The following is a 72,089-nucleotide window of genomic DNA, read 5'->3' as shown; positions in this document are numbered from 1 at the left end:
AAGATGCAACGTTTTCTCACTTTAGGTTTTGGGGATGCTTTTAATTCACTTCTTAAAAATTCAGATTTATCCAACTTTTAGATATTAAAATATGAGTTTTTCCTTCCTAATTTAAGTTAAGTTAGTCAAACTGAAACCCAAGCCTACCCTCTTATTTCTGACAGACAGCTTGTGGATGGAGCAATGTTTACATTGATCACTACATCAATAAGTATGATGATGTCTGGTGTAGTTAAATGGAGAAAAGTGTCAGCATAAAGAAGGTGGTAAGGGAAAATTCCCCCTTATTCTCTAAACCTGACTACTGTACCACTCATACCCCAACTTCTTAAAGGAGATCTGGATTATGGAGAGACGGACCCTGGAAGAAGAACTGCAGCGCTCAGGGAATACTGTCCAGACTTTACAGAGGCATTCCAAACAGAAAAGTTGGTCTGAGTTCATAGTCTTAACCTCTCTGTATTTGCCTACTGTCAGCTTTGATCTGGTATGGGACTGGGATATGCACAAATAGGAGCCTGGAGAGAGATTTCCGACCAAGCACCTACTTGAAGATTCTGACTTGGAGCATTCAAATGCACTTGAACAGACTTGGTTCCCATCTTTTCCTCCAAATATCTTTAAAAGAAGAAAGTGCCTGCCAGATAGCAGTCTCACATTCTCTGGTCACAAATGCTATACTTATTATATTTCTCTTGATTGAGATTTCCTCATAACTACCATTCTTATTATATTTCTATTGTTTGAGATTTCCTCATAACTGTCATACTTGTCATATTTCTCCTGAATGAGATTTCCTCATACCTACCATATTGTTTTATTTCTCTTGACTGAAATTTCCTCACATTTTCTCATCTCAGACCTTTAATCATCCATTTGAAATTTCAGTGGCAAATGATCATCCACATTGATTTATGCATTATGAGTACCTTCTCCGTTTCACTGTTTCTACACTATGGATTTCTTCCCATTATATCTGAGTTGACCATAGTTATAGGTGGAAAAGTTAAGAATACAGCAAATCCACTACACATAGACCTTCAAGTTGTAAACTTTCAAAGATACAAATGTGCATTCCATCAACATCACACATGAATGAAATTGCTTACTTTCCATCTTCTATTGCTGATTAGCCTTCAGTCCTACCATCTCCTACCTCCTTTCCCTCCCCAGTCAGTAACTCTTCTTGCCTGTTTACTAAATGTATGCCACTTTACTCACCCTGCATGCCAGGTGTTGTACTGTACTACCACACTTTTCTTGTAGAGAGGGAGGTGGGAGGGGGGATCGGGATGGGGAATACATGTAAATCCATGGCTGATTCATGTCAATGTATGACAAAAAGCACTACAATATTGTAAAGTAATTAGCCTGCAACTAATAAAAATAAATGGAAAAAATTATTTATTTTAATTGGAGGTTAATTGCAATATTGTAGTGGTTTAGCCATACATTGACATGAATCCACCACGGGTGTGCATGTGTTCCCCATCCTGAACCCCCTTCCACATCTCTCCCCATCCCATCCTTGTGGGTGATCCCAATGCACCAGCCCCGAGCACCCTGTCTCATGCATTGAACCTGGATTGGCGATTCGTTTCACATAAATGTGACATATACATGTTTCAGTGCCATTCTCCCAAATCATCCCACCCTCGCCCTCTCCCACAGAGTCCAAAAGACTGTTCTGTGTCTCTTTTGCTGTCTCGCATATAGAGTTATCATTACCATCTTTCTAAATTCCATATATATGCATTAGTATACTGTATTGGTGTTTTTCTTTCTGGCATACTTCACTCTGGCTCCAGTTTCATCCTCCTCATAAGAACTGATTCAAATGCATTCTTTTTAATGGTTGAGTAATATTCCATCGTGTATATGTATTACAGCTTTCTTATCCATTCATCTGCTGATAGACATCTAGGTTGCTTCCATGTCCTGGCTATTATAAACAGTGCTGCAATGAACATTGGGGTGCACATGTCTCTTTCAATTCTGGTTTCCTCGGTGTGTATGCCAAGCAGTGGGATTGCTGGGTCATATGGCAGTTCTATTTCCAGCTTTTTAAGGAATCTCCACACTGTTCTCCATAGTGGCTGTATTAGTTTGCATTCCCTCCAACAGTGTAAGAGGGTTCCCTTTTCTCCACACACTCTCCAGCATCCATTGCTTGTAGACTTTTGGATAGCAGCCATTCTGACTGGCATGAAATGGTACCTCATTGTGGTTTAGATTTGCATTTCTCTGATAATGAGTGATGTTGAGCATCTTTTCATGTGTTTGTTAGCCATCTGTATGTCTTCTTTGAAGAAATGTCTGTTTACTTCTTTGGCCCATTTTTTGATTGGGTCATTTATTTTTCTGGAGTTGAGCTTCAGGAGTTGCTTGTATATTTTTGAGATTAATTGTCAGTTGCCTCATTTGCTATTATTTTCTCCCATTCTGAAGGCTGTCTTTTCACCTTGCTTAGAGTTTCCTTTGTTGTGCAAAAGCTTTTAAGTTTAATTAGGTACCATTTGTTTATTTTTGCGTTTATTCCCAATACTCTGGGAGGTGGGTCATAGAGGATCCTGCTGTGATTTATATCAGAGAGTGTTTTGCCTATGCTTTCCTCTAGGAGTTTTATAGTTTCTGGTCTTACGTTTAGATCTTTAATCCGTTTTGAGTTTATTTTTGTGTATGATGTTAGAAAGTGTTCTAGTTTCACTCTTTTACAAGTGGTTGACCAGTTTTCCCAGCACCACTTGTGAAAGAGATTGTCTTTTCTCCATTGTGTATTCTTGCTTCCTTTGTCTTTTCAAGGCATCGTATTGTAAGATTAAAGTGTTTTATTTTTGTGTTTGTTTTTTAATGTATTATTAGTGTGAAAAGTATTATAAGCCTACTATAGTACAGTACCATATAGCCAATTGTGTTAATTGGGTACCTAGGCTAATTTTGTTGAACTTACCAATGCATTCTCAGAAATGGAAGTGAAATGAAATGAAAGTCGCTCAGTGGTGTCTGACTTTTTGCGACTTCATGGACCATACACTCCATGGAATTCTCAAGGCCAGAATACTGGAGTGGATAGCCTTTCCCTTCTCCAGGGGATCTTCCCAACACAGGGATCGAACCCAGGTCTCCCTCACTGGAGGATTATTTACCAGCAGGAGGATTATTTACCAGGATTCCCACCAGGGAATCCCATAAGAGTTCAGAAATGGAACTCATATATATATATTGGGGGTTGCTGAAGAAACACTTCTTTGAAAGTTTCTTGAATAATTCTCCACAATGAGGGTTATGTGAACAATCCTTTAAGAGTCATAGGACAACAATAAAATCCAAAACATCATGGGAAAATAGTTTGAATAGATATTTCTTTAAAGAAAATACACAAATGGCCCCAGAGCACAGCCATACATCACTAATCACTAGAGAAAGACAAACCAGAAATATAATGAGAAACCATTTCACACCTATTACAGAAAATAACAAGTGTTGGTAAAGATGTGAAGAAATTGGAACACTTGCACACTGCTGGTGAAAGTATGAAATGGTGTAACCACTATGGAAAAGAGTGTGGAGATTTATGAAGGAATTAAAATTAAAATTATATGATGCTTTGCTATCACTTCTGCATGTATACTCAAAGGTATACAAAGCAGAGTGCTGAACAGATATCTGTATACCCATGTCCATAGCAGCATTATTTACAGTAGCCAAAAGATGGCTATGCAAGTGTCCGTTGGTGGATGAATGGGTAAGCAAAATGTGGTATTTACAGACAACACAATATTATCCAGTCTTAAGAAAGACAGAACATTTAAAACATATTCCAAGATGGAAGAACCTCAAGGACATTAGGGACATTATGCTCTGTGAAATAAACCAGTCACAAAAGCCACATACTATTGATTTCATTTATATGAGGTACCTAGAGTATTCAAACTCATAGAGACAGGAAGCAAAATGGTGGTTTCTAGGGAATGGGGATGGGGGAAATGAGGAGTTACTGTCTAATGAGTCTAGAGTTTCAATTTTGTAGGATGAAAAGAATTCTAGAGGTGAATGTTGGTGATGATTACACAAGAATGTGAACGTGCTTAGTGCTACAGAACTATGCAACTAAAAATGGCTAATAATATTTATGTTAAGTGCATTGTACCACAATCTTTAGAGTCCAGTTAAAAAATCTTGTGGGAATAGCATGAGCAAAGATATCAAGTTAGGAAAAAAAACAGCATGCTATGGGGGCAGTAAAAGCACCAACATCTCAAAAACTGCAGACATGCTGAGAAAAGTGGAGGTGGGGATAGAGTAAGTAGATAAAAAATAAGCAAAGGCAGAAGAGGATAGATTTCACATAGGAAAGTGTGAGGTTAGATAATAACAACTGTTGAGGAAAATGTGAAGAAGACAGTATCCTCATACATTACTGGTGGGATATAAAATGGTGCAGCCACTTTGGAAGATAGTTTGAAAGTTCCTCAAAAAGTTAAACATAAAGTAATCATTTGACTCAGAAATTCCACTCTTACAAATATACCCAAGAGAAATGAAAACATATACCACAGAAAAACATACACAAATGTTTACACCAGTATTATTCATAATAGCCAAAAGGTAGAAATAACCCAAGTGTCCATCAATTAGATGAGTAGATAAATGTGGTATGCACATGCAATGGAATATTATGTAGCCATAAAAAAGTGGTGAAGTACTGATGCATGTTACATGAATGGACTTTGAAAACATTTTGATTAGTGGAAGGAAGTAGTCACAGAAGCTCATGTACTTTATTAATCCATTTATATAAAATGTTCAGAATAAGAAATCCCTGGAGATAGAAATTAAATCAGTAGTTGCTTAGGGCTGAGGAGAATGGGGACTAAGGGGTAAAAGACAAAGGGTACAGCGTTTCCTTGGTTGTAAATGTTCTATGTTTGCTTTAAGTTTTATTCTAAATTTATTGTGATGATTGCACACTTCTGTGAATATACTAAAACACAGTGAATTGGATATGTTAAGTGGGTACATATCATGTTATGTGAATTACCTATCAGAAAGCTGTCACAGAAATAAAAAGTTAAAAAACGAGGGCCTAGGAGTAAGGCAGATGGAAGGGCAGGCGGAGGAAGAAAGCTTGATCATATCTCTCCTCCTTCTTAACCCTGATTTCTGTAGGCACAAAGAGGACTGCTTGGTTACCCCCAAAATACATGCAGCATCCATGCAGACCTTTCCCGGTTCATACAGCAGTTTCCTGTCTTATTCTCCTCACCTCTGACATGCTATCATCTACCAACTACCTTGTTTTCACCAGAGGCACATATTCTTTTGAATACTATTCATATTCTTAAAATTCTGCTTTGTAGTATAAATCATATAGCATGTCCTCAGCAGCCTGCCTTCTCCTTTCACATAAAGAGGCATCTAGAAAACAGTAGCCTATCATGGAGAATGAAACTCAAACCCCTGCGCCCCGAATAGCTCTATACGTGCTCCAGCAGTCCTGTTCATGACATTCCTGCTGGCCCTGTACTACCCACATCAGGGTATAAGTGAGGCCATTTATTACAGACTGTGCTTGCTGAGGCCACTGCCACTTCCATAGAGCATCTCAGAGCACTGAAGTCAAAAAGAGCACATGAAAACCGGAAGAGGTAGACAGAACTCATGGTTTTGTGCCAGGACATATTTAGTTCTTTTTCAAGGCAATGAAGTAAAAATAGTTTACAAGGAAACTTGGTCTACAGGGTAGACTACAAATAAAAATAAATAGTAAAAATAGTCTAGAAAGGAAGCTTTCTTTTGTGGGAAAGCTTGTGGGTCAGTTTTCTGTCATGAGAAGTTTGAGGGCATGCATACCATGAGGGCACTCAGGCTCCACAACATCTTCTTCAGGGTTCAGCCCCCCAGATGACAGTTTTCGGTTCTGTCCCTAGAAAGGAAATCAATATAGTTAGTGTACTTAAGATCACAGTTTACCAGAAGCTCTGTTTAACATCTTTTGAAATAGGTGTCACAATAATGTGCATGTATTGGCATCTATATCTCAGTCCTACCCCAAAAGTATTTCTGGGAGACAAAGGGGCAAACCAAGGAGGTCACCACAAGCATACATTAGAAGAGACCAAATAGCCCTAATTCTTTTGCTCACGTATTTTAAGATTGTTGTAATGTGTTCATTTCACTAAACTCCTGGCTTACTCATTGCCAAATTCCAATCTGTTTTTACTTTCATGTCTATAAACATAGAAGATGAAGACCAATATTTTCTATCACTTTTTCCAGAAACCAATTATCCTAACCCAAGTCATAGTGGCTGAGATCTAAACACCAGCACAAGATAAAGAAAGATGGATTTAGATCAATCTGTGTATATGTAAAGGAAAATAGAATAGTTAAGAATTTCATGCTCAGGGAAAATTTTGTCCCTGAAAAAGAATATTCAAGATGGCAGAGTAGAACAGGCTCATCTTCACCTGCAAGAACACCAAAATTGCAACTCGCTGCTCAACAACCATCAACAAGAGAATGTTGGATCCCACCAAAAAAAAGATACCCCAGGTCAAAGAAAGAAGTTATAATCCAAAAATTCCATTTCTGAGTATATATACACATATATACAAATAAAATAAAAGCACTAATTAGAAAAAGCACATGCATCCCAATGTTCAAAGCAGTGCCGTTTACAGTAGCCAAGGTATGGGACCAATCTAAGTGTTCATCAACAGATGGACAGGTACGGAATGGGTGAAATGTATGTGTGTATATATACACACACTGCAGCTGCTGCTGCTAAGTCACTTCAGTCGTGTCCGACTCTATGTGACCCCATAGACCCCAACAGGCTCCGCTGTCCCTGGGATTCTCCAGGCAAGAACACTACCCAGCCATAAAAAAGAATGAACTTATGCCATTTGTGAAAATATAGATGGATCTGGAGGGAATTATGCTTAGTGAAATAAATGAAACAAAGGAGACAAGTACTATAGGTTTTCACTCATATGTGGAATAACCAAATAAACAAATATTAGAAACAGACTCAGAGATACAAAGAACAAACCAATTATTAACAGTGATGAGAGGGTGGAAGGAGGGACAAGAAAGGGGAAGGGGATTAAGCGGTATGAACTACTAGCTATAAAATAAATATGATGGAAGAATGTAACATACAGCACAGGGAATATAGCCAATATTTCACACTAATGTTATATGTAATATAATCTACTACAATATTAAATCACAATTCTGCACTTATGAAGCTAATATAATATTTTAAATCAACTATACTTCAGTTAAAAAGGAAGAAAAGAAATAAATAGGTATCAATAACCAACAGGGAAGGTTAGAATGAATCCCATATTTTAATATATATATATATATTTACAAAGACTCAACAAAACAGATACAAAAATAAACACATAAATGTGGGTGTACAATGAGTACATACATATATTCTTAGCTCTCAGTTAGCTGAAAAGGCCTACAAGGAGTGACACTCCAGTATTAACAAATACAACTAATTTTGAAATACAATTCTCCAGCAGGAACAACAAAAACAATGTGGAACTTCTTGAAGAAATTGTTTGAATTTATGGTTAAGACAGAAAAAATACAAAAACAATCCAGAGCAACTACATTAAAAATTAAAATTAAATTTAAAAATTGTTATATTATACCCCTGATGCCTCGGACAACAAAGAATCTGCCTGCAATGCAGGAGACCTGTCAGTCAGTCAGTCAGTTCAGCCGCTCAGTCGTGTCCAACTCTTTGTGACCCCATGAATCGCAGCACACCAGGCCTCCCTGTCCATCACCAACTCCCAGAGTTTACTCAAACTAATGTCCATAGAGTCAGTGATGCCACCCAGCCATCTCATCCTCTGTCATCCCCTTCTCCTCCTGCCCCCAGTCCCTCCCAGCAGCAGGGTCTTTTCCAATGAGTCAACTCTTCGCATGAGGTGGCCAAACTATTGGAGTTTAAGTTTCAGCATCAGTCTTTCCAGTGAACACCCATGACTGATCTCCTTTAGGATGGACTGGTTGGATCTCCTTGCAGTCCAAGGGACTCTCAAGAGTCTTCTCCAACACCACAGTTCAAAAGCATCAATTCTTCGGTGCTCAGCTTTCTTCACAGTCCAACTCTCACATCCATACATGACCACTGGAAAAACCATAGCCTTTTCTAGACAGACCTTTGTGGGCAACGTAATGACTCTGCTTTTGAATATGTTGTCTAGGTTGGTCATAACTTTCCTTCCAAGAAGTAAGCGTCTTTCAATTTCATGGCTGCAATCACCATCTGCAGTGATTTTGGAGCCCCCCAAAATAAAATCAGGCACTGTTTCCCCATCTATTTGCCATGAAGTGATGGGATCAGATGCCATGATCTGGGTCCAATGTAAATTCTGAGTATTATCAGCACAATTCAAAAAAGAAATATTAAGTAACTGATGTGATGCAGATTGTAGCTAATGTTATTGTGATAATCATTTTGCAATATATAGCTGTATCAGATCAATATGTTATACACTTTGAAGTTACACAACATTATATATTAATTATATTTAAATAAATTTGGAAAAATCAATAAGCCCATACTGATATAAATAAGTGTTTACAGAATAATTTGAAATAAACACAGAAATGAATAAAGTGGACCATCATCTTACATGATAATAATAATTACTGCAAACAAGATTCACTGAGTACTAAAATTAGTTTTTGTAACATTACAATGAAACAAGATAAAGTATCTTTTCCAAAACATTTTTAATTATTGTGGTGGTTTTAACATAAATTTATTCCTTGGTAATTGACTCCTTCTATTAGTTATGGGATAGACTCAGAGAATTGCTTCCAATAAGTAAATAATAGAAGAGAAAAACCAGTAATTTTATAGGGAAAAAAATCTGGCAGGTACCATTTAAATCAAATGAGCAACTTCAGCAACACCAGTAAATATTACGTGGTCATGACATATCCCTGACATGGGGCAATGAGAAGGGTGTTTCACCTCGGTGTTTCTCTTCCTAAACATCCACATGCCACACTCTTGATTTCAGTTCTGGCATGGAAATAGTTTGAGGGTTGTCACCTCTATTTTGTAAAAAGAAATCAGTGGACAAATTGAAAATCAGTTACTTACCTTGGATATTCTGCAGAGAATTGAGGTCACAGAGCAAGTCTGTAATCTAAACTATGGAGAAACAGACACATTCACAGACATATATCAACCAAGATCTTCTTACCAGGAGCAGAAAGTGATAGAATCCTAAATGAGTAGAAGTGTTAAATGATGATTTGATGAATTGAGTGTAGACTAAGATGAGGGTGGGAGCCTCCTGAGTGACACAGTCTTAGGAAGACCTTATAATTTCATGGACTTTCCCTCCAGAAACCCTCTCAGGCTCTAATGCTTAGCCTGGACCCTGGTGGCCCCAGCAGGAGATAAAAAAGAGTAGCCATTGTAAAAACCATCCAGAGCCTTCTCTCAAAGCAACAAAACAAACAAATCAGTTTTGGAGGATAAATTTTGCCAGAGTATAATTTGTAAACCCTGACCCAAGGATCTGGAGAGGACTTTTCCCCACAGATCTGGATAGGACCCTTCCTATCTCATCTAAGGAGTGTAAGCTCAGAGGGATACAGTGATTTAAGATAAAGTATTTTGAAAGCTTCAGATACTGAATGGAATAGGGAACTGGTTGGAGGAAAGGGGTGGAAGTCTCTCACACTCACAACTGAAAGGAGGACAGATCAGTTCAGTTGCCCAGTCGTGTCTGACTCTGCGACCCCATGGACTGCAGCATGCCAGGCCTCTCGTCCATCACCAACTCCCAGAGTTTACTCAAACTCACGTCCATTGAGTCAGTGATACCATCCAACCATCTCATCCTTTGCCGTCCCCTTACAAAACAATGTAAATATCACAGGCTGAAGATGCATATAAATTAAAAAATTGAGATTAACTTGGAATGTTGTATAATATCCCATATCCTTCAGACCTATCATCACATCAAAATGGTTTCAGTGTTATAAAGTGGATTAGAGGTGAAACCAGAGCAAGACACAAACTATTTCTAAATTGTAGCTCATACAGAATACCAAAGCTGAAAGGGAAAGGGGCAAGAGGACACTAATGAAATTTGAAGCCTCTGGTAGCCACAGCTACCACAAATAACAGACACAGTCCAACTCCTAGCTGGATTAACATAAAGTCTTTAAAGTTCTATTTATCTCAGTTCCTATTGGCAGGTATAGAATGTACAACTTTCAAGAAAAACAGCAAAATTCTATGAAAAACAGTAAGAAAAAAACAGACTAGAGAGACAAAATAATCATCAGAAGACTAAGATATGACACTGATGTTGGAATTATCAGGGAGGGAATTTAACATAACTATAATTAATACATTAAGAGAAAAATGAAAGAAAATAGACAATATGCAACTACAGATAGGTAAAACAGAGATGAAATCTCAAATGACCAAAATGAAATATGAGAAATTTCTTTTTTAAAAAAGAGGAAAAGAAATGAAGAGTGAATTGAATTGTTTACTTGACTTGATATGGTTGACGAAAGAATCAGATGACTCAAGTTAGGTGAATAATAGCTTCCCAGCTGAAATGGAAGCAGGATAAAGAGTGAGATGAAATAGGAATAAGAGAACATTCAAGAACTCTGTGGCAATACCAAAAGATAAAACATACTTATTGTTGGAAGAGCAGGAGAAGAAAGAAAGAATGGGACAGAGTAAAGATTTGAAGCAATAATGACCAAGAATGTCCAAAATCCCTGACAAACATCAAACCAAGATAAACAGCAAACCAAAAGGAAGAACATAGAAAACTAAAGAAGATAATAGAAATAGAAAACCAAAGAATATAAACAGCAAAACAAAAGAAAAGGACATATATACCTTTCACACTCAAGCTGCAGGAAACTAAAGACAAAAAAATTGATTCTAATGGAATCCTGAGAAAACAAACTTTACTTATAGAAGAATAAAGGTAAGAATTATAATGCACTTGTCTTTGGAAACAATTTGCACAAGAAATGAAGATATTTGAAGTGTCAAAGGAAGAAAAATCATGGATCTATAATTCCACATGCAGCTAACTCATCCATCAAAAGTGAAGGAGAGGAAAAATATTCTGTAACTACAGACCTCTGAAAATTTGCTCCTTCATAATAGCAATAAAAGCCCAGTGAAAAGTATCAAAATTACCCTTTTCAGAACTCTGGAAATCAACCAAAGGCTTCCAAAAATTGAAGGACTGGGTATTAAAAAAAATGAAATAATTTCTATAATAACAGTAATTTTGGGTCATTTTAATTTGCCCTATTCCCATTTCCCCCTCCTGAACCCTACAGCAATTTTGAAATCTATCAACTCTGCAACCACTTTAACTGTGAAAATCAGTGTCCTAACAGCCATTGGACAAGGGAAGAATGGGTTTTGAACTTCTCTCCAAACTCCATTCCTAGGCACTTGTTACTCTTTTACTGGAGAGTTCCCTGGAAAATATGCATCCATAAGGCTTGTTTTTATTTGATGTGACTAAGAACTTGCTCAGTAAGGATACCATTATTCTGTGTTTTTGCCAGAAATGATAAACAGCATTTGTTTAACATTGTGAATAGCTGATATGGTATATTTAATTGTTAAGTACTGTTTGACTATTTGTGATCCCATGGACTGCAACATGAAGGCTTCCCTGTCCTTCAGTATCTCCCAGAGGTTGGACAAATTCATGTCCGTTGAGGTGGTGATGCTATCTAACCATCTCATCCTTTGTTTCCCCTTTCTCCTTTTCCCTTCAATCTTTCCCAGCATGAGGGTCTTTCCCAATAAGTTGGCTCTTCACATCAGGTGGCCAAAATATTGGAGCTTCAGTTTTAGCATCAGTCCTTCCAGTGTATTTTCAGAGTTGATTTTATTTAGGATCAACTGGATTGGTCTACTTGCCATCCAAGGTATTCTCAAGAGTCTTCAACTCCACAAAAACCTGAGACACAGGTGTCTATAAGACACTTTAGGACCGACATATTATTAGTGACCTAGAAATACATATTCATGTGCAGAGTTGTATGCAGGTTCAAAAATGACTTTGAATGTCTTAATCTCTCACCTGTGGCTTTAACCACTCTTGCCTGATGTTCCACACAATCTGGAAGTGAAAGACTAAAGTAGAGTTGTAAATAGTTGAAGAATAAAGCTGTGTCCCAACCCCTACACAGAGCCCCTTGGAAAAGATTGGGAAACCTAATGGTTCAAGTCATTTAAGAAAATTTCTGTCCAGTCATTAACTGAAGACTTAGATAAATGACAGAAAACACAGTAGCCACAGATGATTAATAATACAGGCTTTATGGATTTAGTTCAGGGAAGTCACTAAATAAACAAACAGTTCAGTTCAGTCACTCAGTCGTGTCCGACTCTTTGCGACCCCATGAATCACAGCACACCAGGCCTCCCTGTCCATCACCAACTCCCAGAGTTTACTCAAACTAATGTCATAGAGTCGGTGATGCCATCCAGCCATCTCATCCTCTGTTGTCCCCTTCTCCTCCTGCCCCCAATCCCTCCCAGCATCAGGGTCTTTTCAAATGAGTTAACTCTTTACATGATGTGGCCAAAGTATTGGAGTTTCAGCCTCAGCATCAGTCCTTCCAATGAACACCCATGACTGATCTCCTTTAGGATGGACTGGTTGGATCTCCTTGCAGTCCAAGGGACTCTCAAGAGTCTTCTCCAACACCACAGTTCAAAAGCATCAATTTTTTGGTGCTCAGCTTTCTTCACAGTCCAACTCTCACATCCATACATGACCACTGGAAAAACCATAGTCTTGACTAGATGGGCCTTTGTTGGCAATGTAATGTCTGTGCTTTTTAATATGCTATTAACAACAGTGAGAAGAATTTCCAGAGTTGTCACCGCTTATTCAAAATGTCAAGTTTTTTAAAAAAAATTATGATACACAAAAATAAAAAAGAAAATATGCCCTGTGTATGGAATGACAAGCAGTCAATAAACAGTGTTTCTTCCACAATAAGCTTAGAACTTGGACTTAAAAGATAGAGGTATAAAATCAGCTATTACAGCTATTTCAAAGAATCAAAGGAAACCATGTTGAAATAAAGTGTGAGAAGGATATGCCAACAGAAAAATAACAATAAAATGTATTGTTTAAAATGGAAAATCACAGAGCTTCAAAATATAATAACTGAAATGAGAAATTCACTTGAGAGCTTAACAACCTATTTAAATGGGAAAAAAATTTGAATAAAGGACTACTGAGATCAATATTGTACAGACAAAAGAAAAAAAGAATAGAGAAAATTGAACAGAGCTTTAGACATCTTTGGGACATTATAATATATATATATATATATATATATATATATATATATATATATATATATATATATAATAGGATTCCTTGAATGAGAGTAGATAAAGTAGCAGAAAGAATATTTAGAGAAATAATAGTTTAAAAATTCCCAAATATAGTGAAAAACATTACATGTGGAAAAGTCAGAAAAAATACAAATAGGATGAACTTAGAGACCCACACCAAGATAGCATAGTCAAATTTCAAAAGACATAGACATAGAATGTTTAAAGCTGGGGGAAAGTGGCATGGATAAGGATATTGATACAAGAGATAATTTAATTATTGAGTAGATTTATAATCAGAAATCATGAGTCCAGAGTGCAGTAGATGAAATATTCAAAATGCTGAAAGAAAAATCAGCTAAAGAAACAGCAGGGGTTGGAAAGTATACAACAGAAAATACATAAGGAAGCAATGATGCCTAAGTGTGGAACAAAAAAGAGTTAAGACCTACCAAAAACAAGTAGTAAAATGGAAGATACAAATCCTCCTGTAGGGATCTCTTAAGATGGCAGAGGAATAGAATGGGGAGACCACCTTCTCCCCAACAGATTCATCAAAAGATCATTTGAACGCTGAGTAAATTCCACAAAACAACTTCTGAACACTGATGGAGGACACCAGGCACCCAGAAAGGCAGTCTGTTTTCTTTGAAAGGAGGTAGGACACAATATAAAAGATAAAAAGAGAGATAAAAGAGTTAGGAATGGAGACCTGTCCTGGGGAGGGAGTCATGAAAGAGAAGTTTCCAAACACCAGGAAACCCTCTCACCAGCGGGTCTGTGGGGAGTTTTGGGATCTCAGAGGTCAACATAACTGGGAGGATAAAATAAATATATAAAACCCACAGATTATGTGCCTAACCGTAACTCTCAGTAGAGACGTAGCCCAGATGCTCACGTCGGCCACCAGCAAGCAGGGGCTGAATAGGGAGGGCAGGCTGCACTACTTAGGGTAAGGACTGGGCCTGAACGCCCTGAGGGCCCTGAATGGGACAATCTGAGGGAGCTAACATGAGACAGCAACCCAAACTGTGGGATAGCCAGAGAGAGAAAAAAGAAATAAATAAAGAGAGAGAGAGAACTTTCCCATGAAAAGCTCTAATCTAAGGCACTGCTGGGCCCACTCACAGATCAAAGGACTGAGCGAATACCAGAGAACTAGCCAGCTGCTGATTGGCTCATCCCCCGCCAGAGGCAGAGAGGCAGGCGGGTAACAGCCAGAGCTGGAAGGTGAGGGGGCAATCTCGGCCCCAGGGATGGCATCCTCTACCAAAGTGCGAGCTGGCTCCCAGTTGCTAACCAAGTCTTCCTGGGATCCTGGGCGGTTGACATCCACCAGGAGGGTGGCAGCCAGAGATTAACCCCCCAGAGAAGACACACAACACACCTGGGACAGTGCTCCCGCTGCACACACAGGAAACCTAGAGGCTGGGACAGGGGAGGTGATAAGATGCACCACCCATCTGGGGAGAGTGCACTCACCAAGCACCTGGTCGCCTGAGCTGCTCGGACCTGGGAACGGCACAAAACATAGGCCCAATTGAGTCTGTGCCTTTGTGGAGTACCTGAGAACCTTAACCTGAGTGGCTTAAAACTGAGAAGTGCACACAACCTAGGGCCCGCTTTAGACAGTTCCCCTGCTGAGAAACCTGGAGCTTGAGCAGTGTAGACCGGGAAAGCACACACGCAATGAGCAGGGGCAGTCCCAATGTGGCCCAAACACTGCGAGCACTCCCCACACATGCCAGTGACTGTTTGCAGTGATTCTCCCTCCCCACAGCACGACTGAACAAGTGAGCCTAAATAAGTGACCACCTCTGCCTCCTTGTGTCAGGGTTGAAATCAGACACTAAAGAAACTTGCAAACAGAAGAAGCCAAAATAAACAGAAGGAACCGCTTTGGAAGTGGCAGGTGCAACAGATTGAAACCCTGTAGTTAGCACAGACTACATTGGAAGGGGCCTATAGACCTTGAGAAGAAGTATAAGCTGGAACAAGGAACTATCTGAAACTGAACTGACCCCACACTACCCTCAACAGCTCCAGAGAAATTCCTAGATATATTTTACTATTATCATTTAACTTTTTAAAATTTTTAAGTCCTTTATTACTTCTTTAGTTTTCATTTTTATAACCTACTGTTACCTTGCAAAAAAGATGCTATTTTTAAAGCAATTTTCTTATATATTTTTATAATTTTTGTGATTTTGTTTTGTTTTGTTTTTTTATATTGCATTTTTGAGTGTCTAACCTCTACTCTAGATTTTTAATGTTCACTTTTGGGTATTTGTTATCAATTTTATACCTATGAGAATCCAATCTTCAGTACCCATTTTTACTCAGGAGTGTGATTACTGGCTTGACTGCCCTCTCCCCCTTTTGACTCTCCTTTCCCCCCCCCCCAAGTCACCTCTATCTCCTCCCCCTCCCTTCTCTTCTCTACCCAACTCTGTGAATCTCTTTGGGTATTCCGGGCTGTGGAGAACACTTAGGGAACTGATTACAGACTAGATCTGTCTCTCTCCTTTTGACTGCCCCTCTTCTCCTGATCACCTCTATCTCCTTCCTCCCTCTTCTCTTCTCTATGTAACTCTGTGAACTTCTCTGGGTGTTCCAGGACGTGGAGAACACATAGGGAATTGATTACCAGCTAGATTGCTCTCCCCCTTTTTGATTCCCCCTCTTCTCCTCCTGGTAAAACTCTATCTCCTTCTTTCCTCTTCTCTTCTCCATGTAACTCTGGGAACCTCTCTGGGTGTCCCTCATTGAGGAGACTCCTTTCTCCATTAACCTAGATATTTTATCATAGGTGCTGTATAGATGGAGAAATCTTGAGGCTACTGTAAGAATAAGACTGAAAACCACAGGCAGGAGGCTTAAATCCAAAACTTGAGAACACCGGAAAACTCCTGACTCCAGGGAACATCAATCAAGAGCTCATCCAAAAGCCTCCATACCTACACTAAATCCAAGCTATACCCAAGAGCCAACAAGTTCCAGAGCAAGACATACCACACTAATTCTCCAGCAATGCAGGAACATAGACCTGAGCATTAACATACAGGCTGTTCAAAGTCACACCAAACCCATAGACAACTCAAAACTCGCTACTGGACACTTCATTGCACTCCAGAGAGAGGAGATCCAGCTCCCCCCACCAGAACACCAACACAAGCTTCCCTAACCGGGAAACCTTGACAAGCCACTCGTCCAACCCCACCCACAGGGAGAAACCTCCACAATAAAGAGGGACCATAAACTTCCAGTATACAGAAAGGCCACCCCAAACACAGCAATCTAAACAAGATGAAAAGGCAGAGACATATTCAGCAGGTAAAAGACCATGATAAATGTCCACCAAACCAAACAAAGGAGGAGGAGATGGGGAGTCTACCTGGAAAAGAATTCAGAATAATGATAGTAAAAATGATCCAAAATCTTGAAAACAAAATGGAGTTACAGATAAATAGTCTGGAAACAAGGATTGAGAAGATGTAATAAATGTTTAACAAGGACCTAGAAGAAATTAAAAAAAGAGTCAATCAATAATGAATAATGAAATAACTGAGATCAAAAGCACTCTGGAGGGAAAAAACAGTAGAACAACTGAGGCAGGAGATAGGATAAGTGAGGTGGAAGATAGAATGGTGGAACTATATGAAGCAGAGAGGGAAAAAGAAAAAAAAAATAATTAAAAGAAATAAGGAAAACCTCAGAGACCTCTGGGACAATGTGAAATGCCCCTAAATTTAATCATAAGAGTCCTAGTAGAAGAAGACAAAACGAAAGGCCATGAGAAAATACTTGAGAAGATAATAGTTGAAAACTTCCCTAAAATGGGGAAGGAAATAGCCACCCAAGTTCAAGAAACCCAGAGAGTCCCAAACAGAATAAACCCAAGGTGAAACATCCATAGACACATATTAATCAAATTAACAAAGATCAAACACAAAGAACAAATATTAAAAACAGCAAGGGAAAAACAACAAATAACACACAAGGGGATTCCCATAAGGATAACAACTGATCTTTCAATAAAAACTCTTCAGGCTGGAAGGGAATGGCAGGATAATACTTAAAGTGATGAAAGAGAAAAACCTACAACCCAGATTACTGTACCCAGCAAGGATCTCATTGAAATATGAAGGAGAAATCAAAAGCTTTACAGACAAGCAAAAGCTGAGAGAATTCAGCACCACCAAACCAGCTCTTCAACAAATGCCTAAGGATCTTCTCAGAAAACACAAAAAAGGTGTATAAACTCAAACCCAAAACAACAAAGTAAATGGCAATGGGATCATACTTATCAATAATTACCTTAAATGTAAATGAATTGAATGGCCTAGCCAAAAGACAAAGACTGGCTGAATGGATACAAAAACAAGACCCCTATATATGCTGTCTACAAGAGACCATCTCAAAATAAGGGACACATACAGACTGAAAGTGAAAGGCTGGAAAAATGTATTTCACGCAAATGAAGACCAAAAGAAAGCAGGAGTAGCAATACTCATATGAGATAAAATAGACTTTGAAATAAAGGCTGTGAAAAGAGACAAAGAAGAACACTATAATGATCCAAGGGTCAATCAAATAAGAAAATATAACAATTATAAATATATACACACACAACATAGGAACACCACAATATGTAAGGCAAATGCTAACAAGTATGAAAGGGGAAATTAACAGTAAAACAATAATAGTGGGAGAATTTAATACCCCACTCACATCTATGGATAGATCAAATAAACAGAAAGTTAGCAAGGTAACACAAACTTTAAATGATACAATGGACCAGTTAGACCTAACTGATATCTATAGGACATTTCACCCCAAACAATGAATTTCACCTTTTTCTCCAGGGCACACGGAACTTTCCCCAGGATAGATCATATCCTGGGCCACAAATCTAGCCTTGGTGAATTAAAAAAAAAAAAAAAAAAGAAATCATTCCAAGCATCTTTTCTGACCACAATGTGGTAAGATTAAATGTCAACTACAGGGGAAAAAAACCCAATTATTAAAAATACAAACATATGGAGGCTAAACAACACTCTTCTGAATAACCAACAAATCACAGAAGAAATAAAAAAAGAAATAAAATTATGCATAGAAATGAATGAAAATGAAAACACAACAACCCCAAACCTATCAGACTCAGTAAAAGCAGTGCTTAGGGGAAGGTTCATAGAAATACAAGGTTACCTCAAGAAACAAGAGAAAAGTCAAATAAATCACCTAACTCTACATCTAAAGCAACTAGAAAAGGAAAAAAAATGAAGAACTCCACGGTTAGTAGAAGGAAAAAAAATCGTAAAAATTAGGGCAGAAATAAATGAAAAAGAAACAAAGGATACCATAGAAAAAATCAACAAAGCTAAAAGCTGGTTCTTTAAGAAGATAAATAAAATAGACAAACTATTATCCAGACTCATCAAGGAAAAAAGGAGAAGAATCAAATCAACAAAATCAGAAATGAAAATGGAGAAATCACAACAAACAACACAGAAATATAAAGGATCATAAGGGACTACTATCGGCAACTATATGCCAATAAAATGGACAACTTGGAAGAAATGGACAAATTCTTAGAGAAGTATAACTTTCCAAAACTGAACCAGGAAGAAATAGAAAATCTTAACAGATCCATCACAAGCATGGAAATCAAAACTGTAATCAGAAATCTTCCAGTAAACAAAAGTCCAGGACCAGAGAGTTTCACAGGTGAATTCTACCAAAAATTTAGAGAAAAGCTAACACCTATCCTACTTAAACTCTTTCAAAAAATGCAGAGGAAGGTAAACTTCCAAATTCATTCTATGAGGCCACTATCACCCTAATACCAAAACCAGACAGAGATGCCACAGAAAAAGAAAACTACAGGCCAATATCACTGATGAACATGTATGCAAAAATCCTTAACAAAATTCTAGCAAACAGAATTCAACAACATAGTGAAAAGATCATACATCATAACCAAGTGGGCTTTATCCCAAGGATGCAAGGATCATTTATTTATTTTTTAATTAATTTATTTTAATTGGATGCTAATTACCTTACAATATTTTAGGGGTTTTTGTCATACACTGACATGAATCAGCCATGGGTGTACATGTGTTCCCCATCCTGAATCCCTCTCCCTCTTCCTTCCCCATTCTATCCCCCTGGGTCATTTAATATTCACAAGTCAATCAATATGATACATCACATTAACAAATTGAAAGATAAAAACCATATGATTATCTCAACAGATGCAGAGAAAGCCTTTGACAAAATTCAACATCGATTTATGATTTAAAAAAATAAACCTCCAGAAAGCAAGAATAGAAGGAGCATACCTCAACATAATAAAAGCCATATATGAAAAACCCACAGCAAACATTATCTTCAATGGTGAAAAATTGAAAGCATTTCCCCTAAAGTCAGAAATAAGACAAGAGTTCCCACTCTCACCACTACTATTCAACATAGTTTTGGAAGTTTTGGCCACAGCAATCAGAGAAGAAAAAGAAATAAAAGGAATCCAGATTGGAAAGGAAGCAGTAAAACTCTCACTGTTTGCAGATGACATGGTTCTCTACATAGAAAACTCTAAAGACTCCACCAGAAAATTACTAGAGCTAATCAATGGATATAGTAGAGCTGCAGGATATAAAATTAACACACAGAAATCCCTTGCATTTCTGTACACTAACAATGAGAAAACAAAAAGAGAAATTAAGAAACAAGTCCATTCACCATTGCAATGAAAAGAAGAAAATACTTAGGAATAAATCTACCTAAAGAAACAAAAGACATATATAGAAAACTATAAAACACTGAAGAAAGAAATCAAAGATGAAAAAAAAATAGAGGGAAAAATATACTATAGTCATGGATTGGAAGAATCAATATAGTGAAAAAGAGTATATTACCCAAAACAATCTATATATTGAATGCAATCCCTATCAAGTTATGAATGGTATTTTTCACAGAACTAGAACAAATAATTTCACAATTTGCATGGAAATACAAAAAACCTCGAATAGCCAAAGCAATCTTGATAAAGAAGAATGGAACTGGAGGAATCAACCTGCCTGACTTCAGACTATACTACAAAGCTGCATTCATCAAGACAGTATGGTACTAGCACAAAGACAGAAATATAGGTCAATGGAACAAAATAGAAAGCCCAGAGATAAATCCACATACCTATGGACACCTTATCTTTGACAAAGGAGAATATACAAAGGAGAAAAGACAATCTCTTTAACAAGTGGTGCTGGGAAAACTGGTCAACCACTTGTAAAATAATTAAACTAGAACACTTTCTAACATCATACACAAACATAAACTCAAAATGGATTAAAAATATAAGTGTAAGACCAGAAACTATAAAACTTCTAGAGGAAAACATAAGCAAAACACTCTCTGACATAAATCACAGCAGGGTTCTCTATGACCCACCTCGCAGAGTAATGGAAATGAAAGCAAAAATAAATAAACTGGACCTAATTAAACTTAAAAGCTTTTGCACAACGAAGGAAAAAATAAGCAAAGTGAAAAGACAGGCTTCAGAATGGGAGAAAATAATAGCAAATGAAGCAACTGACAAATAATCTCAAAAATATACAAGCAGCTCCTGCAGATCAATTCCAGAAAAACAAAAGACCCAATGTAATAATGGGCCAAAGAACTAGACAGACATTTCTTCAAAGAAGACATACAGATGGCTAACAAATGCATGAAAAGATGCTCAACATCACTCATTATCAGATAAATGCAAATCAAAACCACAATGAGGTACCATCTCATGCTAGTCAGAATGGCTGCCATCAAAAAGTCTACAAACAATAAATGCTGGAGAGAGTGTGGAGGAAAAGGAGCCCTCTTACACTATTGGTGGGAATGCAAACTAGTACAGCCAGTATGGAGAACAGTGTGGAGATTCCTTAAAAAACTGGAAATAGAACTGCCATATGACCCAGCAATCCCACTTCTGGGCATACACACCAGGGAAAACAGAATTGAAAGAGACACATGTACCCCAGTGTTCATTGCAGCACTGTTTACAATAGCTAGGACATGGAAGTAACCTAGATGTCCATCAGAAGATGAATGGATAAGAAAGCTGTGCTACATATACACAATGGAATATTACTCAGCTATTTAAAAGGATGCATTTGAATCAGTTCTAATGAGGTGGATGAAACAGGAGCCTATTATGCAGAGTGAAGTAAGTCAGAAAGAAAAACACCAATACAGTATACTAACACATATATATGGATTTTAGAAAGATGGTAATGATGACCCTATATGCAAGACAGCAAAAGAGATACAGATGTAAAGAACAGTCTTTTGGACTCTGTGGGAGAAGGTGAGGGTGGGATGATTTGCGAGGGTAGAATTGAAACGTGTATATTATCATATGTGAAGTGGTTCCTGGGTCCACGTTTGGTGCATGAGACAGGGTGCTCACGGCTGGTGTACTGGGATGACTCTGGGGGATGGGATGGGGAGGGAGGTTGGAGGAGGGTTCTGGATGGGGAACATATGTGTGTCCATGGTTGATTCATGTCGATGTATAGCAAAAACCACCACAATCTTGTAACGTCATTAGCCTACAATTAAAATAAATAAATTAATTAAAAAATAAATCCTCCAGTAACAGTAATAATATTAAAAATACAGGATTAAAGATCCTATCAAAAGGCAATGTTGTCAAAATTGATATGAAAAATTATCTAAATGCATGTTTCTAAAAGGAAACACTAGGACTTTCCTGATGGTCCATTTGGTTTGGAATCTACCTGCCAATGCACCAACTCAGGAGACAGGAGTTCCATCTCTGGAATGGGAAAATAGCACATGCAGAGGGGCAACTAAGCCTGTGTCCCACAACCACTGAGCCCACGTGCTGCAACTACTGAAGCCTGCATGCCTAGAGCCCGTGCTTCCCAATAAGAGAAGCCACCACACTGAGAAAATTTTGCACCTAAACCTTGCTCACCATCACTAGAGAAAGTTCACAATCAGCAACGGAGACCCAGCATAGTCAAAAAATAAATAAATAAACAAATAAATAAAAGGGAAACACTTGAGAAACAAAGACATAAACAGATTATAAGTTAAATGATAAAAATACATATCTTAGTAAACATTATCCAAATAATGGAGGAGCTATATAATTATTAGACAAATATAGATTTAAAGAAAAATATTACTAAAAATAAATACTTTTTATAGTAATGAAAACACCAATTCATCAAGAAGACATACTTTTAAACTGATATACATCTAACAATAGAATTCAAACCACACAGCAAAACTGACAAAATTTATGACACAAATAAAACAGTAATATTTGCAGACTTAAATTCCCACTTTCAATAATGGGTAGAATGACTAAGAAGATGAAAAAAGAAATAGGAAACTTGAACAGCACAGTATTTCAACTAAATCTAACAGACATCCGTAGAACATTCTACATAATATCAGTAGAAGGCATATCCTGCTCAAACACACATGAATCTTTGTACAAGATAGACCATATTTTAACCTATAAAATATGTATTAGTAAGTGTATAAAAACAGAAGCATTTAAAAAAGGATTTTTCCTAACCATGATGGAATAAAGTTAGAAGCCATTTACCCATAAATATTTACAACATGTGGAAATTAAATCACACATTCCTAGATAATCAGTAGGTCAAGGAAGAAATAACAAGAAATTCTAACCTAATTATGGCAATTATTTTGTAACAACATACACATGTATCAAATCATTGTGCTGCACAATTTAAGATTAAACAATCTTATATGTCAATTATATCACAATAAAACTGGAAAAAAGTTTAAATTTTTTAAAAATGGACAATAATTTGAGATAATCTTTATTATATTGATACACAGTCCATGGGGTTGCAAAGAGTTGGATACACCTTAGTGACTGAAAAACAACAAATGTTTCATTTATACACATTTTCTGATGAAGTTTTTTAAAAATCATAAATGGGTGTTGAATTTTGTCAAAAACTTTTCCTGCAACTCTCATAATTCACAAACAATAAATGATGGAGAGGTTTTGGAGAGAAGGGAACCCTCTTACATTGTTGGTGGGAATGTAAATTGGTATAGTCACTATGGACAGCATTATAGAGTTTCCTTAAAAAGCTAAAAATAACTTTACCATATGACCCTGCAATCACATTCTTGGACATATAACTGGAGAAAAACATGGTCTGAAAGGATCCATGCACCCCAGTGTTCATTGCAGAGCGTTTTACAGTATTCAAGACATGGAAGTAACCTGTGTCCATCAACAGAGGAATGGATGAAGAAGATGTGGTGCATATATACAATGAAATATTACTAAGCAATAAAAAGGAACAAATTTGAGTCAGTTTGAATGAGGTGGATGAAGCTAGAGCCTATTATAAAGAGTGAAGTCAGAAAGAGATAAATAAATATTGTGTATTAACACATATATATGGAATCGAGAAAGTTGGTGCTGATGAACATATTTGCAGGGCAGCAATGGAGATGCCCAGGTGGCACTAGTAGTAAAGAGCCTATCTGCCAATACAGGATATGTAAGAGATGCAGGTTTGATCCATGGGTCAGAAAGATATCCCATGGAGGAGGGCATGGCAACCCACCCAGTATTCTTGTCTGGAGAATGACATGGACAGTGTAGCCTGGCAAACTATAGTCCATAGGGTCACACCAAGTCAGACACAACTGAAGCAACTTAGCAAAATAGAAATGGAGATGCAGAAATACAAAACAAACGTGTAGACACAGTAGGGGGAAAAAAAGCATAAGACAAATTGAGAGAGTAGTGCAGAAATATATACATTACCATATGCAAAATAAATGTGGTGTGGTGTGGAAGTAATTGAGTCGTGTCTGACTCTTTGTAACCCCAGGAACTATAGCCTGCCAGCAATTTCCATGGAATTCTCCAGGCAAGAATATTGGAGTAAGTTTCTATTCCTTTCTCCAGGGTATCTTCCCTACCCAGGAATTGAACCCAGATCTCCTGCATTGCAGGCAGATTTTTTACCATCTGAGTCACCAGGGAAGCCCTGTAAACTAAACAGCAGGTAGGGATTTGCTATATGACAGAGGGAGCTCAAAACTGGTGCTCTCCCTAATTTTGTATTTTCAAATAACACATTGTTCAACATTGCTCATTTTCTAACTCAAATTGTTGTGTTTAAAGTGCATGCTTGGTCGTGTTCAACTCTTTACAGCCTCATGGATTGTAGCCTGCCAAGTTTCTCTCTCTATAAAAGTTTCCAGGCAAAAATATTTGAGTGAGTTGCCATTTCTTTCTTCTGGGATCTACACAACCCAGGGATTGAACCTTTGTCTCTTGCATCTCCTGCATTGGCAGGTGGATTCTTTATCAATTGCACCACTCAGATAAATATCTGTATAAATTAACCTATATCAGTAGCCTAATGATGAGAAAACACAAGATAAATCCCTATTTGGGTACATTATACAAAATATTGAACCAGTACTTTTCAAAATAAGCAGGGTGACAATATATAGCGTTGACATACTTCTTTCCTGATTTGGAGCCAATCTGTTGTTCCGTGTCCTGTGCATATTGTCACCCTGTTTATTTAACTTATATGCAGAGTACATCATGAGAAATGCTGGACTGGATGAAGCACAAGATGCAATCAAGATTACTGGGAGAAATATCAATAACCTCAGATATGCAGATGACACCACACTTATGGCAGAAAGCATAGTAGAACTAAAGAACCTCTTGATGAAAATGAAAGAGGAGAGTAGAAAAGTTAGCTTTAAAGTCAACATTCAGAATACTAAGATCATGGCATCCAGTGACACTACTTCATGGCAAATAGATGGAGAAACAGTGGAAACAGTGAAAAACTTTATTTTGACAGGCTCCAAAATCACTGTAGGTGGTGACTGCAGCTATGAAAGTTAAACACACTTGCTCCTTGGAAAAAAAAAAGTTATGACCAACCTAGACAGCATATTAAAAAGCAGAGACATTACATTGCCAACCAAGGTCCATCTAGATAAAGATGTGGTTTTTCAGTAGTCATGAATGGATATGAGATGTGGACCATAAAGAAAGCTGAGTGCCAAAGAATTGATGCTTTTGAATTGTGCTGTTGGAGAAGACTCTTGAGAGTGCCTTGGACTTCATGGAGATCCAACCAGTCCATCCTAAAGGAAATCAGTCCTGAATATTCATTGGAAGGACTGATGCTGAAGTTGAAACTCCAGTATTTTCGTCACCTGATGTGAACAGCTGATTCGTGGGGAAAGATACTGACGCTGGGAAAGATTGAAGGCAGGTGTTGGAGGGGATGACAGAGGATGAGATGGTTGGACGGCTTCACTGACTCAATTGACATGAGTTTGAATAGACTCTGGGAGTTGGTGATGGACAGGGAGGCCTGGCGTGCTGCAGTCCATGGGGGTCACAAAAAGTCAGACACAACCGAGTGACTAAACTGAACTGAACTTTTCAAAAGGGTTAAGTCCAGGAAAAATAAGACTGAGAAAGTGTTGGAGAATAACTGATGTGGCCAGTAGACCCTGAGATGGTACCTGATGATTCTCCATCTCTTGACATACTGTCTTTTGTTCTAATCCCCTCTTTATGAGTGTGGGTAGGAACTGTGACCTGCTTACATGACAAAGAATTGAATGCAAATTCTAGACAATGGACAGGAAGGAACAGAGGCACTTGGTCCAGGAGACTGCAGACGATTGATTTCTAATAATCATGATAATCATGTGAGCTTGGAAGGGGATTCTTTCCTGGTTGAACATTCTGTTGAGACTTTATCTTTGGCCATTACCTACATCTGGATTCTTCACCCACACAAACATTGATACAATATATGTGGATTTTGTTATGCTAAATTATGTGATAATTTATTATTAGCAAAAAAGTAATATATATGGTAAATAAATGTAATGTATCCTGGATTGAATATTGCAAGAGAAAAATGACTTTAGGTACCATTACACACCGGTCAGAATGGCTGCTATACAAAAGTCTACAAGCAATGAATGCTGGAGAGGATGTGGAGAGAAGGGAACCCTCTTACACTGTTGGTGGGAATGCAAACTAGTACAGCCACTATGGAGAACAGTGTGGCGATTCCTTTAAAAACTGGAAAAGGAACTGCCATGTGACCCAGCAATCCCACTGCTGGGCATACACACTGAGGAAACCAGAACTGAAAGATACACATGTACCCCAATGTTCATTGCAGCACTGTTTATAATAGCCAGGACGTGGAAGCAACCTAGATGCCCATCAGCAGACAAATGGATAAGAAAGCTGTGCTACATATACACAATGGAATATTACTCAACCATTAAAAATAATACATTTGAACCAGTTCTAATGAGATGGATGAAACTGGAGCCTACAGAGTGAAGTAAGTCAGAAAGAAAAACATCAATACAGTATACTAACACATATATATGGAATTTAGAAAGATGGTAATGATAACCCTGTATGCGAGACAGCAAGAGAGACACAGATGTATTGAACAGTCTTTTGGACTCTGTGGGAGAGAGCGAGGGTGGGGTGATATGGGAGAATGACATTGAAACAGGTAAATTATCATATGTGAAACGAATCGCCAGTCCAAGTTTGATGCATGATACAGGATGCTCAGGGCTGGTGCACTGGGATGACCCAGAGGAATGGGATGAGAGTTGGGAGAGGGGTTCAGGTTGGGAAACACTTGTACACCCATGGCGGATTCAAGTCAATGTATGGCAAAAGGAATACAATGTGGTAAAGTAAAATAAATTAATAATTTAAATTAAAAAAATGACCTTAGTTGGAAATCATTCTGGTAAAATATCAAGAAAATCAAAACCATTTAATAGATTTATACCACTGTCAATTTCTCAGTTTTTAATAAATATGCTATGGTGACATTAGATTGTTAATATTACAGAAAGCTTATGGTATATGAAAATATCTGTACTACCTATGCTATTTTATGCAAATCTAAAATTGTTTCAAAAATATTTTAAAGTATTACTTCTGTATTAAAAAAAAACTCTCAAAAACATAAACAAACAACAACAACAAAAGTCTTGGGCTCAGAGAGTAAAAGAGAAGGGCAAAGCGGTATCCCTAATCTATCCATTGTTCCAAACACAGATGCACTTTCTTCAGGAAGATCCTCTCAAGCTTCCGGGACTCTCCACCTTTCCTTTCCCTCTTCATTGTCCCCATCATCCTGTCATCAGTTTGTGTCTCAATAAACAATTCTATAAAAATATGTGTCTGTGCCTGCACCTCCCCTTTATGGAACACCACTTTGTTATGGCCAAGGGGCTTGTATAATTCAATGAAGCTATTTTGAGCCATGCCATGCAGAAACACCCAAGACAGATGGGTCATAGTGAGGAGTTCTGACAAAATGTAGTCAACTGGAGAAAGAAATGGCAACACACTCTAGTATTCTCATCTGGAAAACCCCGTGGACAGTGTGAAAAGGCAAAATGATATGACACAGGAAGATTAGCCACCTCCAGAACAGAAGGTGTCCAATATGCTACTGGGGAAGAGCAAAGAAAAATTACTAATAGCTCCAGAAAGAATGAGGGTGCTGGGCCACTGTGGAAATGATGCTCAACTGTGGATGTGTCTGGTGGTGAAAATCCAATACTCTAAAGAACAATATGGCATAGGAACCTGGAATGTTAAGTCTGTGAATCAAGGTAAATTGGACATGTTCAAGCAAGAAATGGCAAGATTGGACATTGACATTTTAAGAATCTATGAATTAAAATGGACAAGAATGGGAGTATATAGTTCATATGACCATTATACCCACTACTATGGTCAAGAATTCCTGAGAAGAAATGGAATAGCCCTCATACTCAACAAAAGAATCCAAAACACAGTACTTGGGTGCAATCTCAAAAACAACAGAATGATCTCAGTTTGTTTCCAAAGCAAACCATTCAATATCACAATAATCCAAGTCTATACCACACCTCTGATATTGAACAAGCAGAAACTGACCAGTTCTATGAAGACCTAAACCACCATGTAAAACTAACATCAAAAAAGTTATCATTTTCATCATATGGGATTGGAATGCAAAATAGCAAGCAAAATCAAAAGACACCCAGAATAACAGGAAAGTTTTGTATTGTAGTACAAAATGAAGCAAGGCAAAACCTAACAGTTTTGTCAAGTGAACATGCTGATCTTAGCGAACACCCTTTTCCAATGAACCAAGAGACAATTCTACACATGAATATCACAAAATGGTCAATATCAGAATCAGTTGATTATGCTCTTTGCAGCCAAAGATGGAGAATCTCTCTACAGTAAGTTAAAAAAAGCCTGGAACTAACTGTGGAACACATCAAGAGTGTCTCACTACAAAATTAAGGCTTAATTAGAAGAAAGTAGGCAAAATCCACCAGGCCATTCAGGTATGACCTAAATAAAATCCCTTATGGTTATACAGTAGAGGTGATGAATAGATTAAAGGGATTAGATCTGGTAGACAAAATATCTGAAGAACTATGGACGGAGGTTCATAACATTATACAGATGGCAGCGACCAAAACCATGCCAAACAAAAAGAAAGGCAAGAAGGCAAAATGGTTGTCTGTGGAGACTTTACAAATAGATGAGGAGAGAAGGGAAGTGAAAGGCAAAGGAGAAAGGGAAAGATATACCAAAATGAATGTAGAGTTCCAAAGAATAGAGAGCAGAAATAAGAAGGCTTTCTTAAGTAAACAATGCAAAGAAATAGAGGACTTTTGGATAGCAGCAATTCTGACCGGCATGAGATGGTATCTCATTGTGGTTTTTATTTGCATTTCTCTAATAACGAGTGATGTTGAGCATCTTTTCATGTGTTTGTTTATATTTGGAGAAATGTCTATTTAGTTCTTTCGACCATTTTTTGAGTGGGTCATTTATTTTTCTGGAATTGATCTGCAGGAACTTCTTGTATATTTTTGAGATTATTTCTTTGTCAGTTGCTTCATTTGCTATTATTTTCTCCCATCTGAAGGCTGTCTTTTCACCTTGCTTATAGTTTCCTTCGTTGTGCAAAAGCTTTTAAGTTTAATTAGGTCCTATTTTTTTAAATTTTTGCTTTTATTTCCAATATTCTGGAAGGTGGGTCATAGAGGATCCTGCTGTGATTTATGTCAGAGAGTGTTTTGCCTATGCTTTCCTCTAGGAGTTTTATAGTTTCTGGCCTTACGTTTAGATCTTTAATCTATTTTGAGTTTATTTTTGTGTATGTTGTTAGAAAGCGTTCTAGTTTCATTCTTGTACAAGTAGCTGACCAGTAGAAAGATGGTAACAATGACTTTATATGCAAGACAGCAAAAGAGACCCAGATGTATAGAACAATCTCTTGGACTCTGTGGGAGAAGGCGAGGATGGGATGATTTGAGAGAATTGCATTGAAACCTATATATTATCATATGTGAAACATCTTGCCAGTCCAGGTTCGATGCATGAGACAGGGTGCTCAGGGCTGGTGTGCCAGGATGATCTTGAGGGATGGGATGGGGAGGGAGGTAGGAGGGGGGTTCAGGATGGTAAACACACGTACACCCATGGCTGATTCATGTCAATGTATGGCAAAAACCACTACAATATTGCACAGTAATTAGCCTCCAATTGAAATAAATAAATTAAAGAAAAAACAAAGAAATAGAGAAAAACAATAGAATGGGAAAGACTAGAGATTTCTGCAAGAAAATTGGAGATATCAAGGAAACATTTCATGCAAGCATGGGCAACTTAAAGGACAGAAACAGTAAGGATTTAACAGAAGCAGAAGAGATTAAGAAGAGGTGGCAAGAATACATAGAATAACTAATCAAGATAGGTTTTGATGACCCAGCTAACCACGATGCTGTGGTCACTCACCTAGAGTCTGACACCTTGGAGTGTGAAATCAGGTGGGACCTAGGAAGCATTATTACAAACATAGCTATTGGAGGTGATAGAATTCCAGGTGTACTATTTAAAACCCTGTATGATGATGCTGTTAAGTGTTGCACTAAATCTGTGAGCGAATTTAAAAATTGAGCAATAGCCACAGGACTGGAGTCAGTCAGTTTTCATTTCAATTCCAAAAAAGGGCAATGCCAAATAATGTTCAAACTACCATACAATTTCATTCATTTCACATACTAGCAAGATTATGCTCAAAATCCTTCAAGATAGGCTTCAATAGTATGTGAATTGAGAACTTCTAGAAATACAAACTGGGTTTCAAAGAGGCAAAAGTACAGGCGATCAAATTGCCAACATTCATTGGATCACGGAAAAAACAAGGGAGTTTCAGAAAAAGAAAAAATAAATCGATTTCTGCTTCTTTGAGTATGCTAAAACCTTTGAGTGTGGAGCACAACAAATTGTGGAAAATTCTTTAAGTGATTGGAGTATGAGACAATCTTGACTGTCTCCTGAGAAACCTGTATGCAGGTCAAGAAGCAACAGTTAGAACTGACCATGGAACACCTTACTGGCTCAAAACTGGGAAAGGAATATATCAAGGCTGTATATTGTCACTGTACTTTTTAACTTATATGCAGAATATATCATGAGAATTTCCAGAATGGATGAACCACAAGCTGGAATCATGATTGCCAGGAGAAATATCAATAACCTTAAATACACAGCTGATATCACTCTTATGGCAAAAATTGAAGAGGAAATAAAGAGCTTCTTGAGGGTGAAAGAGGAGAGTGAAAAAACTGGCTTGAAAGTCTACGTTCAAAACTAAGATCATAGCATTTGGTTCCATCACTTCATGGTAAATAGAAGGGGAAAAAGTGGAAGCAGTGACACATTTCATTTTCTTGGTCTCCAAATTACTGCAGATGGTGACTTCAGCCATGAAATTAAAGGCACTTGCTCCTTGGAAGTAAAGCTGTGACAAACCTAGACAGCATATTAAAAAGCAGAGACATCACTTTGATAACAAAGATCTATATAGTCAAAGCTATTGTTTTTCCAGCAGTTTTGTACAGATGTGACAGGGCATTTGGACCATAAAAAATTCTGAGCATTGAAGAATTAATGCTTTTGAATTGCATTGCTGCAGAAGACTCTTGAGAGTCCCTTGGACTACAAGGAGATCAAACTAGCCAATCCTAAAAGAAATAAACCCTGAATATTCACTGGAATAACTGGTGCTGAAGCTGAAGGTCCAATACTTTGGCTACCTGATGTGAAGAATCAACTCATTGGAAAAGTCCCTGATGCTTAGAAAGATTGAATGCAAAAGGAGAAGGGGGCAGCAGAGGATGAGATGGTTAGATAGTATCACCAACTCAATGCACATGAATTCGAGCAAACTCCAGGAGATAGTGGAAGCCAGAGGAGCCTTAGATGCTACAGTTCACAGGATCTCAAAGAGTTGGACAAAACTTACTGACTGAACAACAACAACAACAATCTGTGCCTCACATATCCCATTTTCTCTTTTCACAATTTTTATTTTTTTATGGAAAAACATTTTATTTTTAATATACTGCTATATTAAAAATACGTCAATCCCAAACTTTCAATGTAGCTATCTCCCAAACTTTATTCCTCTGCTAGCCATAGGTTTGTTCTCTGATTCTGTTTTGTAAATAAGTTCATTTGTATCATTTTTATAGATTCCACATATCATATGATATATGATATTTATTTTTCTCTTTCTGACTTATTTCACTTAGTCTGATAATCTCCAAGTACATCATTCCTCCTGCAAATGATATTATTTCATTCTTTTTAATGGCAGAGTAATATTTTATATATGTACCTCATCTTCTTTATCAGTTCATCTCTTGATGGACATTTAGGTTGGTTCCATAATGGTGCTGCAATGAACAATGGGGTGCATGCATCCTTTCAAATCATGTTTTTCTCTGGCTATGTGACCAAGTGCAAAATTGGTGGCTCATATGGTAACTCCACATCTCCTGGCAGTATATATGCAGGATCCCAATAGAGATTTTTTGAAAGACATGGTTTCTGGATATTAGAAGACAGGATTGATACATGCAAGTGATAGAGAATATTAAATCACATTTTTGAATTCAGGAGAGTTTTTTTTTGTTGTTGTTGTTATTCTTTTTTTGTGTTTTTGTCTTCAAAATTTCCAGAGACTGGCTAGCTCTTGAGGGAACCTTGACTAACTTCTTTCCATTTGACAGACTCCATCATCAGTTCACTGGGTCAATTCATCCTCTGGACATTCACATTTTGAATTTTATAACCCAATGCCAAGCCTGAAATCCACAGGATAAAGATGGTCATAGCAGCAGGTGAGCTGGGTACAATTGTTTTTGTGTGTTTTAGGCCAATCTCTGTTTATACACACCTGTTTGTGAACCTTTATATACCATAGTTTTGAAATATGAAGACAGTGAATGATTCAGGATGTGTTGTGCATGGGTGAAGAAAGCCTGGAAGAGAAAAGAAAGAAAAAACACAATACAACACACACCAACACTCTATGCTGTGTCTAAGAGAGGACTCAGTTGAATGATGATTGTACCTGTGTTGGCTAAACCAACATCCTCTCCCCAGCATGGAGGACCACATGCTCCTTCCTAACATAGCTCCTTTTCACAGCCATAGCAGTCGTGCCAGTTAACACCAGGGCAGTTTCTAGGAATTCTGTCTACAAAGCCAAAGAACTGCATACTGTACTCCCATGGATGTCTACAAAAGCAAAGCCTTGTTTTTATGTTCCATAATCATAGAGTATATTCTCCACACTGCTTTCATGCCTTCCATGAGAAGGATAATTCTTGGGGCCTGGAGACCTGGAATAAGAGACACAGCTGACCTGGAACACATTTCTCACTTCCAGGATCAGGATAGCGTTTACTTAGGTGCTATTATTTTGGACATTAGTGTAACTCAAGAAAACTTCTCACTCTTCCAAGACCAAAGTTCACTCCTTAAGAAAGCATGGCCTACTTTAAACACCACATCTTAAAGCATAGATGGTTATTCCATTCATTTTATTTTATTTGGAGTTCTCATAACAGTTAAATGACTTGTCATATCCCTCTCCCTCTTCATGCCAATGCAGACGTTAAAGTACATTATGATTTATACTGTGAATGTCATTCCTCACTAACCTTTTTACCAAACAAAACCACAAACAACAATGAGAACAAGAACAAAAGCCAGACTTGCAGTCCTTAAACAGATCAGCATTAGACAAGGAGTGACCTAAACTCTAAACTGGCAAATAAAAGAACCAAACAAACAGCCTTGAGTGCTTAGGGTTAAGAGAAGAGAGGAGATAGATACAGTATAATACGATGTCTCAGGCACAAATGACACAGTACAACACAATGTCTCAGGCACAGAGGATACAGTATGACACGACGTCGCAGGCACAGAGGGCAGAGTATGACATGACGTCGCAGGCACAGAGGGCAGAGTATGACACGATGTCGCAGGCACAGAGGGCAGAGTATGACATGACGTCGCAGGCATAGAGGGCAGAGTATGACATGGTGTCACAGGCACAGAGGACATGGTATGACACGATGTCGCAGGCACAGAGGACACGGTATGACACGGTGTCGCAGGCACAGAGGGCAGAGTATGACACGATGTCACTGGCACAGAGGACATGGTATGACACGATGTCACTGACACAGAGGGCAGAGTATGACACGGTGTCGCAGGCACAGAGGGCAGAGTATGACACGGTGTCACTGGCACAGAGGGCAGAGTATGACACGGTGTCGCAGGCACAGAGGGCTGAGTATGACACGGTGTCACTGGCACAGAGGACACGGTATGACACGGTGTCGCAGGCACAAAGGGCAGAGTATGACACGATGTCGCAGGCACAGAGGACACGGTATGACACGGTGTCGCAGGCACAGAGGGCAGAGTATGACATGGTGTCACTGGCACAGAGGGCAGAATATGACACGGTGTCACAGGCACAGAGGGCAGAGTATGACACGGTGTCGCAGGCACAGAGGGCAGAGTATGACACGGTGTCACAGGCATAGAGGACACGGTATGACACGGTGTCACAGGCACAGAGGACAGAGTTTGACACGGTGTCACAGGCACAGAGGGCAGAGTATGACACGGTGTCACTGGCACAGAGGGCAGAGTATGACACGGTGTCACAGGCACAGAGGACACTGTATGACACGGTGTCACAGGCACAGAGGGCAGAGTATGACACGGTGTCACAGGCACAGAGGACACGGTATGACACGGTGTCGCAGGCACAGAGGACACGGTATGACACGGTGTCGCAGGCACAGAGGGCAGAGTATGACACGGTGTCGCAGGCACAGAGGGCAGTGTATGACACGGTGTCACAGGCATAGAGGACACGGTATGACACGGTGTCACAGGCACAGAGGGCAGAGTTTGACACGGTGTCGCAGGCACAGAGGACACAGTATGACACGGTGTCGCAGGCACAGAGGACACTGTATGACACGGTGTCACAGGCACAGAGGGCAGAGTATGACACGGTGTCACAGGCACAGAGGACACGGTATGACACGGTGTCGCAGGCACAGAGGACACGGTATGACACGGTGTCGCAGGCACAGAGGGCAGAGTATGACACGGTGTCACAGGCACAGAGGGCAGAGTAATAACACGGTGTCACAGGCACAGAGGACACAGTATGACACGGTGTCACAGGCACAGAGGACATGGTATGACACGGTGTCACTGGCACAGAGGACACGGTATGACACGGTGTCGCAGGCACAGAGGGCAGAGTTTGACACGGTGTCGCAGGCACAGAGGGCAGAGTATGACACGATGTTGCAGGCACAGAGGACACGGTATGACACGGTGTCACTGGCACAGAGGACACGGTATGACACGGTGTCACAGGCACAGAGGACACGGTATGACATGGTGTCACTGGCACAGAGGACACGGTATGACACGGTGTCGCAGGCACAGAGGACACGGTATGACACGGTGTCGCAGGCACAGAGGACACGGTATGACACGGTGTCACAGGCACAGAGGGCAGAGTAATAACACGGTGTCGCAGGCACAGAGGACACAGTATGACACGGTGTCACACGCACAGAGGGCAGAGTTTGACACGGTGTCGCAGGCACAGAGGACACAGTATGACACGGTGTCGCAGGCACAGAGGGCAGAGTTTGACCCGGTGTCACAGGCACAGAGGGCAGAGTTTGACACGGTGTCGCAGGCACAGAGGGCAGAGTATGACACGATGTTGCAGGCACAGAAGACACGGTATGACACGGTGTCACTGGCACAGAGGACACGGTATGACACGGTGTCACAGGCACAGAGGACACGGTATGACACGGTGTCACTGGCACAGAGGACTCGGTATGACACGGTGTCACTGGCACAGAGGACACGGTATGACATGGTGTCACAGGCACAGAGGGTAGAGTATGACACGGTGTCACAGGCACAGAGGACAGAGTATGACACGGTGTCGCAGGCACAGAGGGCAGAGTTTGACACGGTGTCGCAGGCATAGAGGACACGGTATGACACGGTGTCACAGGCATAGAGGACACGGTATGACACGGTGTCACAGGCACAGAGGGCAGAGTTTGACACGGTGTCGCAGGCACAGAGGACACAGTATGACACGGTGTCGCAGGCACAGAGGACATGGTATGACACGGTGTCACTGGCACAGAGGACACGGTATGACACGGTGTCGCAGGCACAGAGGGCAGAGTTTGACACGGTGTCGCAGGCACAGAGGGCAGAGTATGACACGATGTTGCAGGCACAGAGGACACGGTATGACACGGTGTCACTGGCACAGAGGACACGGTATGACACGGTGTCACAGGCACAGAGGACACGGTATGACATGGTGTCACTGGCACAGAGGACACGGTATGACACGGTGTCGCAGGCACAGAGGACACGGTATGACACGGTGTCGCAGGCACAGAGGACACGGTATGACACGGTGTCACAGGCACAGAGGGCAGAGTAATAACACGGTGTCGCAGGCACAGAGGACACAGTATGACACGGTGTCACACGCACAGAGGGCAGAGTATGACATGACGTCACAGGCACAGAGGGCAGAGTATGACACGGTGTCGCAGGCACAGAGGGCAGAGTTTGACCCGGTGTCACAGGCACAGAGGGCAGAGTTTGACACGGTGTCGCAGGCACAGAGGGCAGAGTATGACACGATGTTGCAGGCACAGAAGACACGGTATGACACGGTGTCACTGGCACAGAGGACACGGTATGACACGGTGTCACAGGCACAGAGGACACGGTATGACACGGTGTCACTGGCACAGAGGACACGGTATGACACGGTGTCACTGGCACAGAGGACACGGTATGACATGGTGTCACAGGCACAGAGGGTAGAGTATGACACGGTGTCACAGGCACAGAGGACAGAGTATGACACGGTGTCGCAGGCACAGAGGGCAGAGTTTGACACGGTGTCGCAGGCACAGAGGGCAGAGTAATAACACGGTGTCGCAGGCACAGAGGACACAGTATGACACGGTGTCACACGCACAGAGGGCAGAGTATGACATGACGTCACAGGCACAGAGGGCAGAGTATGACACGGTGTCGCAGGCACAGAGGGCAGAGTTTGACCCGGTGTCACAGGCACAGAGGGCAGAGTTTGACACGGTGTCGCAGGCACAGAGGGCAGAGTATGACACGATGTTGCAGGCACAGAGGACACGGTATGACACGGTGTCGCAGGCACAGAGGGCAGAGTAATAACACGGTGTCGCAGGCACAGAGGGCAGAGTATGGATATTCTGAGGAGTTCAACTCTGAATGGGAAAAATGTTAGGAATATTAACTTTATTAGTTCATGGTGCTTATGTTGGGTTGGTCAAAAAGTTTGTTTGGGTTTTTCTATAATATATTATGAAAAAACTGATTGAACCTTTTGGCCAACCCAATATTTTCCATCTTGTGATCATAAGTGTGACAGAAGACAAATATTCACATTTATACCAGTTTTAAAAAGTGTTTTCCAGCACTGTTTATAATAGTCAGGGCATGGAAGCAACCTAGATGTCCATCGGCAGACAAATGGATAAGAAAGCTGTGCTACATATACGCAATGGAATATTACTCAGCCATTAAAAATAATACATTTGAATAAGTTCTAATGAGGTGGATGAAACTGGAGCCTATTATACAGAGTGAAGTAAGTCAGAATGAAAAACACCAGTACAGTATACTAACACATATATATGGAATTTAGAAAGATGGTAACAATGACCCTATATGTGAGGCAGCAAAAGAGACACAGATGTATAGAACAGTCTCTTGAACTCTGTGGGAGAAGGCGAGGGTGGGATGATTTGAGAGAATAGCTTTGAAACACGTATATTATCACATGTGAAACAGATTGCCAGTCCAGGTTCGATGCTTGAGACAGGGTTCTCAGGGCTGTTGCATCAGGATGACCCAGAGGGATGGGATGGGGAGGGAGGTGGGAGGGGAGTTAAGGATGGGGAACACATGTACACTCATGGCTGATTCATGTCAATGTATGGCAAAAACCACTATAATATTGTAAAATAATTAGCCTCCAATTAAAATAAATTAGAAAAAAAGTTAAACGTACACTGGCCATATGACCCAACTCTTCCACTCTAGGTATTTACCTAGGAGAAAATGAACATATATGTCTATACAGGGACCTGTAGAAAACTGTTTAAAGCAGTTTTATTGGTAACAACCAGAAACTAGAAATAACCAAAACTTCCATCAACAGGTGAATGGATAAACATTGTAGTAGCAATACATTCAATGCAATGCTGTCAACAATAAACAAGGCATGAACTATTGGTACATATAATAACATGGATGAAATAATTAGGCTGAAAAAAAAAGCGAGACAAATAAGAATACTAGCTGTATGATTCTTTTTTATTTAAAACTCTAGGAAAGGCAGAATAATTTATGTAACAGAAGCAGATGGTTGGTTTTCCAGGAGGTGGGAAGAGCATCAGGATCTAAGGACATTCTGGGGGTGACGGAGATGTCATTATCTTGAGGGGGATGATGGTTTCTCAAGTGTATACATACTGTAGAACTTACTAAATTGTTTAAGTGTAATTTATCATATGTCTTTACCTCAATAAAGCTCCTTTTAAAAAAGTGTTTTCCATAATTATAATGTAAAATTTTAGGTGACAAGAGATATATGTGCCAAAGTTTTCAGTCATTTTCTTTCCTTGTGACATACACAATAATGATGCATACTTCAGTTACAGTAATTTTGTAATTACTTAGAAAAAACTGTCAGTATTAGTCCAGGATGACTTAGTGGGTAGGACAGATCTGATATTAGTCCACACACTTTATGTGTCATGAGTTTACTTAATCCTTCCATCTCAAAAGGTAGACACTATAACCATATCAAAGTTTCAGTTCTGAATCTTAGTTAAATTACTTCCAGAAATGAATAGAAGAAGCTTGAGCATGACACTTTCTGTCTTGACATTTTTAAGAACTATACTGAAAGTTCTTTTTTGTTTTTTGTTTTTTTTTGAAAGTTCTTTTCTTTCAGAAAATACTTTCTGAATCTAGTTTATGAGCCATCTCCCCCACCCCACAATGTCGTGAAGTTATTTTCCTAAAGTAGGTACTAGATACTGCATTAAATTGTTTTTATTTAATATTAGGATTTTTTATTGGAGTATACTTGATGTACAAAGTTGTGCTCATTTCAGATGAACACAAAGTGAATCTGATATATATATATATTCAGTTCAGTTCGTTACTTAGTCATGTCCAACACTTTGTGACCCAATGGACTGCAGCACTTCAAGCTTCCTGTCCATCACCAACTCCCAGCGCTCGCTCAAATTCATGTCCATCGACTGGGTGATGCTATCCAAACATCTCATCCACTGTCGTCCACTTCTCCTCCTGCCTTCAATCTTTCACAGCAGCAAGGTCTTTTCAAACGAGTCAGTTCTTAGCATCAGGTGGCCAAAATATTGGAGTTTCAGCTTTGGTATCAGTTCTCCAATGAATATTCAGGACTAATTCCTTTAGGATGGATTGGTTGTATCTCCTGGCAGTCCAAGGGACTCTCGTGAGTCTTCTCCAACACCACAGTTCAAAAGCACCAATTCTTTGGTGTTCAGCTTTCTAAACAGTCCAACTCTCACATCTATACATGACTACTGCAAAAACTATGGCTTTGACTAGACAGATCTTTGTTGGCAAAGTAATGTCTTTGCTTTTTAATATGCTGTCTAGATTGATCATAGCTTTCCTTCCAAGGAGCAAGCATCTTTTAATTTCATGGCTGCAGTCACCATCTGCAGTGATTTTGGGGGGAAAAAAAGTCTGTCACTGTTTCCATTGTTTCCCCATCTATTTGCCATGAAGTGATTGGACCAGATCCATGATCTTAGTTTTCTGAATGTTAAGTTTTTAAACCAACTTTTTCACTCTCCTCTTTCACTTTCATCAAGAAGTTTTTAGTTCCTCTTCACCTTCTGCTATAAAGGTGGTGTCATCTGCATATGTGGGATTATTGATATTTCTCCCAGCAATCTTGATTCCAGCTTGTGATTTATCCAGCCACGCATTTTGCATGATGACATTGTACAGGAGGCAGTGATCAAGACCATCCCTAAGAAAAAAGAATGTTAATGGGCAAAATGGTTGTCTGAGGAGGCCTTACAAATAGCTGTGAATGAAGAGAAGTGAAAGGCAAAGGAGAAAAATAAAAATACACCTATTTGAATGCAGGGTTCCAAGAAATAGCAAGGACAGACAAGAAAGCCTTCCTCAATGATCAATGCAAAGAAATAGAGGAAAACAATAGAATGGGAAACACTAGAGATCTCTTCAAGAAAATTAGAGATACCTAGGGAACATTTTGTGAAAAGATAGGTGCAAAAAAGCACAGAAATGGTATGGACCTAAAAGAAGCAGAAGATAATAAGAAGAGGTGGCAAAAATAAACAGAAGAATCATAGGAAAAATGTTTTCCTGATCCAGATAACCACGAAGGAGTGTTCATTCACCTAGAGCCAGACATCCTGGAATGCGAAGCCAAGTGGGCCTTAGGAAGCATCACTACAAACAAAGCTAGTGGAGGTGATGGAATTCCAGTTGAGCTATTCCAAATCCTAAAAGATGATGCTGTGAAAGCACTACATTCAATATGCCAACAAATTTGGAAAACTCAGCAGTAGCCACAGGCCTGGGAAAGGTCACATTTCATTCCAATCCCAAAGAAAGGCAATACCAAAGATTGCTTAAACTATTGCACAGTTGCACTCACCTCACATGCTAGCAAAGTAACGCCAAAAATTCTGCAAGCCAGGCTTCAACTGTACATCATCTGTGAACTTCCACATGTTCAAGCTGGATTTAGAAAAGGCAGAGGAACCAGATATCAAATTGCCAACATCTGTTGGATCATCGAAAAGCAAGAGGGTTCCAGAAATCTATTTTCTCTATTTCCTCTTTACTATCTATTTCCTCTTTACACATCTATTTCCTCTTTACTTACTATGACAAAGCCTTTGACTATATGGATCACAAGAAACTGTAGAAAACTTAAAGTGATGGGAATACCAGACCACTTGACCAGCCTCCTGAGAAATCTGTATGTGGGTCAAGGAGCAACAGTTAGAACTGGACACTGGGCATGGAACAACAGACTGGTTCCAAGATGGGAAAGGAGTACGTCAAAACTGTTTATTGTTACCCCGTTTATTTAACTTATACACAGAGTATATCATGAGAAATGCTGGACTTGATGAAGCACAAGTTGGAATCAAGATTGAGGGGAGAAATATCAGTAACCTCAGATATGCAAATGGCACCACACTTATGACAGAAAGCAAAGAAGAACTGAAGAGCCTCTTGATGAAGGTGAAAGAGGAGAGTGAAAAAGTTGGCTTAAAACTCAACATTCAGAAAACTAAGATCATGGCATCCAGTCTGACTACTTCGTGGTAAATAGATGGGGAAACAATGGAAACAGTGAGAAGGTTTATTTTGGGGGGCTCCAAAATCACTGCAAATGGTGACTGCAGCCATGAAATTAAAAGATGCTTGCTCCTTGGAAGGAAAGCTATGATCAACCTACACAGCATATTAAAACACAGACATTACTTTGCCAACAAAGATCTGTCTTGTCAAAGCTATGTTTTGTTTTGTTTTGTTTTTTTTTCAGTAGTCATGTATGGATGTGCGAGTTGGACTGTTTGGGAAGCTGAACACCGAAGAACTGGTGCTTTTGAACTGTGGTGTTGGAGAAGACTGTTGAGAGTCACTTGGACAACAAGGAGATCCAACCAATCCATCCTAAAGGAATCAGTCCTGAATATTCATTGGAAGGACTGATGCTGAAGCTGAAACTCCAACACTTTGGCCACCTGATGCTAAGAACTGATTCATTTGAAAAGACCTTGCTGCTGTGAAAGATTAAAGGCAGGAGGAGAAGGGAACAGCATAGGATGAGATGGTTGGAAGGCATCACTGACTTGATAGACATGAGTCTGAGTAAAGTCCAGCAGTTGGTGATGGACAGGGAAACCTGGCGTGCTACAGTCCATGGGGTTGCAAAGTTTCGGACATGACTGAGCATCTGAACTGAACTCTGCCCAGGAGTTAAATAAGCAGGGTGACAATATACATCCTTGACACACTCCTTTTCCAATTGGAACTGGTCTGTTGACACATGTCTGTTTCTAACTGTTACTTCTTGACCTGCATACAAGTTTCTCAGGAAACAGGTAAGGTGGTCGGTATTCCATGTCTTTGAGAATTTTCAACAGTCTGTTGTGATCCACACAGTGAAAGGCTTTAGCCAATGAAGCACAAGTAGATGTTTTTATGGAATTCTCTTGCTTTTTTAATGTTCTTGGAGAAGCTGGCAATTTGATCTATGGTTCCTCTGCCTTTTCTAAATCCAGCTGAAACATCTGGAATTTCTCAGCTCATTTAATGTTAAAGCTTACCTTAGATAATTTTGTGCATTATTTTGCTAGCATGTGAGATGAGTGCAATTGTGAGTAGTCTGAACATTCTTTGGCATTGCCTTTCTTTAGGATTTGAATGAAAACTGCTTTTTTTTTCCAGTCCTGTGGCCACTGCTGACTTTTCCAGATTTGCTGGCATATTAAGTGCAGGAGTTTCACAGCATCACCTTTTAGGATTTTCAATAGCTCAGCTGGAATTCCATCACCCCCATTAGCTTTGTTCATAGTGATGCCTCCTAAGGGCCACTGGACTTCACACTTTAATCCATGCTCTCCTATGCCCTTTCCCTTTGCCTTATGCAAACACTTTTTCCCCCATGGAAAAATATATCAATAGGATTATGAATCTGTAAGAGATTTCCCTGTTAGAAGCCATTCCGGGGGAGGAGCTAAGATGGTGGAGGAATGGGATGGGGAGACCACTTTCTCTCTTACAAATTCATTGAAAGAACATTTGAACACTGAGCAAACTTCACAAAACAACTTCTTATCACTAGCAGAGGACATCAGGTGCCCAGAAAAGCAGCCCATCATCTTCGAAAGGAGGTAGGACAAAATATAAAAGACAAAAAGAGAGACAAAAGAGTTAGGGACGGAGACCCGTCCCGGGAAGGGAGTCATAATAGAGGAAGTTTCCAAACACCAGGAAACCCTCTAACTGGCAGGTCTGGGGGAAGTTTTTGAATCTTGGAGGGCAACCTAACTGGGAAGAAAAATAAATAAAACCCACAGATTACATGCCTAAAAGCAACTCCCAGCAGAAAAGTACCCCAGACACCCACATCTGCCACCAGCAAGTGGGGGCAGAATGGAGAGGAGTGGTCGGCATTGCTTAGGGCAAGGACAGGGCCTGAATGCCCTGAGGGCACTTGGAGGGAGCTAACATGAGATAGCAACTAAAACTGTGGTATAGCAAGAGAGAGAGAGAAAATTAACTGGTCCAAACACACTGTGGCCTGTTCGCAGAACAAAGGAAGAACTGAGTGATCCCAGGGAAGAGCTAGCCCATCCCCTGCTGGAGGCAGGAAGCAGGGGGGAGGGGAAAGGGGCAAATTAGGCCCCAGAGAAGGCATCCCCTACCAAACTGCAAACAGGCTTCAGGTTTCTAACCAAAGACTTCCTGAGATTCTGGATGGTTGACTTCCGCTGGGAGGGTCGCGGCTAGAGACCAGCTCCTGAGAACAGACACAAGGCTCACCCAACCGGAGTGCGTGGAAACTGAGGCAGGGACCGCAGAGGGGATAAGACGCAGCACACCCGGGGAGAGTGCACTCGTCAAGCTCCTGGCTGCCTGAGCTGCTCAGGCCGGGGAAGGCACAAAACACAGGCCCAACCGAGTCCGCGCTTTTCTGGAGAACCTGAAAACTGGAACCGCACGCAACGCAGGGCCCGCTCCATATAGAGCAGCTGGGAGCCTGAGCAGTGTAGACGGGGGAAGCACACACCTGTGAGCAGGGGCAAACACAGTGTGGCCAGAACACTGTGGGTCCTCCCCACACAGGCCAGTGATATTTGTCTGCAGCTCCCCTCCCTCCCCACAACACGACTGAACAAGCAAACCTAAACAAGAGACCACCTCCGCCTGCTTGTGTCAGGGCGGAAATTAGACACTGAAGAGACCAGCAAACAGAAGCCAAATAAACAAAGGGAACCTCTTCAGAAGTGACAGGGGCAACAGATTAAAATACCTGTAGGTAACACAGACTACACTGGAAGGGGCCTATAGATATTGAGACGTGTAAGCTGGAACAAGGAGCTATCTGAAACTGAACTGAACCCACACTTCCCACAACAGCTCCAGAGAAATTCCTAGATATATATTTACTTTTTTTTTGTTTGTTTCTTTTTTAATTAATTTTTTTTTCCTTTTTAAAAATTTTTTTCGCTTTTATTTTCTTTTAAACTTCCCTATTACTCCTCTATTACTCCTTAACTTTCATTTTCATATATTTTTACTATTTTTTTAATTAAAATTTTTTTTGCCATATATTGATATGAATCAGCCATGGATTTACATGTATTCCCCATCCCGATCCCCTCTCCCACCTCCATCCCCACCCCATCCCTCTGGGCCTTCCCAGTGCATCAGCCCCAAGCACTTGTCTCATGCATCCAACCTGAGCTGGTGATTTGTTTCATCCTTGATAATATACATGTTTCGATGCTGTTCTCTCAAAACATCCCACCCTCGCCTTCTCCCACAGAGTCCCAAAGTCTGTTCTGTACATCTGTGTCTCTTTTTCTGTTTTGCATATAGGGTTATTGTTACCATCTCTCTAAATTCCATATATATGCATTAGTATACTGTAAAAATAAATGGGCGAAAAAAAAGTAGAATCATACCAAAAATTTTTTTTCTTTTTTAAATTTTTTTCCTCTTATTTTCTTTTAAAGTCCCCTATTACTCCTCTATTACTCCTTAATTTTCATTTTCATTTCACTACAACTTTGCCAAAAAAAAAAAAGAGGCCCTAGTTTTAAACCGAACTTCATATATATTTCTTATTTTTTGTGTGTTTTTGTTTTTAATATTGTATTTTTAAGAGTCTAACCTCTACTCTAGATTTTTAATCTTTGCTTTTCAGTATTTGATATCAATTTTGGACATTTAAGAATCCAATATTCAGTACCCATCTTTACTCAGGAGTGTGTTGATCACTCTCTCCCACTTTTGACTCTCTGTTTTCTTCCTCAGATCACCTCTATTTCCTCCCTCCCCCTTCTCTTCCCAATCCAATTCTGTGAATCTCTGAGGGTGTCTGGGCTACAGAGAACACTTAGGAAACAGAGTACTGTGTAGATCTGTCACTCTCCTCGAGTCCCCCCTTTTCTCCTCCTGCTCATCTCTATCTCCCTCCTCTCTCTCCTATTCTTCATGTAACTGTGAACCTCTCTGGGTGTCCCTCACTATGGAGAATCTTTTCACCATTAACCTAGAAGTTTTATTATCAGTGCTGTATAGTTGGAGAAGTCTTGAGGCTACTGGAAGAATAAGACTGAAATCCAGAGGCAGGAGACTTAAGCCCAAAACCTGAGAACACCAGAAAACTCCTGACTACACGGAACATTAAGTAATAAGAGATCATCCAAAAGCCTCTATACCTACACTGAAACCAACCACCACCCAAGAGCCAATAAGTTCCAGAGTAAGTCATACCACGCAAATTCTCCAGCAATGCATACAGGCTGCCCAAAGTCACACTTAACACATAGACCCATGTCAAAACTCATTACTGGACACTCCATTGCACTCCAGAGAGAAGAAATCCAGTTCCATGCACCAGAACACCGACACAAGCTTCCCTAACCAGGAAACCTTGACAAGCCAATCGTCCAACTCCACCCACTGGGAGAAACCTCCACAATAAAAAGGAACCACAGACCTCCAGAATACAGAAAGGCCACTCCAGACACAGCAATCTAAACAAGACGAAAAGGCAGAGAAATACCCAGAAGGTAAAGGAACATGAAAAATACCCACCAAGTCAAACAAAAGAGGAAGAGATAGGGAATCTACCTGAAAAAGAATTTAGAATAATAATAATAAAAATGATCCAAAATCTTGAAAACAAAATGGAGTTACAGATAAATAGCCTGGAGACAAAGATTGAGAAGATGCAAGAACTGTTTAATGACCTAGAAGAAATAAAAAAGAGTCAATTAAAAATGAATAATGCAATAAATGAGATCAAAAACACTCTGGAGAGAACCAACAGTAGAATAAGGGAGACAGAAGACAGGATAAGTGAAGAAGAAGATAAAATGGTGGAAATAAATGAAGCAGAGAGGAAAAAAGAGAAAAGAATCAAAAGAAATGAGGACAACCTCAGGGACCTCTGGGACACTGTGAAACGCCCCAACATTCGAATCATAACAGTCCCAGAAGAAGAAGACAAAAAGAAAGGCCATGAGAAAATACTCGAGGAGATAACAGCTGAAAATTTCCCTAAAATGGGGAAGGAAATAGTTACACAGGTCCAAGAAACCCAGAGAGTCCCAAACAGGATAAACCCAAGGTGAAACACCCCAAGACACATATTAATCAAATTAACAAAGATCAAACACAAAGAACAAATACTAAAAGCAGCAAGGGTGAAACAACAAATAACACACAAAGGGATTCCCATAAGGATAACAGCTGATCTATCAATAGAAACCCTCCAGGCCAGAAGGGAATGGCAGGACATACTTCAAGTAATGAAAGAGAATAACCTACAACCTAGATTACTGTACCCAGCAAGGATCTCATTCAGATATGAAGGAGAATTCAAAAGCTTTACAGACAAGCAAAAGCTGAGAGAATTCAGCACCACCAAACCAGCTCTTCAACAAATGCTAAATGATCTTCTCTAGACAGGAAACACAGAAAGGTTGTATAAACGTGAACCCAAAACAACAAAGTAAATGGCAACGGGACCACACCTATCAATAATTACCCTAAATGTAAATGGGTTGAATGCCCCAACCAAAAGACAAAGACTGGCTGAATGGATACAAAAACAAGACCCCTATATGTGCTGTCTACAAGAGACCCACTTCAAAACAAGGGACACAAACAGACTGAAAGTGAAGGGCTGGAAAAAAGTATTTCATGCAAACAGAGACCAAAAGAAAGCAGGAGTTTATATCAGATAAAATAGACTTCAAACTAAAGGCTGTGAAAAGAGACAAAGAAGGACACTACATAATGATCAAAGGATCAATCCAAGAAGAAGATATAACACTTATAAATATATATGCACCCAACATAGGAGCACCGCAATATGTAAGGCAAATGCTAACGAGTATGAAAGGGGAAATTAACAGTAACACAATAACAGTGGGAGACTTTAATACCCCACTCACAACTATGGATAGATCAACTAAACAGAAAATTAACAAGGAAACACAAACCTTAAATGACACAATGGACCAGCTAGACCCAGTTGATATCTATAGGACATTTCACCCCAAAACAATCAATTTCACCTTTTTCTCAAGTGCACACAGAACCTTCTCCAGAATAGATCACATCCTGGGCCATAAATCTGGTCTTGGAAAATTCAAAAAAATTGAAATCATTCCAGTCATCTTTTCTGACCACAGTGCAGTAAGATTAGATCTCGATTACAGGGAAAAAAAAAATATTAAAAATTCAAACATATGGAGGCTAAATAACAAACAAACCATAGAAGAAATCAAAAAGGAAATCAAAATATGCATAGAAACGAATGAAAATGAAAACACAAAAACCCAAAACCTATGGGACACTGTAAAAGCAGTGCTAAGGGGAAGGTTCATAGCAATACAGGCTTACCTCAAGAAACAAGAAAAAAGTCAAATAAATCACCTAACTCTACACCTAAAGCAATTAGAGAAGGAAGAAATGAAGAACCCCAGGGTTAGTAGAAGGAAAGAAATCTTAAAAATTAGGGCAGAAATAAATGCAAAAGAAACTAAAGAGACCATAGCAGAAATCAACAAAGCTAAAAGCTGGTTTTTTGAAAAAATAAACAAAATTGACAAACCATTAGCAAGACTCATTAAGAAACAAAGAGAGAAGAACCAAATTAACAAAATTTGAAATGAATATGGAGAGATCACAACAGACAACACTGAAATACAAAGGATCATGGACAACTTGGAAGAAATGGACAAATTCTTAGAAAAGTATAACTTTCCAAAACTGAACCAGGAAGAAATAGAAGATCTTAACAGACCCATCACAAGCATGGAAATTGAAACTGTAATCAGAAATCTTCCAGCAAACAGAAGCCCAGGACCAGATGGCTTCACAGCTGAATTCTACCAAAAATTTAGAGAAGAGATAATACCTATCTTACTCAAACTCTTACAGAAAACTGAAGAAGGAGGTAGACTTCCGAACTCATTCTATGAGGCCACCATCACCCTAATTCCCAAACTAGACAAAGATGCCACAAAAAAAGAAAACTACAAGCCAATATCACTGATGAACATAGATGCAAAAATTCTTAACAAAATTCTAGCAAACAGAATCCAACAATGTATTTAAAAAATCATACATCATGACCAAGTGGGCTTTGTCCCAGGAATGCAAGGATTTTTTAATATCCACAAATCAATCAATGTAATACACCACATTAACAAATTGAAAGATAAAAACCATATGATTATCTCAATAGATGGAGAGAAAGCCTTTGACAAAATTCAACATACATTTATGATGAAAACTCTCCAAAAGGCAGGAATAGAAGGAACATACCTCAACATAATAAAAACTATATATGAAAAACTCACAGCAAGCATTACCCTCAATGGTGAAAAATTGAAAGCATTTCCCCTGAAATCAGGAAGAAGACAAGGGTGCCCACTCTCACCACTACTATTCAACATAGTGTTGGAAGTTTTGGCCACAGCAATCAGAGCAGAAAAAGAAGTAAAAGGAATCCAGATAGGAAAAGAAGTGAAACTCTCACTGCAGATGACATGATCCTCTACATAGAAAACTCTAAAGACTCTACCAGAAAATTACTGGAGCTAATCAGTGAATATAGTAAAGTTGCAGGATATAAAATTAACACACAGAAATCCCTTGCATTCCTATACACTAACAATGAGAAAACAGAAAGAGAAATTAAGGAAACAATACCGTTCACCACTGCAATAAAAAGAATAAAATACTTAGGAGTATATCTACCTAAAGAAACAAAAGACCTATACATAGAAAACTATAAAACACTGATGAAAGAAATCAAAGAGGACACAAACAGATGGAGAAACATACCGTGTTCATGGATTGGAAGAATCAATATTGTCAAAATGACTATACTACCCAAAGCAATCTATAGATTCAATGCAATCCCTATCAAGCTACCAATGGTATTCTTCACAGAACTAGAACAAATAATTTCACAATTTGTATGGAAATACAAAAAAACCTCGCATAGCCAAAGCAACCTTGAGAAAGAAGAATGGAACTGGAGGAATCAACCTGCCTGACTTCAGACTCTACTACAAAGCCACAGTCATCAAGACAGTATGGTACTGGCACAAAGACAGAAATATAGATCAATGGAACAGAATAGAAAGCACAGAGATAAATCCACGTACCTATGGACACCTTATCTTCAACAAAGGAGGCAAGGATATACAATGGAAAAAAGATGACCTCTTTAACAAGTGGTGCTGGGAAAACTGGTCAACCACTTGTAAAAGAATGAAACTAGAACACCTTCTAACACCATACACAAAAATAAATTCAAAGTGGATTAAAGATCTAAATGTAAGACCAGAAACAAAAACTTCTAGAGGAGAACATAGGCAAAACACTCTCCAACATAAATCACAGCAGGATCCTCTATGACCCACCTCCCAGAATATTGGAAATAAAAGCAAAACTAAAGAAATGGGATCTAATGAAACTTAAAAGCTTTTGCACAACAAAGGAAACTATAAGCAAGGTGAAAAGACAACCCTCAGAATGGGAGAAAATAATAGCAAATGAAGCAACAGACAAAGGATTAATCTCAAAAATATACAAGCAACTCCTACAGCTCAATTCCAGAAAAATAAATGACGCCCCCTCAAAAAAAAAAATGGGCCAAAGAACTAAATAGACATTTCTCCAAAGAAGACATACAGATGGCTAACAAACACATGAAAAGATACTCAACATCACTCATTATCAGAGCAATGCAAATCAAAACCACAATGAGGCACCATTACACGCCAGTCAGGATGGCTGCTATCCAAAAGTCTACAAGCAATAAATGCTGGAGAGGATGTGGAGAAAAGGGAACCCTCTTACACTATTGGTGGGAATGCAAACTAGTATAGCCGCTATGGAGAACAGTGTGGAGATTTCTTAAAAAAACTGGAAATAGAACTGCCATATGACCCAGCAATCCCACTTTTGGGCATACACACAGAGGAAACCAGATCTGAAAGAGACACGTGCACCCCAATATTCATTGCAGCACTGTTTATAATTGCCAGGACATGGAAGCAACCTAGATGCCCATCAGCAGATGAATGGATAAGAAAGCTGTGGTACATATACACCATGGAATATTACTCAGCCATTAAAAAGAGTTCATTTGAATCAGTTCTAATGAGATGGATGAAACTGGAGCCCATTATACAGAGTGAAGTAAGCCAGGCACCAGTACAGTAAAGTAACACACACATATATATATATATGGAATTTAGAAAGATGGTAACGATAACCCTATATGCAAAACAGAAAAAGAGACACAGATGTACAGATCAGACTTTGGGACTCTGTGGGGGAAGGCGAGGGTGGGATGTTTTGAGAGAACAGCATCAAAACATGTATATTATCTATAGTGAAACAGATCACCAGCCCAAGTTGGATGCATGAGACAAGTGCTTGGGCCTGGTGAACTGGGAAATCCAGAGGGATGGGGTGGGGATGGAGGTGGGAGGGGGGATCGGGATGGGGAATACATGTAAATCCATGGCTGATTCATGTCAATCTATGGCAAAAACCACTACAATATTGTAAAGTATTTAGCCTCCAACTAATAAAAATAAATGGGAAAAAAAAAAAGAAAAAAAAAATGTTTGTAAAGATTAAAACAAATCAAATAAAATAAATAAGCCCCCGGGATGTAATGTTTAGCATAAGGAATACTGTCAGTAATATTGTAACAACTTTGGGAAGAAATGGTTACTAGACTTATTGTGGTGATCAATCATTTCTTAATATTATGTAAATGTTAAATCACTATGTAGTTCACCTAAATCTAACATAGTATTTTACAGCAAATATATTTCAATTGTATAAATAAACAAATGAATATTTTAAAGATTAAAAAAAGAAGCTATTCTGCAGCATGACTTAACCCCCATAGCATCCTTCTAGATGAAGAGAGATTATGAAGATCAGAGCCTGAACACAGGCACGGTTGTTCTCTTCAGAAATCAAAGGCTTTAGCACAGTCAATGAAACAGAAGTAGATGTTTTTTCTGGAATTCTCTAGATTTTTCAACAATCCAGTGAATGTTAACAATTTGATCTATGGTTCCTCTACCTTTTTTAAATCCAGCTTGAACTTCTGGAATTTCTTGGTCCATGGCCTAGCTTGGAGAATTTTGAACATTACTTTGTTAGTGTGTGAGATTCACAAAGATAGATGTGCCAGCAAGGTCTTTTCTCATCCAGGGCTTAGGAAATGTGTTGGCCACACCATAATCTTCATTAAACCCCGTTACTTTTTAACCCAAGTCTTGAGTTATGATTCAAGATTTTATTATTATTTTCTGAGAAGCCAATTTATATGGGGACTTACTCAAAGTACAGCCTATACTTTCTTGGGTAATAAAATGGTTTAAAAGTTCAGTGAAGTTTGTTTTTAATGGCTGAATAATATTCCATGGTATATATGTACCACAGCTTCCTTATTCATTTGTCTGCTGATGGACATCTAGGTTGCTTCCATGTCCTGGCTATTATAAACAGTGCTGCGATGAACACTGGGGTGATGACTTACACATGTTTGAAAAATGAGTGAGAATATATAAATTAGCTAATCATCTATATTAATTGAGAGAGATGAATGGTCAAATAGTGAGAAAATAACAAAGAGAAAAAAAAAAAAAAACTAGCTTCTCTCCATTTCTCTAAACTTCTCCCTTGATGCTATGAGCATAGGCACAGTCACAGTCACCAAGGAAACCAACAGAGTGCAAGATCCAGCTTTACACTGAAAATAGAGCAGGAGGACCCCTTGCCCACGCTGAGTAAGAGGACATCATGACTGAGCCTTAGAGAGTTATATTTTTCATTTGCTTCTTTCTCAGGTTTGGATCCATCCATATCCCATCTCAGTGCATTGGACAATTCATCAGAAGCATCTGGTGAACCTGGAGAAACAGATTTCTGAGCCCATCTCCAGATTTTCTCATTCAGTAGGCCTGAATTAGACCTTTTGCAACCATGAGGCTGCAAAGAGTCAGACACGACTGAATGAACTGAACTGAAATGAACTGAGACCTGAATTACAATAACTTGTTTTAACTTCAGGCTTAACTAGTAGCCAAATCCTGTTCTCTTTCTCTCTCTTGTTTCTATTTCTTCAGTGCCCAAATTGGGGATGGCATCCCTCTAGGAGCTCTAGAAAAATTTTCTGAATCATAGTCATAATGGAAGAGGTAGGAGTTGGTAGAAGGGATGATGGAGAGCAAAGCCACACTGAAATTTGACCAAAGGGTCTCTGTACAGAAGGACAAAAGAGCACAGAATGAGATCAGGGGACTGTTCTTAAAAGAGGAGGAAGTTATCTGAGCATTATGCCAATACAAAAGCACAATCCCTTAAGTTTCATGGCACACCAAGTTCCAAATGAAACCAATAGATGAAATGGGGATTCTAGAGGAAGGAGTGCCCAGTTACCCATATCTCCCTAATCCACTTGTTGCCAGCATATGGCAATGTTGTCCTAGACAACACATATCAAAAGAAAGCCATTTAAAGCATGCACACATGCATTAGATCAACATCTGAAGCCAGATTTCAAAGTCACATTCCAACCCTGAAGCAACAAAAGGATTCTGGGAATTAGAAGCCTGAAATGAAGATTGTAGCTGATCAGGGATACAGCTCATATTTCTGTATTCGGATTGTTAGGTCTTCCTACTCAGACTTCATGAAGCCTTCTACCATGGTCAGTCTCCTGTGAAAATTCTGGCACAGGTTCACTCAAATTATGAAATAGAAATGATTCAAATAACTCCAGATTTCTTCTTTACCAAGCATTTGCAATGTGTAGCCCATATCTCATTTTAAACACTAACACCCCAGAGTTGGATATAGCCAACACCTTTAAAGCTGAGAGAGTATTGCTGAAGTCTTCAGTTCAGTTCAGCCAATCAATCACGTAAGACTCTTTGCGATCCTATGGACTGAAGCATGCCAGGCTTCCCTGACCATTACCAACTCCCAAAGCTTGCTCAAACTCATGATCCAACAAGTTGGTGATGCCATTCAACCATCTCACCCTCTGTTGTACCCTTCTCCTCCTGCCTTCAATCTTTCCCAGCATCAGGGGCTTTTCCAATGAGGCAATTCTTCCCATCAGGTGGCCAAAGTTTTGGAACTTCAGCTTCAGCATCAGTCCTTCCAATGAATATTCAGGACTAATTTTCTTTAGGATGGGCTGTTTGGATTTCCTTGCAGTCCAATGGACTCTCAAGAGTCTTCTTCAACACCACAGTTCAAATGCATTAATTATTCAACACTCAGATTTCTTTATGGTTGAAGTCTCACATCCAAACATGACTACATGAAAAACCATAGCTTCAACTAAATGGACCTTTTTCTGTAAAGTAATGCTTTTTAATATGGTGTCTAGGTTTGCCATACATTTTCATATAAAGAGCAAGCATCTTTTAATTTCATGGTTGAAGTCACCATCTGCAGTGATTTTGGACTCCAAGAAAATAATATTTCCCCATCTATTTGCTATGGAGTGATAGGACCAGATGCCCCCATCTTCACTTTTTGAATGTTGAGTTTTAAGCCAGCTTTTTCACTCTCCTCTTCCACTTTCAACATGAGGCTCTTTAGTTCATCTTCACTTTCTGCCATAAGGGTGGTGTCATCTGAATATCTGAGGTTATTGCTATTTTTCCTGGCAATCTTGATTCCAGCTTGTGCTTCATCCAGCCCAGTATTTCGCATGATGTACTCAGCATATAAATGAAATAAGCAAGGTGACAATATACAGCCTTGATGTACTCCTGTCCCTATTTGGAACCTGTCCGTGGTTCTATGTCCAGTTCTAACTGTTGCTTCTTGATCTGCATACAGATGTCTCAGGAGGCAGGTCAGGTGTTCTGGTATTCCCATCTCTTTAAGGATTTCCCACAGTTTGTTGTGGTCCACACAGTCAAAGCCTTTAGTGTAGTCAAAGAAGCATAAGTAGATTTTTTTTTTTTTGAAATTGGAATCCTTTTTATATGATGTATCAGATGTTGGCAATTTTATCTCTGGTTCCTCTGCCTTTTCTAAATCCACCTTGAATATCTGGAAGTTCTTGGTTCATGTACCACTGAAGCCTCACTTGGAGAATTTTGAGCATTAATTTGCTAGCATGTGAGATGAGCACAGTTGTGTGGTAGTTTGAGCATTCCTTGGCATTTCCTTTCTTTGGGATTGGAATGAAAACTGACCTTTTCCAGTCCTGTAACCACTGCTGAGTTTTCCAAATTTGCTGGCATATTGAGTAAAGTACTTTCACAGCATCATCTTTTAGGATTTGGAATAGCTCAGCTGGAATTCCATCACCTCCATTAGCTTTGTTTGTAGCAATTTCTCCTAAGGCCCACTTGACTTTGCACTCCAGGATGTCTGGCTCTAGATGAGTCATCAAACCATTGTGATTATCTGGGTCATGAAGGTCTTTTTTGCAGAGTTCTGTGTATTCTTGCCACCTCTTCTTAATCCCTTCTGCTTCTGTTAGGTCCATACCATTTCTATCCTTTATTGTTCCCATCTTTATATGAAATGTTTCCTTGCTATCTCTAATTTTCTTGAAGAGATCTCTAGTCTTTCCCGTTTTATTGTTTTCCTTTATTTCTTTGCATTGATCACTGAGGAAGCCTTTCTTATCTCTCCTTGCTATTAATGGGATCTCTGCATTCAGACGGATATGTCTTTCCTTATCTTCTTTGCCACTTGCTTCTCTTCTTTTCTCAGCTATCTGTAAGGCCTCCTCAGACAACCATTTTGCCTTTTTGCATTTCTTCTTCTTGAGAATCATTTTTGATCACTGCCTCCTGTACAGTGTTATGAACTTCCATCCATAGTTCTTCATGCAATCTATCTATCAGACCTAATCCCTTGAATCTTTTCGCCAATTTCACTGAGTAATCATAGGGGATTTGACTTATGTCATATCTGAATGGTCTAGTGATTTTCCTTACTTTCTTCAATTTAAGTCTGAATTTTTCAATAAGAAGTTCATGATCTGAGCCAAGTCAGCTCCTGGTCTTATTTTTGCTGACTGTATAGAGCTTCTCCATCTTTGGCTGCAAAGAATGTAATCAATCTGGTTTTGGTCTTGACCATCTGGTGATGTCCCTGTGTAGAGTCATCTCTTGTGTTGTTGGAACAGGGTGTTTTCTATGACCAGTGTGTTTCTTGGCAAAACTCTGTCAGCCTTTGCCCTACTTTATTTTGTTTTCCAAGGCCCAAATTTCCTGTTACTCCAGGTATCTTTTGACTTCCTACTTTAGCATTTCTGTCTCTTATGATGAAAAGGAAATCTTTTTTGCTGTTAGTTCTAGAAGGTCTTGCAGGTCTTCATAGAAGCATTCAACGTCATCATCTTTATCATTAGTGGTTGGGGCACAGACTAGGATTACTGTGACATTGAATGGTTTGCCTGGGAAGTGAACAGATATCATTCTGTTGTTTTTGAAGTTGCACCTAAGTACTGCATTTCAGACTCTTTTGTTGAATACAAGGGCTACTTCATTTCATCTAAGGGATTCTTGCCACAGTTGTAGATCTGACACATTCCAGTCCATTTTAGTTCACTGATTCCTAAAATATTGATGTTTACTCTTGCCATCTCCTGTTTGACCACTTCCAATTTACCCTGATTTATGGACCTAACATTCCAGGTTCCTATGCAATAATGTTTTTTTGAGCCTTTATCAGACTTTACTTCCATCAGCAGTGACATCCACAACTGGGTGTTGTTTTCACTTTGGCTCGCCTTTCATTCTTTCTAGAGCTCTCTCTCCACTCTTGTCCAGTAGCATCTTGGTCACCTACAGACCTGGGAAGTTCATCTTTTAGTGTCATACCTTTTTGCCTTTTCATACTGTTCATGGGGTTCTCAAGGCAAGAATACTGAAGTGGTTTGCCACTCCCTTCTCCAGTGGACCACATTTTGTCAGAAGTGATAGATCATGAAATAGCTATGTCCAATCCAAGGAGCACCAAAGCAATATTCTGCAGGGAGATACAGGTAATTCAGTCTGTGGCTGGAAATCAGGGGATAAAGGATGGACCTGACAAATTGCTAAGAGCATGTATAACCTGAAACTGTAAAACTCTTAGGAGAATACATAAAGAAAACGCTCAATGACTTCAGTCATGGTGGTGATTTTATGGATATGCCATCCAAAGCAAAAATCATCAAGTGGGACTATATCAGACTAAAACTGCCTGCACAGAAAGAAAAAAAAAAAGACAACAAAGCATATAAAATAGGAGAAAATAACTTGCAACTCAGCTATCTGATAATGGGTTAATATGCAAAACGTGGGATTTCCGTGGCAGTCCACTGGTTAGTACTCTGTGCTTTAACTGCCATGGCCTGTCTGAATCCCTCGTCAGGGAAATGAAAATCCTGCAGTGTGCAACACTGACAAAAAGGGAGAGGTTGCTGTGCAAAATACACAAAATTCATGCAAATCAATAACTAAAACCCCTCAAATAATCCAATTTAAAACTGTTCAGATGATTTAAATAAGCATTTTTCTAAAGAATACATACATGACCAGCAGGTATATGAAATGGTGCACAGCATCACTAAACATTAGGTAAATGCAGATCAAAACCACAGTGAGATACCACAAGACACCTGTTAGAATGACTATTATAAAAAGAGACAAGAGATAAATGATAATGAGAATGTGGAGAAAAAGGAACTTCTAGTACACTGTTTGTGGGAATGTAAATTGATTCAACCATGATAGAAATCAGTATGGAGGTTCCTCTAAAAACTAAAAATAAGACTAGAATATGATCTAACAACCCCACTCCTGAGTATATAGCTGAAGGAAGTGAAATCAGTATCTTGAACACACATCTTCACTCCCATGTTTATTGTAGCATTAATCATGTTAACAATGAAAAAAAAAAAAAAAAACTTATGTCCACCAACGAATGAGCAAAACTGTGTCATATGCATATCATAGTGGAATATTTTTGGCAATAAAAATAAGAATGATGCCTTTTGCATCAACATAGGTGGCACTTGAGAGTATTAAGTTAAGCAAGATGACTCAGAGTGAGAAGTACAAATACAGTATGATCTCACTTATACTTGGAATCTTAAAAAGCAAAACTCATAGAAACAGAGAGAAGATTGGTCGTTATCATGGGTTGAATAGCTTGGGGACATGGGGAGATGTTGGTTAAAGGGTACAAGCTTCCAGTTACAAGATGAGCAAGTTCTGGAGATGTTCCAAAGGGAATAGTGACTATAGTTAACATTACCGCACCATATACTTGAAAGTTGTGAAGAGAATCAATCTTTTTTTGTTTGTTTTTTAATTTTTTTTCATTTATTTTTATTAGTTGGAGGCTAATTACTTTACAATATTGTAGTGGTTTTCGTCATACATCGACATGAATCAGCCATGGATTTACATGTATTCCCCATCCCGATCCCCCCTCCCACCTCCCTCTCTACCCGATCCCTCTGGGTCTTCCCAGTGCACCAGGCCAGAGCACTTGTCTCATGCATCCAACCTGGACTGGTGATCTATGGTGATTTCACCATAGATAATATACATGTTTTGATGCTGTTCTCTCGAAACATCCCACCCTCACCTTCTCCCACAGAGTCCCAAAGTCTGATCTGTACATCTGTGTCTCTTTTTCTGTTTTGCATATAGGGTTATCATTACCATCTTTCTAAATTCCATATATATGTGTTAGTATACTGTAATGGTCTTTATCTTTCTGGCTTACTTCACTCTGTATAATGGGCTCCAGTTTCACCCATCTCATTAGAACTGATTCAAATGAATTCTTTTTAATGGCTGAGTAATAGTCCATCGTGTATATGTACCACAGCTTCCTTATCCATTTGTCTGCTGATGGGCATCTAGGTTGCTTCCAAAAGAATCAATCTTAAGTGCTCTCACCACACCAAAAAAATATCATAATTGTATGTGGTGATGGAAGTGTTAGCTAAGTGTATCATTGTAATCATTTCACATCTATATGTGTATGAAATCATCGTAGTGTAAACCTTAAGCTTAAATAATGTTTTATGTCAATTAAATCTTAATAAAGCTGGAAAGACTTTCCTGGTGGCACAGTGGATAGAAATTAGCCTGCCAATGCAGGAGACATGGGTTAGATCCCTGGTCAGGGAAGATTACACATGCAGTGGAGTAGCTAACCCTATTCATCACAACTGAGATGGCACTCTAGAGCCTGTGAGGTGCATTTACTGAACCCTTGTGTGGCAAGTACTTAAGCCCCTGTGCCTGGAGCCATGCTCCACAATAAGAGAAGACTCTGCAATTAAAAGCCTGCACATAGAAATGAAGAGTAGCCCTGGCTTGCCGCAACTAGACAAAACCTGCAGGCAGCAACAAAGACCTACTGCAGAGAAAAATAAAGAAAGTAAAAAATAAAGCTGGAAAAAAAATGTGTTTAGGAGGGAACACTGCTCATATTTCTTAGATCTGGGAGAAAGTGCTTAAGATTTGGCTTCCTGTATTTGCTTAACTAGAAAACCAGTCCCTTCCTCAGCACTCCATTCAAATTCTTTAGCTACTGACTCTTAGAGTAGCACTTATGTCAAAAAAGAGGTACCCTTCCAGTCTTTAGAAATCTCAGAAATCTATCTTATGCCAAAAGGAGTTTGTCAAAGCCCCAAATGGTGAACAAGCCAGCATGGAATTGTTCACAGAAATATGCAGACAGAAGAATGGTGGAGAAGCTTCTTTTTCCTGCTGTCCCACACCTGCAAATCACCCATGTGTTCCTTGCACCAGGAGCAGGGCACAGCACCAGGAAATCCCTGTAAGCTCTTCATATGACAAAAGGCTCCCAGAAAACTCCTGTCCAAGTGTGGTTTGCTTCCCAGGACACCCTATGTACCTTTTCCCAACCCCAGAGGAAGTTTGACACTGGCTGTAGTCTCAGAACTTAAAAACATTTGTTTTCTCAAGGGCCTTCCTCATGTTAAGGGAAACTTCCGAGTTCTTGGTGAAGCCCCCAACCCTTTGGCACAGACTTGTCTGATCTACCCCTTACAAAGGTGTTGTTGCCATGACCTGTTTTGTTCTTAGCGATCAAATCTGCATTTATGAATTGCAAAATGTTTCCACCCAAGGGTCTCAGTAATGCATTTCTGAACCGTGTTTGGTTGGACAAGGCTGCATCACCACACAACATGTCCTCGGTAGTACAGAGTGATGCTTCCAACCCCCTGCCTGGAAAACATTTCCAAGAGTTAGCGGCCTGCCCTGGGTAATGAGGCTGTCCGTAACTCTGTTCTCATAAATTCCCTAACGACGCTTCACCGCCCCCACCATAGACTCACAACAGCCACCTAGTTAATCACCCGCCCTCGCACAGACGCATTCAGTAGGCAGAGACGCAGCAGGTACACGGGGACAAGGCATCAGCGAACAAAGTGCGTAAATCTGAGGAGAGTCACGTTTTAGTCCCATCTCCATGGCAACAGAAAGTAGAAAACAGGCAATCAAGGATAATAAGCCCCGTGGGCGGGCGAACCAGTGAGAGCTGAGTTAAGCCCCCATCCTTCCTTCCTCCTTTTTTCCGCCCCCATCTGCTCTTTGGAACATAAACAAGCATTAAGCCCCAGTGGAGAGGGCCCTTCAGGGCTCCATGACGACTGCCCTCCCTCCATTCCATCTTCCCTCACCCTCACTAGGCTGAATTCACCACCTTTCTTGCAAAACGCCTCCGCTTCAAACAATCCAGTGACAATATGATCACTTCACAACACCCAATCCCGGTGCCTGACCAGAAGGGGTTTCTGAGGGTCAGCAACCTGGACAATGAGAATGTACCAAAAACAGGACAGAGGAAGGGCAGCTGAAAAGAGCAATGCTGTCCTTTCTTTATGCTATTCCTCTCCCTTTCCCCCAATTAAATATTTTGATATTAAAAAAAAAAAACAACAAACATTAAACCCACAGGAAAGTTGAAAGGATAGTAAAGTAAATCTCTCTAATAACTTCACTAAACTTCAGAAATTGTTAGCCACTTGGTGCGTTAGGAGTTACCTATCTGTCTGTCTATATTACTATCTAATCCATGTGTTTATGTATCTATGTGTCTGTCTATCGATCTACCTATCTATCATATTGGGCTTCCCAGATGGTGCAGTGGTAAAAAACCTGCTTGCTAATCCTGGAGATGCAAAAAACATAAATTCAACCCCTGGGTTTGGAAATGGCAACCCACTACAGTATTTTTACCTGAAAAATTCCATGAAACATAGATACATTATTATGATGATATTATCACATCTAAGAAAATTAACACATATTTAATAATACTTATATGTAGTCTATGTTTAAAATTTTTCAGTTTGTTTCCATATCTTTTATAGCTTTTTAAAACAATGTTTTGGCTCCAGAATGCAAGCAAAGTCCATGTGTTCTTTTTAAAATTAACATGATCTCCTCACATCCACTAAAGCACATTCATATCTTTTAATTAATTTTTTAAATGACATTTCTTTTCAAGAGTCCAGGGCAGTTGTCTTGTAGAATGTTCTATATTATGGATTTGTCTTATTTTGTTCCCTCAAGATTAGATTCAGGTTGAGTTGCCACATCATCGAGGACACTGGATTTGATTACTACACATTGTACGGGAACATTTTTCCCCTTTGGGCTGGAAAAGTTATCTGTAGGGTAATGCTTTGAGACCACATGGCTACTCTGATATTTAAGAGACATTCACATGATGATTGTAGCCTTGACAAATTATCCTGCCTGAAACACCTATTACACTGGGAATTAGAAAATGTTAATTTTCTACTTTTACCACTCCTTCTGTAGTTATTAGCAAAAGAAAGAAGAGCTCCTCCCTAATTATGCATTTAATCTACCTGTCTCTCTATCATCTACCTATCTCTTTCTCCACTATTCTATATATTTATTGATATAATTAAAAGCTGCATATATTTAAAATGTATAGCTTGATGAATATTCACATTTGTGTGTGCTAAGTCTCTTTAGTGATGTCTGACTCTTTGTGACCTTATGGTCTGTGGTTCAACAGGCTCCTCTGTCCATGGGGTTATCCAGGCAAGGATTTTGGAGTGGGTTGCCAGTTTCTTCTACAGGGTATCTTCCTGACCCAGGAATGGAACCTGCATTTCTTATGCCTCCTGCATTGCAGGAAGGTTCTTTTACCACTAGGACCACCTGGGAAGCCCCATTTACATTTTTAACTTATGAAACCATCACCATAATCAAAATAATACTTTATTGCTCTCTAAAATGTCTGTGGCCCTTTGTAATCTCATGCTCTTCCCTCCAATCTTTTCAACAGGTAACCACTGATGTGCTTTCTTTCACAATAGATTAAATTTCACTTTTTGGAACCTTGTATACATGTGTGCTTTTTTTAGTCTATCATTTTAGCTTAGCATAATGACTTTGAGATTCTTCTATAATGTTGTGTATGTCAGTAGGTTGTTCCTTTGGTCCTTTTTGTTGCTTTATAGTATTCTACTGTCTCCTAATTTCTTTTTATTTAGTTATTTTTAACTGAAGGATAATTGATTAGAAATATTAGTCTGATTTCTGCAATACATTAACAAGAACTAGCCATAGGTGTACATATGTCCCCTCCCTCTTGAACATCCCTCCCACCTCCCACCATTTCCCACCCCTCTAGGTTGTTACAGAGTCCAGTTTGAGTTCCCTGAGTCAAACAGCAAATTTCCAGTGGTTATGCATTTTACTCATGGCAGTGTATATGCTTCCATGCTCCTCTCTGCATTCATCTCACCCTCAGTTGAAATTGATTTGAGATTCTTGGAACAATTCCAAAGATTTTCTGTGTCTATTTTCTCTAGCTTTCCATAAGTTTAGCATCATATACATCATAGACCATGTTCAAAACTAAAACATTAGATCTTTTGCTTTAATCATTTTATCCTTTAATTTATCCTTTAATTTTGCTTTAATCATTTAATCCTTTAATCATTTTTGCTATTGAGTTATTTGAGTTCTTTATATGTTTTAGATATTACACCTAATCAGACAAATAGTTTGCAAATATTTTCTACCATTCTATAGATTGCTTATTCACTGTATTAACCGTTTCCTCAAAGAAACATACAGGGGCCAACTTGTAGATGCTCAACATCATTGATCATCAGATCAGTGCAGATGAAAACCAAAATGAGATATCACTACATACCTTCTAGAATGGGATAGTATCAAAAAGACAGGAGACAAAAAGTAATTTTGAGAATATGGAGAAAAGGGAACCCTACCACACTATTGGTAATGATATAAATCTGTACAGCCTTTATGGAACCCAGTATGGAAATTCCTTTAAAAGTTAAAAGTGAAACTATAATATGATCCAACCATCCCAATTCTTAGTATGTCTGCAAGCAAAATGAAATCAATATCTTAAAGAGATATCTGAGCTCCCATTTTCATTACAGTATTAGTCATAGCCAAGATATGGAAACCATTTAAGACACTTAGATTGCTTGTCTTAGACACCCAGTTTGATTGACAGACACATTGATTGGCACGCTGAAATTAGTTCATCCAAGTTGTCACAAATGTCAGGATTTCCTTCTTTTTTAAGACTGAATAGTATTCCATGGTGTGTGCATTTATTTATCTGGTGTGTGTGTGTGTGCGTGTGTGTGTGTGTGTAGTTGTGTGTATACAATGGACTACTTCAAAAAGAAGGACATCTCCTGTATGTGACAACATAGAGAAACCTAGAAGACATTAAGCTAAGTGGAATAAGCCAGAAACAAAAAGACACATGCTGTATAATCTCACTTACATGTTGAATCTAAAAAAGTCAAACTCATAAAAACAAGGAGCAAAGTGGTGGTTGCCAAGAACTGGTGTATGAAGGAAATAGGAAATATTGGTTAAAGGGGTAAAGTTTTAGTTATGAAGGATACATTCTTCAGATCTTAATGACTAGCATGGCAAGTATGGTTAATAATACTGCATTTAAAAAAATATTTGGTTGTCTCAGGTATAAATGGAGGCATGTGTGATCTTCAATCTTTGTTGTGACTGAAGCTTCTTTATTTATAAACATGCACACTCTTAATTGTGACATGTGAGATTTAGTTCCTGACCAGAGATTGAACCCAGGCCCCTTGCATTGGGAGCACAGGTTCTTAGCCAGTGGACCATCAGGGAAGTCCCAATAATATTGTCTTATAGCAATTGAAATTTACTAGGTGAGTAACTGTGTGAGGGGATGGATATATTAATTTGCTTGATTGTCATAATCTTTTCACAATGTATTCTATATTAAAATATCATATTTTACATGCTAAAATATATATTTTTAATTGTAAATTATAGCTCAATAAAGCTGGGAAACAATCAAAACATTTGCATTTATACAAAACATTATCTTCCTGACCCAGAGACTGAACCTGTGTCTCTTGCACTGGCAGTTGGATCCTTTTTCTAAAAATATTAATTTATTTATTTTAATTAGAGGATAATTGCTTTACAATATTTTGCTGGTTTTTGCCATACATCAATACGAATTGACCACAGGTATCTCCCCGATCCTGTACCCCTTCCCACCTCCCTCCCCAACCTATCCCTCTAGGTTGTCTCAGAGCACCAGCTTTGGGTGCCCTGATTCATTCATAGTACTTGTACTGGTCATCTATTTTACATATGGTAATGTACATGTTAAATGCTACTCTCTCAAATCATCCCACCCTCATCTTCTCCCACTGAGTCCAAAAGTCTGTTTTTTACATCTGTGTCTCCTTTGCTGTCCTGCATGTAGGATCATTGGTACCCTATTTCTAAATTTCATATATAATATATGTGTGTTAATATACAGTATTTGTCTTTCTCTTTCTGACTTATTTCATTCTGTATACCAGGCTCCAGTTTATTCCACTCATTATAACTGACTCAAATGTGTTCCTTTTTATAGCTGAGTAATATTCCATAGTGTATATGTACCACAATTTCCTTATCCATTCATCTTTCAGTAGACATCTAGGTTACTTCCCTGTCCTAGTTATTGTAAATAGTGCTGCAATGAACATTGGAGCACATGTGTCTCTTTCAGTTCTGGCTTCTTCAGGGTGCATGCCAAGCAGTGGGGTTGCTGGGTCATATGGCAGTTTTATTTCCAGTTTTTTTTTTAAGGAATCTCCATTTTGTTCTCCATAGTGACTATACGAGTGTGCCCTCCCACCAACAGAGTAAAGAGGTTTTCTCCTTTTTCCACACCCTCTCCTGCATTTACTATTTATAAACTTTTTGATGACGGCTCTGACTGGTATGAGATGATATCTCATGTTGGTTTTGATTTGCATGTCTCTAACAATGAGTGAATACTCTTGCCTGGAAAATCCCATGGACGGAAGAGCCTGGTAGGCTGCAGTCCCTGGGGTCATGAAGAGTCAGACATGACTGAGCAACTTCACTTTCACTTTTCGCTTTCATGCATTGGAGAAGGAAATGACAACCCACTCCAGTGTTCTTGCCTGGAGAATCCCAGGGACAGTGGAGTCTGGTGGGCTGCCGTCTATGGGGTCACACAGAGTCGGACATGACTGAAGCGACTTAGAAGCAGCAGCAGCAGCAACAATGAGTGATGTTGAGTATCTTTCATATGTTTATTAGCCATCTGCATGTCTTCTTTGGAGAACTATCTATTTAGGTCTTTTGCCCACTTTTTTTTTTTTTATTATTATTTTTTTTCCAGTGGGTTTTGTCATACATTGATATGAATCAGCCATGGATTTACATGTATTCCCAATCCCGATCCCCCCTCCCACCTCCCTCTCCACCCGATTCCTCTGGGTCTTCCCAGTGCACCAGGCCGGAGCACTTGTCTCATGCATCCCACCTGGGCTGGTGATCTGTTTCACCATAGATAGTATACATGCTGTTCTTTTGAAATATCCCACCCTCACATTCTCCCACAAAGTTCAAAAGTCTGTTCTGTATTTCTGTGTCTCTTTTTCTGTTTTGCATATAGGGTTATCGTTATCACCTTTCTAAATTCCATATATATGTGTTAGTATGCTGTAATGTTCTTTATCTTTCTGGCTTACTTCACTCTGTATAATGGGTCTTTTGCCCACTTTTTGATGGGACTGTTTGTTTTTCTGATATAGAGCTGCATGAGCCACTTGTACATTTTGGATTAATTCTTCATCAAAGAATTAATGAAAACTGACAGAGATTCTTTGTCAGTTGTTTCATTTGCTATTATTTTCTCCTATTCTGAAGGCTGTCTTTTCACCTTACTTACAGTTTCCTTCATTGTGCAAAAGCTTTTAAGTTTAATTAGGTCCCATTTATTTTTGTTTTTATTTCCATTACTCTGGGAGGTGGGTCATGGAGGATCTTACTGTGATTTATGTCATAGCGTGTTCTGCCTATGTTTTCCTCTAAGAGTTTTATAGTTTCTGGTCTTACATTTAGGTCTTTAATCCATTTTTGCATTTACGTTTGTGTATGGTGAATGGGCTTCCCTCATAGCTCAGTTGGTAAAGAATCTACCTGCAATGCAGGAGAATTGGGTTCAATTCCTGGGTCGGGAAGATCCCCTGGAGAAGGAAATGGCAATGCACTCCAATATTCTTACCTGGAATACCCCATGGGCAGAGGAGTCTTGTATGCTACAGTCCATGGGGTCAAAAAAGTTGGACATGACTTAGCGACTAAACCACATGGTGTTAGAAAGTGTTCTAGTTTCATTTTTCTACATGCAGTTGACCAGTTTTCCCAGCAATGTTTGTAGAAGAGATTGTCTTTTCTCCACTGTATATTTTTGCCTCATTTGTCAAAGATAAGTTGCCCATAGGTGCATGGATTTATCTCTGGACTTCCTGTGTGTTTTTTTTTTTTTTCCCATTGATCTATATTTCTGTCTTTGTGCCAGTACCATATTGTCTTGATGACTGTAGCTTTGTAATATAGTCTGAAGTCAGGAAGCTGATTCCTCCAGTTCCATTCTTCTTTTTCAAGATTGCTTTGGCTATTTGGGCTCTTTTGTGTTTCCATACAAATTGTGAAATTATTTGTTCTAGTTCTGTGAAAAATACTGTTGGTAATTTGATAGGGATTGCTTTTGTATAGTACACTCATTTTCACTATTCTGATTCTTCCAATCCAAGAACATGGTATATTTCTCCATCTATTTGTGTCATCTTTGATTTATTTCATCAGTGTTTTATAGTTTTCTGTATAAAGGTCTTTTGTTTTTTTAGGTAAATTTATTCCTGAGTATTTCTTTCTTTTCATTACAATGGTGAATGAGATTGTCTTCTTAATTTCTCTTTCTGATTTTTCATTGTTAGTGTATAGGAATGCAAGGGATTTCTGTGTATTAATTTTATATCCTGCAAACTTACTATATTCATTGATTAACTCTAGCAATTTTCTGGTATATATTTAGGGTTTTCTATGTAGAGGATCATGTCATCTGCAAACAGTGAGAGTTTTACTTCTTTCCTAATCTGGATTCCTTTTATTTCTTTTTTTCTATGATTGCTGTGGCCAGACTTCCAAAACTTTGTTGGATATAGTGGTGAGAGTGGGAACCCTTGCCTTGTCCTGACTTTAGAGGAAATACTTTCAGCTTTTCACTATTGAGGATAATGTTTTCTGTGGGTTTGTCATATAGAGCTTTTACTATGTTGAGGTAGGTTTCTTCTATGCCTACTTTCTGGAGAGATTTTATCATAAATAGGTATTGAATTTTGTCAAAGGCTTTCTCTGCATATGCTAAAATAATTATATGGTTTTTAAACTTCAAATTTGTTAATATGGTGTATCACATTGATTTGTGAATATTGAAAAATCCTTGCACCCCTGGGATAAAGCCCACTTGGTCATGATGTATGAACTTTTTAATATATTGTCGGATTCTGTTTGCTAGAATTTTTTTGAGGAATTTTGTATTTATGTTCATGTCATATTGGCCTGTAGTTTTCTTTTTTGTGGTATCTTTGTTTGATTTTAGTGTCAGGGTGATGGTGGCCTCATAGAATGGGTTTGGGAGTTTTCCTTCCTCTGAAATTTTCCAAAGAGTTTGAGTAGGGTAAGTGTTAGCTGTTCTCTAAATTTTTGGTAGAATTCACCTGTGAAACCATCTGGTCCTGGGCTTTTGTTTGTTGGAATATTTTTACTACAGTTTAAATTTATGTGCTTGTGATTTGTCTGTTTAATTTTTATATTTCTTCCTGGTTCAGTTTTGGAAGGTTATACTTTTCTAAGAATTTGTCTATTTCTTCCATTTTACTGGCATATCGTTGCTCATAGTAGTCTCTTATGATCATTTTTATTTCTGTGTTTTCTATTGCAATTTCTCCATTTTTATTTCTAATTTTATTGATTTTTGTCAAAGGCTTTCTCTGCATATGCTAAAATAATTATATGGTTTTTAAACTTCAAATTTATTAATATGGTGTATCACATTGATTTGTGAATATTGAAAAATCCTTGCACCCCTGGGATAAAGCCCACTTGGTCATGATGTATGAACTTTTTAATATATTGTTGGATTCTGTTTTCTAGAATTTTGTTGAGGAATTTTGTATTTATGTTCATGTGATATTGGCCTGTAGTTTTCTTTTTTGTGGTATCTTTGTTTGGTTTTAGTGTCAGGGTGATGGTGGCCTCATAGAATGGGTTTGGGAGTTTTCCTTCCTTTGAAATTTTCCGAAGAGTTTGAGTAGGGTAAGTGTTAGCTGTTCTCTAAATTTTTGGTAGAATTCACCTGTGAAACCATCTGGTCCTGGGCTTTTGTTTGTTGGAATATTTTTACTACAGTTTAAATTTATGCACTTGTGATTTGTCTGTTTAATTTTTATATTTCTTCCTGGTTCAGTTTTGGAAGGTTATACTTTTCTAAGAATTTGTCTATTTCTTCCATTTTACTGGCATATTGTTGCTCATAGTAGTCTCTTATGATCATTTTTATTTCTGTGTTTTCTATTGCAATTTCTCCATTTTTATTTCTAATTTTATTGATTTGAGTTTTTCCCTTTTTTTTCTCAATGAATCTGGCTAATGGTTTGTCTATTTTGTTTTATCTTCTCAAAGAATCAGCTTTTAGTTTTATTGATTTTTGCTATAGTTTCCTTCATTTTTTTTTGGTTCATTTATTTCTGCTCTGATTTTTATGATTTCTTTCCTTCTACAAACTTTGAGGGTTTTTGTTGTTGTTTTTGTTCTTTTTCTAGTTGCTTTAGGTGTAAAGTGTTTGATGTTTCTCTTGTTTCTTGAGGTAGGCTGGCAGCTGGATTCTTTACCACTAGTGACACCTGGGAAATTCCCTACAAAATGTACAAAATAGTTAAGCTAGTTTTAATCTAGACAAGTTTTTTTTCTTTAATGCCATTTTTGTCCTGTGCCAAACACAACATGATATATGGGAAAAGAATATAGGAACAGGATGTACTGTTCTCATATATCATGTTGTGTTTGGCCATCATGTCATTTAGCCTCCTCCAATCTGTGTCTGTTTCTCAGTTTTTCTTTGTTTTTCATGATTTTGGCACTTTTAAAGAGAATAGTACTGTGTTTTGTAGACTGTCCTTCAATGTGAACTCATATATTTTCTTATTATTAAACTATGGTTATGGGTTTTGCAGGCAAACATCACAGAAGTGAAGCTCCCTACTCAGCACATAAGATCTGAAAATACATGATTTCAACATGACCTGTTTCTGGTGACATCAACCTTGATCAGTTGGTGAAGGTGGTGTCTGTTGTTGTTCCCCACTGCAGGGTTACTATTATTTCCTTTCCATACTCCTCTGAAGCAAGTTACTAAGCCCACACTCATGGGAGGACAATTAAGCTATACCTCCTAGACGGGGGAATACCTACATCTATATTTTGAAATCCTTTTGTAAAGAATTTCTCTACTGTTTATTTATGCAATTATTTATTATAAAATATTGGTATGGACTCATATGTATTTATATTATTATTTTCCAAAACTATTATTTTGTTGGGTGATGAGTAAAGTTATTTTTCTTTTTTCTTCCTTACCTTAGTTAGGCCCTCCCCTCCATGCACACCCAAAGTCCATGGTTTCTGATTTTTCTTTATTGTGTGTATGCTTGCTGAGGTTGGCCCACCTATTTATAATAACTGTCTTATATCTGTTTTCCTAGTGACATCAATCTTCTTGGTCTAGGGCTTTGGGTGGGACTCTGTATCCCAGATGTAAGTCTAAAGTGCACAGACTCCATGATATTCTAGAATGTGAACTCTGAAATGGACATTAACTGTAACTTCAGAGGTGCACATTGAAGGTATGGGATTTGCACATCCGAATCACTGAGCAAAGAAAATAGCATTACCTGAGAAATTTCAGAAAGTACTCTATCTCCTATGCTACCAAAATTCCTCCCTCTTGACCTTAAAGTCCCACAAAACTTTGGAACTAAAAAACATGGATGAAATGGTGAAGATACACTGTGTGTCATGTATATAGAAAAGCTCAAATATTCCAAATATTTTCTGTCTAGAGACATTTAGGATTTGCATCCTGTTTTTCCCATTTTTGTCCCTAAGAATCATAGTGTGGTTATCGTGATCTCCTCTGGGATTATGAATTGAGAGAAAAGCATGACAAACCAAAGAGTTCCTGGTGGTCCAGTGGTTAAGAATCAGCCTGCCAATGCAGGGAACACTGGTTTGATCCCTGGTCTGGGAAGATTCCACATGCCATGGAGCAACTAAGCCTATGTGCCACAACTATGAATCCTGTGCCTCTAGTGTCCGTGCTCTGCAATAAGAGAAGCCACCACAATGAGAAGCTCAGGTGCCACAATGAGGAGTAGCCCCTGTGCACAGCAACAAAGGCATAGAGAAGGCAAGAAAAAATGACCAGCTAGGGTTTCCCTGGGGTCCCCACACTGTACTTCATGCCTTGTGTGACGGGTCTTACACTGCAGCTATGCAGTTTTCATAGCCCACAATATATGTGGGGAAGTTTGAGGGGGGTGAGCTGGAGAACCTGGTGGATCTACCAGACACTTCATCCCTCTTGAATAACCATGTGTTTTTTTTTTTCTTTTTTTTGCCACAACATTCTTATATTTGTGAGAGAGTTACACAGTTCTGCTTCTTAGTCTACCTTTATGTAACCTGAGGAGTTCAAAGTATAATATTTCTATCTCTGGTTATGGTGTAAAGGGGATATTAAACTCTGCTAGTCTATTGTTTAAGATACAGAACAATCAAATGAATGGAGTTTCCTGAAGGAAAGCTAAGAGTTTGGTGGGACTAGCATTTTCTATGATAAACCTGAGTAAAGGATAAGCATACATTGTATTTCCTTCTGTTCTGTAGAACCTAGAAGCAGCAACACCCTAGTAGTAATGAGTGCACATAATGCTCTATTCCATCAGGGCCCCAACCTGCTTAAATTTACACTGGGTACCACATCTCCTTAGACAAGACAGCAGCTCAAACACAATCACCTTAGGCATCATGGCCTCCCCCACTTCAGTCCTAACTGAGGGTTGGACATGGGGTGAGGAAAGCAGCTGGTGAGAGTACAGCTCATGTTTCTGAGATCAGGAAGGTCATTCCTTAGGTGCTGCTGTTGTGGACATTTGGCTACCAGGAACCATTCTGGCTCTCTGAGCTCTTCCCTCAGCCCCGGTCAACTTTCACAGGATTTTCCACGCCTCGTCTTAAATAGATCATGTGCAGCTGTTCTTGTCATTTTGTCCCCCATGTTGCTTAACCATTGCCAACGTCATTCTCATTGTTACTTTAGACACTCTGAAGAATGGCAGAGCAAGCTGGATGAGAGCAGAGCCAGAATCAAACCTTGACTCTTGTTAGCTGTGTGACTCTGTGTAAATCATTTAACATCTCTTTGCTATGACGGCAATATAAAGGGGGAAAGTAATAATACCACTGGGATACCATAAGGTTCTAAAAGTGTTTAGATGAGTTAATTGTGTGAAGTCCTGAGAATACACCATGCACCTGAGAACCGCTATGAAAGTGCCAGGCATCTACTAGAACCTGTCATTACTTATTGATCTCTCCAAAATCCCAGGGCTGCCCAGTACAGGACAAGGAGGAGGCCTGATGCTGCAAATTAATGTGTTCAGGCCCAAGAGTAAGACACTGAGAACCAAAAGATGCCAACTAGAAGGGATAGAACATTTTCCCAGGGGTGTGCAAACACATATTTTGAAGACCGGGCCTCTCCTATGAGTTGTCACAAATGTGAAACTGCAGGCCAGTGTCTAAGTCATAAATTGTCAGAGCTTGGTTAGTAGCTTCTCCAAGCAACAACCTCAAAGTTGGTTCCAAATCCTAGCTCCCAATAATACCTTTTAGTTGCAAAGAGCAGACTGCGCTTGGAAAGAGGAAAAGATGGAGAGAAAGTTTTTTGGGGAATGAAACTGACAGAGGGCTTTCAGCCCCTTACTCGTGGTAACATAATGCTTTCACCTACAAAATTATCATATGGCAATCAGTACCTCTGGGATCACAGATACAGTAAAGACTACTTTGCTAACCTGTTAACATTGTTCTGTTTTCATTAAGACTTCTCATGTCCCAGAGTATTGTCTACCCCTACCCCTACACTACTGCTTGTTATTGTCTGAAACCCACCTTTGTCCCTAACTAGGTAACTTACCAAACAGAAAGAGCAAAACTGTAAGTATATTTACAATTGCACTTCCTGCATTGAAATACTAATTATTTTGATCCCACTATTTGCAATGATACTATTTTTTGT

The sequence above is a fragment of the Cervus elaphus genome, chromosome 13, assembly GCF_910594005.1.
Source record: "Cervus elaphus chromosome 13, mCerEla1.1, whole genome shotgun sequence".
In the NCBI taxonomy this organism is placed as follows: Eukaryota; Metazoa; Chordata; class Mammalia; order Artiodactyla; family Cervidae; genus Cervus; species Cervus elaphus.
Note: the sequence above shows the minus strand (reverse complement) of the source record.